General features: G+C 42.4%; 2 protein-coding genes across 7 annotated transcripts; one reads left to right on the forward strand and one right to left on the reverse strand.

Annotated features, from left to right (window-relative positions):
- Nucleotides 1–750: 750 nt before the first annotated feature.
- On the reverse strand, nucleotides 751–12,887 carry PDCD10 (programmed cell death 10). Of its 4 annotated transcripts, none has more exons than XM_056499320.1 (9): nucleotides 12,820–12,887; nucleotides 12,036–12,117; nucleotides 6,296–6,511; nucleotides 5,662–5,715; nucleotides 4,217–4,334; nucleotides 3,465–3,591; nucleotides 3,069–3,147; nucleotides 2,697–2,779; nucleotides 751–1,236 (listed from the first exon to the last, which is right to left on the reverse strand). In XM_056499320.1, exons 3-9 carry the CDS (start codon nucleotides 6,389–6,391, stop codon nucleotides 1,155–1,157), a joined length of 639 nt encoding a protein of 212 aa, XP_056355295.1. In that variant the 5' UTR covers nucleotides 6,392–6,511; nucleotides 12,036–12,117; nucleotides 12,820–12,887; the 3' UTR covers nucleotides 751–1,154. The 4 variants fall into 4 exon arrangements, with proteins under 4 accessions (XP_056355295.1, XP_056355293.1, XP_056355296.1 ...); XM_056499318.1 differs by having other exon boundaries at nucleotides 12,698–12,839; XM_056499321.1 differs by lacking the exon at nucleotides 12,036–12,117 and having other exon boundaries at nucleotides 12,820–12,875.
- A 60-nt stretch (nucleotides 12,888–12,947) lies between these two features.
- SERPINI1 (serpin family I member 1) lies at nucleotides 12,948–57,236 on the forward strand. 3 transcript variants are annotated; one of them, XM_056499313.1, is made up of 9 exons: nucleotides 12,948–13,071; nucleotides 36,924–37,191; nucleotides 38,445–38,675; nucleotides 41,095–41,289; nucleotides 42,094–42,298; nucleotides 49,049–49,146; nucleotides 53,933–54,019; nucleotides 55,217–55,306; nucleotides 56,531–57,236. In XM_056499313.1, the coding sequence occupies exons 2-9, from the start codon at nucleotides 36,942–36,944 to the stop codon at nucleotides 56,605–56,607; spliced, it is 1,233 nt and encodes a 410-aa protein (XP_056355288.1). In that variant the 5' UTR covers nucleotides 12,948–13,071; nucleotides 36,924–36,941; the 3' UTR covers nucleotides 56,608–57,236. The 3 variants fall into 3 exon arrangements, with proteins under 3 accessions (XP_056355288.1, XP_056355289.1, XP_056355290.1); XM_056499314.1 differs by having other exon boundaries at nucleotides 12,973–13,084; XM_056499315.1 differs by lacking the exon at nucleotides 12,948–13,071 and adding an exon at nucleotides 24,236–24,310.
- Nucleotides 57,237–70,661: the final 13,425 nt, after the last annotated feature.

Below are 70,661 nucleotides of genomic sequence, written 5' to 3' on the forward strand. Positions count from 1 at the left end.
TGTGCAGCTTCAGAAGCTGCTTCACATTCTTCCCTAAACTTCCCAGTAATGGCCACAGATTTTACAAACTTCCAGAGGTTTATTCTATTTCCAAATCAGCTCGAGGTGCACTTCCAAGGGATTTGCCAGAACTTGTTAAACACCACCAGGAAATCACAAAGAGAAAATTTCCACCTGTCCAGCAGCAGCTCTTAACCACCTACACAGCCAAGGTTTGTCAGTCGAGGTCTCACGTGATTTCAATTCCCTGAAAAAACAAAGTTGCCTTATGGCATGCATAGTATAGATATCACTAGTGCTACCTGGAAGAGTTCTAGCTCCAATCCTCCTCCCTCCCAAAGGGGACTAATTCAAACCCACTGATCTGAATTGTTTAAATGCAACCTTTGCTGCATGTATTTCAAATAATCCTGTGCTCCAAACCTTGGAATAGCCTAGCAGTTAAAAAACCTGTTAACTCACCACTAACAGAAGACTAAGAAAGAAGTGAGATCTAGTTTCTATCAAAAACAAAAGCACATCTCACTTCTGAGTTTATTACTTTCTCAAAGACATTTTAATATAGTTCTGATATTCTGGACTAGATAACAGCCAAAATCTCAGTTTTAAGAAAAACTCATTTTACACTGATTTGAACTCCCGGTAGCTTTAAGCACCCAAATAATTTTAATTTTTTTTTCTATTGAATGAATGTTCTGCAGTTCTAGAAAGATGAGTTATGCACTTTTGTTCACATACAAAAAGACAGTCTAACAGATGTAAACTATTTATTGAATATTTGCCACCAATATTGTTAAATACATAATCTTGCAGTTTTCCGCTTTCAAGTTAAAATGTCAGAAACAGAACACCAAATATTTACAATTCTTGTAAGGAATGTTACATAATGACACATTAAGGCGTAAATTCTTTTGGCTTATAATTCTGAAAAGAATGATAATAGCAAAAAAGTGATGCAAAATCTTTCTTGTGAGATTATGATTAAGCTACAATGTTTTACAAAAATATGGTGTAAGATGGCAATAATCCCATTCAAAATCCTGCATTAGGCCCCTAGAGAGGGGCTGATAATTTATACAGTCAAAACTTTAAAATTTACATATAAAGGTACCCTATCCACCATTGAAAAGTACAACTCTCAACATATACAGTTTTCAGGCCACAGTTTTGAAGGTCTGCAGTATCAAGTTGGTTTGATGAATTAGTCGGTTGGCACTTATGAACACATTTATTGCCCTGTGGAAAGAGAAGAATATTGCTTCAGACACTTCTAGAAACATTGGAGAAACCCAGCATTGTTGGCACCTAGGCTCTGAGAACTGGGATGCTCCACCCTGTGCTGACCTGCTGGCAGCCAGCCAGCTTCATCTGCATAGCTAATCCCAGAAAGGCTGTGCTGATTTGGCAGGAATGTGAAAAGAATTTGGCTCTCTATCATCACTGACATCTCAATCCTTTCCTTCTGGGATTCACATAGCCAAGGGAAAAGCACAGAGCAGATGACTGGGGCTTGGAACCAGATGATCTTTAAGGTCACAGCCATTTTCTGACTCTGACTGTTAAACACCTTTCCAAAGCTGAGCTCTTCGCCCCTCAGGAATTCCAGAATTGGCAACTCTTCCCTCAAGGAATACTAAAGGTGCACACATGTGCCAGCAGCACACTATCTCAGTTACCTTTCTGCTGAGAAAGGTGTGGGGTCACAGAATATTTCAGCTCAGTAATGAGGTCTGAGCATTCCCAAGGATAGGAAACACAGGCCTTATGGAATTTCTTACACTACTGCAAATAATTGACACACTTTAAGCTTAAGCCCACAACACACTGTCCAGGAATCAAAGCTATCAAAACCTACACTTCTCATTTTGGTATCAAATTTAGCCCCAGTTTCAGGAAAAGGAGAGAAAACCAAGAATGCTTTGATGGGAGCAGGACTGTACTCCCAGCTGGTCTCAAGACTTTTCTCTCCTTTAGTAATGCACCATCTCCTGGGTGCTCTCAGCCTTTGCCAAGCTCAACAAGAGCTGACATCAAAGTTGGTTCCATCTTTAAAACAGAACACTTTGGCACTGTCAGAATCTGAGGGGCATCCACTCATCCTCCAAAAGAATCACTACAGTGAATTATACAGGAATAGTGACTTCAAAACCCAAGGTGAAGATTTGGAAAAAGTCTCAGTTTAAAGGCTAAAATGTTCAGCTAGAAAAAACAATCAGCTGAATCATTCCAGATACTGCAGAGCACTGTGAGGGTCTATAAAGAAAGGCCAATAAAAATGTAAATCAAAGAGAGCCCTGCACAGATGTTTTGTATTTGCAAATGATATTTCAAATAGGTAAATTATTTTTCTCAATAAAAAAATGCATAATTTCTTTACCCTTGTATGTGCACTGAGAAAACCCACACAGGGCCAGGAAATTTAACTTCTCATATTCAAATTCAAAACTGACACCACACATGGGTGTTACATGGTGGTGTATTTAATAAATTTCCCTTTCCTCAAAGGCATTACAAAAGAAACAGCATTTTAAAACAGCCATGGTAATGATAGGTAAGGAAATAATTAAGCAACTCCTAAAAAAGGCAGCTTACACCCCCCCAAAGCTTGTCCTATTTTCCTGTTAATCAACAAAGCCTTTCATTATCTAAATTGTCAAAAGAACAGGAGAAAACCAATAGGACAAAAGCATACTTACTTTCCATCTTTAAAATAGGTTTTCAGAGTATCACTGAAACTTTTGGAGTATTTTACAAACTCTTTCTTTTGGTGCTCAAGTGCCTACAAAAACAAAAACACCAAGAGCAGAGTCTCAGTTCACATATTTCTGAGTACAGTGATAATCTTGAGGTTAAACTGATCAGAAAATTAATGAATGTTACATCAGGAATACAGAAGAAACAAAGAGAAATATTTTTTTCTCTGAAACTCCTGAGACTTATTTTGCTGTTGCAGCATGGTGTCATTGACCAGCTAAGCTCTCCTACTCATCCTGTGAGGCAGAGGATGCCTCCTCCTTTGCTATCTGGATTGAGATTTGCAATACTGGATTGAGAGCTGGTGCACATACCCGCCGGTTCTGGTACTGGTATTTCTTGAAGACATTATTTACTGTGTCAAGAAGCTCCTTTATTGCACTTGCAATGTCCCTGTTGGGCAAGAAAAAAGAGAATTTGAATATCCTTAGGAGATTCCATGAAATGCTGGGATTTAATCCCTTTCTAGCAGCTAAGTGTTTCTTAGGGCAGTGTCTACAGAGAAGTATCAGACATGATGCAGGAGATGCAGAGAGCCACAGCAGCATCCTGGGAATTCAGCAAATTTAGTCAAGTAACATCCTCATCATTTCTGAGTGGGATCAGGCTCTCTTCAATGGGAACAATGCTGCTACATCTACAGAATTTCAGGCCTAAATAAAGCAGTTTGACCTCTCCATCTGCAGCAAAATCCACCACATTGTACTTACTTGATTGTCTGAAGAAACCTCACTCTGTCATTGATCTCATCTGGAATCTTACTAAGAATCTGTTTAAGTGCTCGTGCCTTTTCATTAAGATCTTGGAATTCAGGTTCAGGTCTTTCAATCATATACTCTGGTAAAAAGAACATATTCATAACCATCATTAGTTTGTCCTCAAGTCTGAAGTGACAGCTAAAAGCACAACACCAACTGCACCAGGATTGCCAGGGTGAATTTGAAGGTGAACAGCACAGAAAGAGAAGTGCAGTGAATAACCCCTGTGTGAATCAGGACAGTGCAACAATCACCTTTTTTACTGCATGGTGGAAAAAGAGCCCATCTTACTTTATTTGAGACATTAAGGTCATCAATTTCAGTATTAAAGTAACTTAAAGCCTGCAGTATATTCTCCTTCTGTGACAGTGTAACTGCTGCTTTTAATTTGAAGCAGGGAAAAAATAAAAAGGATGTTATACTCCATATTTGCCTTTTCCTGGTTGTTAGCATTGCAAAAGATGAACTATGCACCCATAAAAACATAGTTCTAAACATTCATTTTCTTTTTTTCCTTCTCTTATTAGTCAAGCACGGCTTTCAGGGAGATTTAATTTCTCCACTAGTGGTATTCAAAAATACAAATTTTCTTCTACCAAGAAACAAATAATCTCTTCTGAAAAAAAGAAAAAAAAATAGAGAATTGCATGCTCCTAGTTAGCAGTGTAATTAACAAAACAGTTATTCAACACAGGATTTTTTACCTTCTACATCATCAGCTGCCATTCGCAGAAGAGACTCTGTGAAATTCACATCCACACTTTTTTTCTCCAGGATTTTCATGATGATGTCCTGTGTAAGACCTGGATTTTCTTTTTCAGCCTGCATAGCAGAGAAATTTTATATTCTTAAATATGCAAGAGCTGGACACTGCAAGCACAAAGATTTTCATGTCAATTGCTTAAGATACTGCAGGAGTTTGCTAGAACTTTGAAATTCTAATGGCTTTAGACCAGTAGATTACATTAAAAACATTTTTCCACTACAAAATCCATTTTTCTTGGACAACATCACTGATTTTGTATAAGTTACTTTTCCAATAAGCCCTTGCACTCATTTTAATTTGAGTAAGAAAGGTTTTAATAAATGTCTCTATCCTGTTATATTTTCATAAACACCAAGTTTGAGACAAAGCTATTGTATCCCCTGGAATTGAATTCACTCCACCACAGGTGCTACTCCCCCACCTTCCCCATGACATTTATAAATGTGCCTCTCATGAATCACATCATATGCTCAGCCACCGTCTGGGAATTGCTCTTTCAGAACAAACCCAGCTTTTGATTGATGACATATCTAAGTACAGAGCTGGATTAACACTGGAGCTGTTCACATCACCTGTGCTGCTACCAAAAAACTGCTCAGTGTGGAAGAAAAATGAGCTTGGCTGGGGTTTTTAGCTGGCACTACCATTTTTACCAACTTCTCAGTTTAACATTATTTGCATCCAGCTTAGCTCCTAAGGACCAATTGTGGAAACACAAAACCAAGGCACACTTGTAGCAGTTCAGTTTGAGACTTCAGACCAGCAAGGTCCATTTAGGTTTAAGTGCAGGAGCAGGGAGGTATCCCAGAGTTGAACAGCTCAGATATGTCATGCCTGCTGTTATTTTTTTTCAATATTCCACCACAAAAGACCACCCCTTCAAGAAAGTAGTGTAAAGGAATATCAGTATATTCACTCTTTAGGAATACAAAGGAAATGTCAGAATAATCTTTTTTTCCATTTACTGCTGGATTTCTACACAAACACTGAATTTAATCCACAAAAAAATCCCATTACCACCATTTTGTAAACCAATTTCAAAGTCTGCTATGTGCCTATTGCTCATGAGCACCTATTCTACAAATCTTGTGGATTTTAGATTAAGTTTATTATTTATTCACTCACTGCTCCCTCATTTAAGCTTTTGTTCTATATGGACAAGAGAAAAGTCTGTTTAAAATTGCTCATTCTGATTTCTACTCATGACATCTGCAGAAATCTCAAACTTCCAGTTCATGCAATTGCCCACTTTATTTTTAGATTACTGGATCAAGGATGAAGTCTTAGATAAGAAGACAAGGAAACAAGAGAGCTGACCTTTTAGCTTCATCATACACAGCTTACTTTTGACACAAGCATTTTTCAATGCAAGTTACTTCTCACCTTAATAAAAGCTGCTCTCAGTGTCTGAGCTGCAGACAGATTTACTCTTTCTAGCTGCAATAAAAGTTTAGAATTAATTATTAGCATTCTGTTGTTGTAAGAATAAAACAAGTCAAGCAATCACACCTTGCCCTATAAAGCAGAATGGAAAGGGGAATTGACAGAAGCTTTCAAATTGCTGGTCTCACTTCAGAGACACTATAAAGTTAATACCAAAGGAAAGAGTTCCCCCACAAATGAAAACAAAAATCACTGGATGTATTTTGCAGCAAAAGTTCAGCAGAAGATTTTGAGAACATCTTAGCAATCTTTGACTCTCAGAGAAAAACAAATATCTTATTAAATTACAACCATTAGCAGTAAGATTAAAATGCATCAAGCTGTTCACAGGTTCAACTGTGTGCTATTTCCTGCTAGAGAATACCAGAGCTGGCATTTTTGGGAAAATCCTCTGCTAAAAGTAAGAGAAAAGCTCAGGACCAAGACAGCCAGCAACCTTTGACTGTTCATGGCAAGAAGGGTGAAACAATGCAGAGAGAGGTGTTAGACAAAGCTTTCACAAACTGAACATGTTACTGAGGCCACATTTCCCAAAATCAAGGGATTATTGCATTCAAGGTAAACTGGAGCTCACCTCATTAAAGACAGGGTACATAACAGCATAGAGAGGCATGGAAACCATAGAAGTGGTCTCTGCTTCATTCTTCATCTCTTCCATTGTCATCCTCATTCAAAGAGCCACTTCTCAAGGAAAACACTATAGAAGCAAAAAACTCCTCATTCACTGAAATGTCTCTTCTTTTTCCTCGTTGTGCAAGAATACTTGAAGGAACTTGGAAAATCTCTTGTCCTTAGGGTGTGTGAGAAAAGAGAAAGCAAACACACAATTACAAATGCTCGTGGGGGACAGGTTCTAAAAATGACATGGCACAAGAGATCAATGTGAGTTTCACTGCCTACAAACCAGGGATTTCTTATCACATGAGTCAAGCAACATGGAATGACCACTTGGTGTAACTTCAAAACCTTATTTGAAATCTATTAAGTGAATATTTTAAAGCTAAGGTGCTACCACAAGTGTTTTTCCCTTCAAGTTCTTATGGAATCAATTCTCCTGAAAGCAGGGATTTTATGTGATATTTACAAAAATCTTGCCACCACTCACAGCATAAGGTTCCTGACAACTCCCATCCAGAAAAAGCATGGAAAGCACAACATGCTGCAACCCCAAACCTCATCCAGATGCATTGTGACTATTAAAACTCCCTCTAAATACTCCAGATTTCTGCACATGCATCAAGCTGTGATTCTGCTGGAGATCAGTGCCTACTTTCCACCCATCTGAATGTGAACACTGCATCTTTGGTTTTATATAAGCTGAAGTCATGTTTCCACTCAGGGTGTGTCACCAGCTATGTTAACTCAATGGAAAATTATTGTTCCAGTAACTGAACCTCTGGTTTGGAAGTTCTCCACCCAGCCCAGCTCATCATACCCAACATGGAAGGATCACTGCTCAGACCCAGAAATTATGTGGAAAAGAAAAAAGGTCACCTTACAGCTGATAAAAACCTTTTGTTCCAGCCTGCTGTATTTTCTATTCATCAGATTCTTTTAAAATATTTTATATGACATTACTGAGTTTAAAGACCTGAAGTCCAAGTCAGGAAAAAAGATAAAAAGAAAGGTATTAAGAGTTTTAATTTTTAGATTTGGTTGGAGTATTTTATGCACTAGAGGAGGGATTTTTTCCTCCTAGCAAGCTCCAGACACCAGGCATTTGCATGTCTGTGTAATTTACTGACATTTTTGTAAAAAGTGAAAAGAGTGAAATTGTAAGAAACAGCTCCAGCAATCAATATCACTTCCTGAGAGTATGAACAGGTTAAGAACATGCCAAGACATTTCTTCAACCCATATTCCTCATTATGCTCTGCACTGGCTAAAGATCTTCAGGCTGTTTAAACAGAAGAATAGGTATTTTTTGTCCACAGCAGATATATAATTGCTCAGCTATAATTATATAAGTGAAATTTGTTACTGATTAGTCAGCACAGAGAAGGAACTGGATGACTACAAATATTGTGTATATCTCATCTGAGCTTGTGAATAGTAAAAGTTGAAGAAAAATTAAATATGACTACAGTAAAAACTTAATGCAAATGTTTTAACATGGACTGCTTATTGCAAAACCTCACTTTGTTTCTCTTGCTGTTCCAACCTCAAAGTGCCACAGAAGAGATGATTCCTCCAGCCCCAGAAAAGGATTCCTGAGACTTCAGGAAGGGGTCTGGATGGGGAAATCCATCCCCACAGATAGAAATGCAATAATCAGGGGTCTCAACTTGATCACCCACCCCTGGCATTTTACAGCTGTCATGGAAGAATACAAGTGAATATTCATCACTCCTCAGAAAATGGAGTGTTTTCCCAAGAACTTGTTTCAGTTACATAAATTCATGCAAGGTCTGCTCACGGGGGGGAGGGAACTTGTCTGAACAAGTTTTCACTCCCTTCTGCAGGTACAAGCTGTCCCATTTATTATCCATGTGTATTCCCTGCAGGATGCAGATCTGTTTGTTTTGCTGTTGAATTCCTCCTTTCTGGAAGTTCAGTGAATATCCACTCACACATCTGACAAGCATCACCTGCATTCACAGATTAATTTATAGCAAGTTTTTATCTGTATTCTCAGAGTAAATTTTTTAAATGTTAAATCAGGTCACTGAACATTGTTCTACTCTACCCAAAAGATTTTTATCACAGGAAGAAGGGCAAAAAAGGACAAAATTGCCATTAGATATAATTACTTTGTTTTTATGGGTTAGCAGTATCCACACACACACAAAAGGAAATACTAAGTGAAATGATGGATTTTTATGATGATGAAAACCTATTACACTGTGAGCTACCATGAAGAACTCATTTTCTCCTGAAGAACCATAAGCTACTGTTACTAATCCATGGTACAGTTAAACCCTTCATATAAAAACAATTATACATTATCTATTACCCCTTTTCCAGACACTGACACTCTTAAAAAAAAAAATACAACACTTGGCTTTATATTAACACAAAGAACACCAATTTTGCAACTGAAGAGGTGGGTTTATATATATACACATGCACACAAGAATTATTTAAAACCATCAAATGCTTTTGTTGCCAAGGAATGGAAAGAAATATATTCAATTTATCACACTGCTTGTTCATTATTTCAGAAATCTTCCTGTTTTCCAGAAGATACACTAAGAAGCATCACAGTGTCATGAATTACCTGACTGCTAAAATTCTCAAACTATTTATCTTTACAGTTAGGAATCAACTTCACATCTTTTGGATGTAACTCATTCACTTCAATCTTTGCTAGTGTTAAATAGAAAAAATAATTTTCTTCTCAAAAACTCCGTGTTCATTGTGTTACTGAAAGTCAGTTTGCCATAGCTGCACTAAACCACATCCAAATACCCTTGAAGAAGGTCTCAATCCTGATTAGGGACCAAATCCTCAGAAAACTGAAGCTGCTGCTCTATTTAGTTCAACTATCAGCAAGTCCACTAACCTTCAAAATGGCCTGACTGGAGCCCAAGTTTAATGCACATAATCACACAGCAAGGAGGAGCTTTCAGCATTTCTTTTAGGATGTGATCAAAAGCAGCCCTGCACAGCTGCCAGACTTCATGTCAGTGTCTTGCAACAGCTTAACTTCAGTTCCTCCGATCTCAAAAGAGCCTTTTCTTTGAGAGGAGTTTACCCTAGTTTCATCTGTCATCTGGTTTTTTTACATTGTCAAAAAAGGTGGGATAAGATTCCATGAGGAGGTGATTTATTAGGAGAGCACAGTGGAGTGGCAGAGTTGAGAAAATCCTGGAAAACTGTAAGATGGATAAAAGGTGTTACTCTGCTGGCAAACTCATTAATTGGTCTGAGGGGGCAGACGAGGAGAAGACAGCAGGACACTGCCAAATTCTGAACTGAGTGCCAGCCTGATCTTCCTTTTGTTACAGCAACCCCACAGATCCAAACCTATGGTCTGCAATGAGAATCTTGGGAGAGAATGTCCAGAATGATACAGGGAATTTAAACAGAATCTAGACTTGTCCACTGTGCTAAAATCCCAGTTAATGCAACCCTGACTTCTCAGTCCTGAGCCATCAAACACATCAGGCTGTATTCCAAGAGATGCACGCACATGGAATATGTGCTTTCACTGTCAGGATAAATCTTACATCCTAACCTTTAAGTGTCAGCACTAAAATATGATCCCAGCCAGTCAGCAAACATGGAGAGAGCTGGTATATTTTAGATGAAAAATAGATTTGGAAAGGTTCTTTGACAGACCTAGTTCCCCATAGCCACCCAATGACATTTTAAATCATTCAACTGAACTTTAGCAGAAAAAAACCCCAAAACCCAACCACTGCCAAAAAGGGTGAAGAGCACAAACCACCACATTTCCTAAAGGTACAACCACCATTGTCAGTGTCTAAGGTAAAAATTTGCTTTCTCTAATGTGTGTCATTTACTGACAGACTCTTGGTCATGCACTTCAATCAAGCAGAACAGCAGAGCTGCTTAATAAGAACACAACCATCACCATATAACTACAGCAGGCAGGATCTTCCCCAAACCCAGCCCTGCTCCTAGGCCAGGCTGAAGATGAGTGAGGTTTCCATCAAAGAAAGATGTTTGTGTAACACAATCTTCTGAAGCAGTGCTTAAAGCAAAGAGAGCTTTATGATTTTTCATGATTTCAACTTTTCAAGTTTTAAACCAACAGAAAGATTTGGTATCAATTGGCAGGGTTTCAACTCTGTCATCAGCAGATCTACCTCTGCACTGATGTTGTCTCTATTCCCTTCTCCAGGCTCCATCTACCCTAGATCTGGTAAGTGCTTAGACATTAATATTCTTTTTTAGAAAAGTACTACAGAGAACAAGGCCCAAGGCAATGATTACAAATATTATTATTTCAATGGTTGGCTTCTAGCAAAAATCACAGCCCCACTCCTGCTAGAAAAGACTACCTTACTGCCAAGAGGTTCTGCTCCACTCTTGCAGTGAGGATTCAATAACAGGTTTCACCTTTAACCTGATCTGAGATCCCTGAGTTGCCAGAAAAACTCATTCAAGTCCAGGAAGAAAGAGTGAGGGAATAATAACAGCAAAAATTCAAACTGAATTCAGAGGCAGAGCTTGAATCAAAGTGTAAGACCAATGTGCATGGGAGGAGGGAGTGTAAGTAATTTACTATTGCTGTTGTTAAGTTTATGGAAGTAAAAAAATTGCAGAATAGGCTCTTTTAACTATATACACACACCACACCTATCTTGGTAATTTTGCTTTTGTCATTAATAGTTTCTTGAATTTAAAGAAAAAACCTAACACACACCCTATTTTTTTCAGATGTTACTTTACCTGCCACTGTACTTTAATTATCAATTGCAATTATTTCCCTTTGTATAACTCAGATTATTTGATACAAAGCTTCAAAGCTTTGTGTTTCAGATACAGAATTACTTTTCTTCTTTTAAAAACTGAGTCTGAGTGGATTCACTAGGATTAGCATACAGATCAAGTATTAGGATAACAATCTGTATTTTAAAATCAGCAATGATAAAAAGAGACTTAAAAGGCAGCCTACTGAATTGATTCCATATCCTACTGATTTTTATACCAAATAGTTTCACTGAAGAGTTAATAAAAGGAATGTCACCAGCAAATAGCATTGGAGTTTTGAATGTGTCTTCAAATGCCTCTCACTAGAACAGAAATAGTTTTCTAAGATCCCCACACATGTGTAGCAGTCACCTGCAGTGGAATTCACTCTGGCAAAGCAGAAGTGCTTATGCATTTGATTACTGTAAGAGCAGTTCTATGACTAATTCAGAAATGACACAGACCTGTGATAAATCCAAGATGTCTATTTTTAGAACCCTATCAACTTAAAAAATAAAAACCAAGCCTAGCTGAAGTCAGGCTTATAATTAGTCGGTGTTCTTTTGCTGGACTTGAAAATGGAAGTGATTTAATCTGCCCTAACACAGCAGTCTGTGTCTCAAATGGGACCCTATAGCCTGTGTTCCAGTTCCACCAAAACTGTTACACAGCAGAACTGAAACAGGTCGTGAATTTGGAATAAATAACCACAACAACATATCCCTGCTTCTCTTTCTCCTTCACCTCTTTGGGAATGTGAAAGTGAAGCCATTACTTTATCAAAACGGGTATGACACAGCTCCAAAGGGACAAAAATACATTCCAACGTGTAAACAAATACCAGAGGAGAATTAGTTCCTCTGATAAGAGGAACAGCACAAGATTTCAGCCACCCAGTATGTGCGAGCTGCAGGAAAAACACCAACCCAACTCACCAGTTCAGTGAGCAACTTAATGGGACACCCAGCCCTGAGCACCTGCCCTGACTCAGTCCCGAAGGGGGCACAGCCCGGGGCCCTGCGGAGAAGGAATCACAGAATCAATTACTGGAAAAGGCCAACCTCTGAACAAACACCACCTTCTCAGCCAGACCACGGCCTCTCCTCAAACTCCAGCACCGGAGTCTCCCTCACCTCCCAGGGCAGCCCATTCCGATGTCTGATAATAATTTCTCCCAAATGCTCAATACACCTCCCCTGGCGCAGGAAGGGGGAAGGAGCCCAGGCGCCCTTTTCTCCCTTGCCCGCCGCAGCCACCTGACAGCGCTCCGCTCCGAGAGGACGAGCTAAAAATAATCCCCACAAAAATAAAACACATCCGGGCCTGCTGCGCCTGCCGGGCCCGGGCCGAGCGAACCAGCACCAGGCCCGGAGCGGGGCCAGGCCGCGGGAAGGGCGGCGAGAAGGACAAGCCCTCAGCGGTGCCTCAGGGCCGCAGCAAAGCGCGGCGAGGAGAAGGGACACCCCGCACCTTCCCCGCACGGCCGGACCGCCCTCAGCCGCTCCCTCAGCCCCTCTCGCAGCCCCGCGGGGCGCGGCGGGCCCCGCGTCCAGCCCGCGGAGCGCCGGGCAGGGCAGGGCAGGGCTCGGCACCTCACCTGCCCCGGCCCCGCCGCTCCCGAGGGGCTCCGCCGCCGCCGCCGCGCCGGAAGCGCCCGCGAGGAGCAGCAGCAGCAGCAGGAGGAGGAGGAGGAGGAAGATCCGCGGCGTTACCACACACCAGGCGTTGTCCGGAACCGCGCGCGGGGCCCTGGGGCTCGTAGTCCGCCCTCCGCGACCACAAGCCCCAGAATGCCGAGCGGAGCGGGGGCGGGAGCGCTCGGCGGGGCGGGCCGGGGCGGGGACAGCTCCCGGGCGGAGCGCAGCGGGCTCGGAGCAGCCGGGCTCAGCCCTGCACGGCAGAGCCGCGGCGGAGCGCGGAGCGGCGGCAGCGGCGGCAGCGCCGGGCAGCGGGCGGGGCGGCGGGAGCGCGGTGAGTGAATGCGGTGAGTGAGTGAGCGCGCCCGCCCCTCGGCGGGGCTGTGCGAACACATAACCCGGGCGGTCCGGCGCGCTCCTCGCACCGAGTAGCGGCGGCGCGGAGGAGCCGCTGCCCGTGCGGGGTTTCGCCGGCGTTCCCTCTGCGCCTCAGGGAGGGAGGGACGGATGGGCTGCGGCGGGAGAGGAGGCGGCGGGGATCCCAGCCGCTTCTCCAGCGTGGGATGAGCGGCGGGCGAGCCCGGGAGCCGCTCCGCTGCTCTGGCTCCTGCGGGCGCCCGCGGAGGGACGCGCTGCTGTCCGGCCCCGCGGCGCAGCCGGAGTTGTGCTCGGCTGGGAAAGTGTGCCGGTGCCCCGGTGTGCCCCGGTGTGCCCCGGTGTGCCCCGGAGCCTGCCCACGATGTCCCGCCGTGTCCCGCCGTTCCCAGCCCGCAGCCGGGCTCCCGGAGCCGCCTGCTCCCTCCCCGTCCTGGCCGCTTGCTCCCAGAGCTGCCCATCAAAGAACTAAACTTATTATTTGTCGCGGTGATTCTGCTCCTAGCAGGCTTTGAGGTTTGAAGTTTCGAATTGCATCGCAGGAAGAGCTCAGTGATTAAAACTTGCTATTAATATTAAAGCATCAGCTCGGTTCTGGATTCGAATTTGCATTCCTGATGTGTCGCTGTTAGCGCTCACTTTTCTAAAGCGCTGATCGCTGTCGCCTGATGTTAAGGCACACGAATTCCCCGATGTGAGCACGGGAATGAGCAGCTAAAGCATTAAACTTGGCAGGCATCGGCTGTAACTTCTTGCGGTGCTGGTGGCAGGAGTTGGATGCTGCGGGAGCACAGGGACGATGTGCAGGTGTCCGTGTGTGTTACCCATCCACATCTCCTTAGGGGTGAGCACGGGCGCTAACTGGAGGAAAAAGAAGAAAAAAAGGCACTTGCATTGTTACACATTATTACAGGTGTGAGTTTTCCCCTTCCCACGCTACCTCGTTTCGTTTTAAACAGATCGATGGATGATCTCTCACATATCAAATCCTCTGTGCATCCCGGTATTAAAGGGCTGCTTAAAACCTGCATCATGTGTATGAGTTTTGTGCTGTTAATCACCTTTGAGCTCAGATTCTTCAGTTTTCCCCTCGTTTTAGTTCTGATCTGGTGATTTAGTCTAATGGAAAATTACGCCCTTCTTTGTAGGAGAGCGGTGTTTACCAAAATGTCGCAGCATAGATTGAGCCAAATGTCTGTTTAATGGTATTTTATCCTTTTAAGTGAAATTAGTATGCTTTAAATAAAGCTACAAAGCTGCAGTTGTAGAGCTGCTAATACCTAAGATAGTTACATCTTCTGTCAATTTGTGATACTTTCCCAGCTTTTTTTCAGGTCTTGGAGTTTTTTGTGGTTGGATCATGAGGCTTGGACCAGATTCACCCTTTGTTATTTTCCACCCATTGTATTTTTTAGAATCACTCTGGCTTGGTTGAGTGTGATGAGGAATAATTGCCAAGGGAGCAAGCAGGAATGGTTGATGTTTTTATTTTTAAGGTGTGGGCTGTCTACAGAATTACACAAGGCAGCCTAAGATATAATACAATGTGAAGGCTTGTGGCAGTGTAAAGTTTCCTGTTAAAGGCAGTCATGAGTTCCAAAATTTGACCTCATGTGACTGTCTGTCCTGTGTTTTCACATCTTCTAGTCCAATTTGAGTTGGGATTTTAAAATTTGGTTTGAGTTTGTCTCTTCATCTGCCACTGTCAGTGATTTGCTCACGTGTAGATGAAAGTTACTCATGAACATGTCTGTCACCTCCTTTCATATTCAGGGGTGAACAGTTCTAGGAATGCTATTGTTGTAAAAACTCTCTTGAAATTTATTCCCTTGATGTAAATGTTGTATTTATGTGTAGCAGCTTAGTTCAGTTTATAACCTTGCATATCACAACACGTAGCAATGAAAATGGGTTGGCGCTGGTAGAATTCTTTACAGCAAGATCTGACTACTCCCTGTTCTTTAAAGGCTTTTTCAACTAATGGTTTACTTCTCCAAATTTCAAATTTGTCTTTTGGGCTGCTCTTCATCAGTGAAGACACGTTGTTGGCATGCCTGAATACCTTTTAAAATAATTTCTAGCAATTTGTGCTCTGTGTGGGCAATACATTATTCTGTCTGTGTAAAGCACAGGATGAATTAGTATAGGGTGCATCTGTCCTATGTTCAGTTTTCAGGCTGTCATTATCTGAATTAAGCTGTGTGTTCAAAATAACGTTAAAAATTGGTGTGTAAGCATGGTTTTCAAAGTTAATGTTTGGTTTTCTCTGTTTTATATACACTTGCATATCTCTGATACAGTATAATGGGCAGATGGTTGGGAAAGATGTCTATATAGTCAGCTGTAATTAGTGATAAATGTGTCTTTATGAATATATACATACTTTGTATGTATGAAAAAGCAGAGTAGTTAAATTTGGAAGTCCTTTAAAATTGTGTCTTCCTATCATGGTCTTGTGAACTGGATGATTAAACATTATTAGAACTCAGAGGTGGGGGATATAACATACCATGTATTCCTGCAGGAGGAAAGGAAATACTTTCTGCATCTTGAGTTATTGAATTGACAGAAGGACACATTTTCTGTAAACTTCTTTGTGAAATAGTCCTGGACATAAAGCTGTAGCCACTTCAAGACAAAAATATAAATCCCATAGTTCAGTAACAAATGTGAAGTTTTGGTACTTACTTTCCCTCTGTACTTGGCATTTAAAGCAGTACAAAATGCCAGGGATGTAAGGATGCATTGATCCCATTAAGAATTTCTTCTGTAAGTCCCTTAGTGCAGTCACTACAAGGGCTGTGTTGGAGAAGGTCTGCAGCTATAAAGTAATGTGAGAACAGCTCCTTGCTTGCTTGTGGCTTGGGTAGCTCTCAATAGCATCTCATTTGGTGGCCTTAATGAAGTATCTGCGATAAAGAATTGTTCTTATGTGGTGAGATTAAAATATCAGCTCTAAGGTCGTGTTCTGGTTTGTTTAATACACTTCAAAGCTAATGATTATGAGGACTGCAGACCGTGGCTAATGGGATAAAAGCTGTGTGAGTTATCCATGTCCTTTTTGGGCTTTTGGAGTCATTGCAGAGCAGCTGGAGCTGTGAGATGGGAAAGGAGGAAATTTCTTATTCATACAAGCTAATGAGTTAAATGTGTGTATGGCTTTTGGGTTAATGAGATTTGACCTCGTGTGTTGTGAAGGTTTTTTTTTTTTTAGTTTAGTTCAGTGTTTAAATATTATGATAATTCTTGAGAAATATTTTTGCAGACTTTGAGACTCTTCTTTCAGGAAGAATCAATAATGACAAGTAATTTAATGTCTAGAAGAAGAAACTTAAAACAATGTGGTTGTATTTAGTTTTATCCAGCTAGCTTCCAATTTATAGACTGGCTGTCTTTGCACTAATTTATGTACTTTGTGTACTTCAACCCTGAAGTCTTTCATCATTACAGCTAAAGAAATAATTGCTTAATAATGCTGTCTGTTCCTCCTCTGCTGTGTGAGTCTGACAGTTCCAGCCTCGTGATGGCTTGATGGGCCTAATGGACAATCTGCTGCTTCTAGAAAGGTCTATTCTGTCTGAATCAAAACTGAAGCTGTGCCATATGTGCAGAGGGATGTCAGATGTGCAAACCAAACACTTGTTAGCCAGCAATGGTCTCCCCAGACCATGGAAGAGCTGCGGTTCCTATGTTTCTCCCTCTGTTTTTGTTTTGCATATTTCTGTGTGTGCAGTAGGTTTGGGGGGGATTTCCTCATCTCAGGAAACAGAAGTCTCATTTCCTTTTTAACCTTTCTGCACAGCACACTAAAGGCTTTGTTTTGCTTTTGCAGTTCTGAGAATTCTGCTCACATACCACATAAAGCAAAGGCTTTAATTCCCCTTGCAGTAAGACAAAATGCCCCAACACTGCTCACCAATTGCATTTTGTATCTGGTACTGTTTGAACAGCAATGCCATCCCAGCCTTGATTCTCCACCGTGAGTTTGGAGTGAGCTGGAGGACTTGGACATCTACTTTTCACTGTGATTTTTTTAACTGCCCTTGGCATGTGAAGGTAGTGTTAAGAGCGTGGGTACTTTGCCAAAGCCAGCCTGCCAGAAGTGCTCAGCATCACTCAGCCACTGGAGATTGCCTCCTTCCCTGGCAGAGCAGCACAGGGCCAGGCTTTGGGGACTGTCTCCATGGCTGAGGTGATGTTTGCTGCCCTACTTTTCCCCATACGTCTCAGTTATGCAAGTTGGAAAGGAAGGTCTAAAGATTTAAGGCATCATTTTTTAATTGGTACACCAAAACTGCCCTTTCCCAATGCTTTTTTGTTTGTTTTTTTTTTCACGTTTAAATTAAAGCAGCTCCTGGAGCATTTAATGACTGTGTACTTCACACAGCAATTGGAGTTCACTGAAGCAACTCATGTTTTCTCTCTCAGATATCTTTTTCTCAAAAGAAGCATTTGCTCCAGTTTCTAAACTATTTAAAGCAATTAATCAAAACCTAAGACGACAGGAACAGCTTCTGTAATATCAGGTCTTCAACTTGAGATGAGGTTGATGCAAAGGGAAAGTGCCCAAGTCCCCACAAGTGTGTGTAAAGCCTGTAGGTGAACGATGACCTTTTCATCTGCTAAGAGATATGGGAAGTGGGAGGGAGAAGACAGGGGAGCAGAGTTATTTTTACTGTAAATATGTCAGTTTATTGACTTGTTAATTTCAGATTTATTCAAAAAAGCAGGAGGAGGAAACACTAATGTCTGCCAAAAACAAAGTAATTAGTGGGAGTTGAAAGATGTCTAATGACACTTACAAGTACTAAAGAGGAATAAACTAGTCTCTTATTGAACTGGATATGGACTTTTAAAACACTGTAGTAATTCTATTTTATCTTTAGAACATGTGCAGTTGCATATGGTAAATAAAAACCTCTTTATTAAAGTAACATTGTTTATTCACAGTAACATTACAGGCAGAAGGTGGGGTTTAGATTTTAAAAAAACTTTAAAAAACCGAAGCTGACTCCACACTTCTAAATTAAGGGTTCAGATAACACTTGACAAAGCTGGTGTTTGATTTGAAGATGACAGAAGAGTTTTAGATTAATGCTTAATGTGCCTGCTACACCTCCTTGGTCTAGAGTGACAAACAAGATCTTGTTTCATGACTGCATGTGCTATGGAGCAGCTTCTTTTTTCTGTGCCCAGGGACTCTGGCTGTGATTAGTCCAGTCACAGGATTCATCAGCACATCTGCTCTCCTGGTTCTGTCTGTTGGTGGAGATGTGTAGTCTGGGGAGCTGGGGGGAAGAGGACAGAAGAGAAGTGAGCCCAGGGTTAGGAAGAGCAGCCATCCTGCAGAAAATGAAACCTGGGGGATTCAGAGCTGAACCCTTTAATTCAGCACTGCTCTGCTCTGTGGTTGCTGTGATCTCATTTCCATGCTGCAGTAATGCTGATTTAAGTGTGACAGATAGGGATTATGTGTTGTCCCCAGCTGGCAGTAGTGAAAGTCTGGGAGGGCTCTTTTGCTTTGCCTCAGGTCATCCCTCTGCCTCTGACCTGGGCTTTCCCTGGCCTGCTTTATCCACTCCTGCATGCCCAGCCTGTCCTCAGGGATCTGCCTTTCCATGCTCTGCTTTTCTCTGCTGTGCTCACAGTGCTCTGTGCTCCAAATCCCTGCTGCTTTCAACCCCCAAGGCTCCTGACTTCTGCCACCTCAAAGTGCTGCTGCAAGCACCCAGAACTGTATTTGGGGTGCTTTGTAGCTGTAATTATTCCTGTTCTTCCTGTGCTGTGTGCCTGGCTGCAGCTCCCCTGTCACCTGTGTGGCCACTGCAGGCTTGCTCTGCTTGCCCTGAGTTGGCTGCAGGACAGTGCCAACATCTCTGGGGCACAGGGAATGTCCTGGTGTCCCCAAACCCCACGGGGATTTTGGAGATGTTGGAGTCTCCACTTGCTCAAAAGCTACTTGGCATCATCTTCAGCTGACAGTTCCCATCTGCTCTTCCTACCATGCCTCTGTTGAAATACTAAAGAAAGCAGGATATTAGATATAGGGGAAGATACCAAGGAAAACAAATATCAGAAAAAAAGCAAGCAGAAATATTTAATTACAGGAGATATGGAGCAGCAGGGCATATAAGATACCCGTGACAGTGAGTAAGAATCAAATTGACTGTAAGTAGATCTATTTTGAGGGGATGATATGCATGAAGCAAAAAATGCCATTAGTAGTTTATCATATAGAAATGTGAGGGAGGAAAATGTGCATGCAATATTAGAATACAGTGCACTTGTGGATTTGACATAACAGATAGCAGGTCCCCATATATGAAGTGACAGCAAAATACCCTTCAGCTGCAAGGGGACAAGCTTTCACTCAGCCACAATGCAAACAAGTTCTTGAAGTGATGGAAGCATATTTCCCAAGAACAGCACGAGGACATCTCGTATTTGAAGAGAGAGAAAAGCAGCAGAAATTCAAATCCGCATCTCAGAATTGTTACAAGGAGCTGAGTCTCATAAGGATCTTTGTTACCTTTAGTGAAAGCCCTTTGGAGAGAGAGGTATGAAAATGTGTTCCTCTATTTGTCATCTCAGCATTGGTAGGGACTAATGAGATTGATTTGCAGCATCCTTTCCTAATCCTTATCCACATAACTATCCTATCCTGGAGTTATTATTTAATTCCTTAGGAAGTGTAGGGCTTTGGAAGAATCCCTGGAAATATTGCTGAAGCACTGAGAGAGCAAGGACAAAATTAATTTTTTGCTTTCAAAGGCTCTAGGATTATCCCAGAAGCTCAGGGAAAGTAACACCAATGGATTGGATAGTTTTAAGGGAAGAAGGGGAAAAAAACTTCCTTGTTTTTAGATCTTTGGTAGTGGACAAGTCACTTAATCTTTACTTAACCTACACTTCTCCAGTGTAAAATGAAAACAGGCTCTTCCTACTCTGTGAAGCATCTGGGGTTAATTTGTTAAAGGTCTATTTGTCTGTGATTAATACAGAAAATAGTCTCAGTCTATATAAACCATGTGAGTGACTAGCTGGGCAAACCATTCATCAGCCATGGTGATCTTTGCTGCCTCACAGCAGCTTGGTATAGATTTTTAGAGACACTGGATCGTTCCTATTACTTACTTGAAGGATAAATTGCAACATTTATCATGGCATTCCCATTTTTATTTTGTAAATCTTTCAATACTGTGATTTGAAGAACACTTTGAAAGCCAATAAGTGCAAATCCCAGATATTGTTGGACTTGTAAGGGTATTTTGCACCATCCTGATCAAAGTAATAAATAGCATAAATGGACTTGCACAGCACATAAATGTTGTGTATTTTCAAAGAGGCCATTAGAACACAGAATTCATTTGGAAAATATTTGGAATAATATCATTCACTCCTAGAAAATCTCAGTTTTGAGTCGCATTTCATTCAAGAAGATACTTGATATCCTTTAGAAACAAGAAATTGTGCCATCACTGAAGCCTTGCAAGGTTGTGCAGAGGCAGGAAGCAGCATATTAATGTGAAATTTCCATCTTTTTCACGCTTAAATGGAGCAGATCTAAAGTCAGTTCATTCAACAAAATGGCAATTTGGATCTATTTTACAGAGCTCACTCGAGGCAATGTGCTCTTGCTAGTTCACTTAAAATATGGATTCTGAGACTATGGAAGATTTTTGCATATTTCAATTACCATTAGTTCTGTTTGCTCACATTTTACCTGGTTGACTAGAGAAATAAAGTTTTTCTGGGTATCTTCTGGCATATACAAAATCTAGTTAATTAAGACATGCTATACTTTCTCCCCAGAGTCAAAGTATAATGTTCAGCTGGCCGACTTGCATGAATAATCCATCACTGTGAATCATTAATTTAGAAGACAAGCTATGGTAATTGATGTCTTTATGCAAGCTATGGAAATGCTTAGGGAAATTGCTTATTTTTTTCTTGTTACTTCCCTTTTTTTTTTTTTTTTTTTCATTTGCTTTGGAATATTTCTAGGCTTGAGTAATGTGGATTCTGAGATGGATTCACCTGAGAATAAGGTTCCTGTGGGACTGGGATCTCTTACTTGGGTTTGAGTAAAAATCTGAATGTTTTTCATCTGAAAAACTTAAAATCATAAGACTTAACTTTGAGCTAATCTTATGTGCATACACTGGATGAACCACTTTAAGTTTTGGAAGTTTCTAGATAAAGGACCTGGCATGGTGGTCTTAGCAGTGGCTTTAATGTGATAAAAATGCCTTTAAAAATCCCTGTCATAATTTAGTAATGCAAACAGGGATTGTAAGCACTACCTACTGGTAAATTGGCATTTAGACCTTCCTGTATTACCCTCAGTTTCCAGCAAGTATCAAACTAAGCTTAAAAAACGCTGATGAGGTGCATATTTTGTTGGAATATATGTATATGAATGTATTTTGTTGGAATAGATATATAAAAATTTGTTGGAATATGTACATTTGAAGCTAATTTTCCACAGAATTCATAAAGCTCACCTATATATTATGTTACACTGTAACCATGATGTCTCAGCTGCATGAAAAGTTACTCATTTTGTTTCCTTTCTGGGAATCGCTTCACTTTTACCCAGAATTGAAATATGAGGGTTTGCTACCAATTTACAATTATTTTGTCTGCCTTCAGAACAAGGAAGAGGCAGTTGGTTGGTATTGAATGGGAGCCAACAGCTTGGTGGCATTTCAAAAGTGGGATATCAAGAACCCATATATGACTTAAAGCATATGTATATTATATAATAATGTCATATATGCAAAATATTATAAAGTCTTCCCATTGATGCTAATGGGATTTGGACTATAACCACAAGGTACTATGATGGTTTTTATTCCATAGAGGAAACTTCCTAAATATTTCTTGTGTGTTCTGTAGCTGAAATGCAAAGTGGACCATTTCTACAGATAGATTTGAAATGTAACAATTCTGAAAATGAGAATGCAAGTTTATTTTCTGTTCTTTTTTTTTTTTTTTTTTTTTTTTTTTTCCTTTGAATGTTTACTTCCCATTTAGGCATCAAACTAGAGGCTTATTTGATCTCATGTGCTTGGCTGCTCCTGTTTGTTCCCAGCTGAGCCCTGATGTGCTGCACTTTGAGAAACCCAGCCCTGAATTTTGACATTTTACACAGGAGCAAAAAGAGAATGTGTTCCCAATGAATTCACATTTGAGCTGAATTCAAATAGGTTTTGCTGTGTGGGTTCAGTTTCATAAGGTGGGAGAGGTGAAATGCTGCTGATAGCTGCAGTTATTGAAAAATGGTAATCACAACTTTCATAAAGTGAGATAAGCCATGTTTATTAATGTTTTCTGTGGACATAGAGTGACTTGGCCCTGGGACATTAAATGCCTAAATGGGTTGTGTAATTAGCTTTTTTCCACTTACAGATCAAGCAGCTAAACACACAACATTTTCTGAGCAGCTTAAATTATTTTTGTCATGTTAGTTTACACCAAGGGAAAACAATTCTGATTTTTCAGATTTTTTGAATAAAATCAGAGCTGGACAGAGAACAGAACTGGGGTCCTGAGGAGGTTTCTATGCCAGTCATAAAATTGATAAACCAGGGATGACTTCTGTGTTTCCATCTCTGACAGAACAGAGGTTTGAACCATACTGGCCTGGTCTGGCAAAGAATTCCAAAATCATTGAACCAAAACCATGGCATGTAGTGGCTATGGGTAGAGACCTCCCCAGGCAGCCTTTTCCAGAGCTTTCTTGTGTTTGCCAGCAAAATTCTATTGTTTAAGTCGAGCCTGATGTTTTCTTAGTACAGTTTGAAACTCTGCTTGTCCCATCCACTGTGTGTACACAATCAGAACAATATTTTAAAGCCTTTTTTCTTCTCCTTCCATGATTGATATCAAAGAGAGGGACTGAAATAAAACATTCCCAAACTGGCCAAGTTTGAGCTTTTAAATCCATATTAATTTCATACTTGGCTACCTCAACTGGCATCATTGTTAGTCCAATTAAAAAATAAATACCCGCCCTAAAGAATTTGCAGCCAGGCTGTGTCACACTCAGTCCTAGGGGAAAATTACTTAGCATGGGGAATATTCCTGGTTTTTGAAAAGCACTGCTTGAGTGCCTGCCAAATGTAAGCTTTATTCCCACAGTAACCACCCTGACCTCTTTGACAGTATCATAAACCAGATAAATACAACAAAATCCCCAGTTTGATCAGGACATTACAAGGCAAATTTTTTAGTCTGGATTTTTGGATAAAATAATCTCAACAGTTCCTGGAGGGAGTGAGTGGGGAGTTGCCAATGTCAAACAGGAGGTAAATATTTAAATATTTCTCTCCCTGAAACAATTCAGCAAAATCACCTCTGAAAATCTGAACAAGCTGAAGACTTTGAGGTAGTTAAGCTCTAATTTTGTAATGTCATGGTTTGACTCTTTCTATATAAGACAGGTTAAACAAGTAGGACCTTTAAAATGAGAACAAGGAAATGTTTGTTTAATAAGGCCCCAGTAAAGATTTTTTTTTTCCCTAATGCAAACTCACTGAATGTGAGTGCAGAAGGGTTTGAGGTTAGGGATCAGCTGTGGCCATTCAGGCTTGTAATTACAGCTGTGATAAGTGTGTTTTCAAGTCTTGCTGCACTAAGAGTTTTCTTAATCCATTATTTTACTGGGCCTTTCATTGTTCCTCCTCGTACACTGTAACAATTCCTGAAAACTTGTGAATCATGGGAAAACAAGTGTTAGGCTATTAATTCCTGGCTCTATAGAGACATAAACTCCAGTCTTGCCTGGGCAAGTGCATGGCCATGCCTGACATCACTGATTCTGTATTTGGGAGCCACAGTGAGCACACAAATATTGCAGCTCTGTGTGGTGAAGACTGGGCTGTTTAAACTCGAATTTTTTAATGTAGCACTGGGGAGAAAAGTGTAGTGAATTTGTGGTCCATTATTAATAGTCTTGGTTACTGTGGGCTTTGGGAGCTGGAAAAGAGATATCTCCTGGTGAAGGCTGGATGCCTTCTGCTGCTGGCTTCCCTGTGTTTTTATGGAAACAAGCACTGATGTCTCAGCTGATTGCTCTTTAAGTGCAGAAATTCATGCCATTGAATGTCCCACAGGTTTGAACAGAGCTGCTGTCACCTCTACACAGGCACTCACTGCTTCAAACAGCAAATCTCAGTCTTGTCCTTCACTTCAAGGTAGTGTAATTCTGTATATTCTGCCATGGATGACTTTGAAAAAAGAAGAAATCAACCTAAAAGTAACTCCAGGTGGATGATTTCATGCTCTGAAGTGGGTCTGCTGTAATTTTAGTGTCTCTTGTGTCCCAGTGATAAACTGAGACAGAGGTGGCTGTGCTGCACAGTCCCCAGGGTGCACAGCTGATCTTTGTGTGCTGCCTCAGGGATTAGCAAAGCCAAGCTTAGCAGAGCAGTGAGAGATGAGCTGTTGTCCATTTACACCTGGGGGTGTATGTGGATCCAGTGGAGTAGCTGTCCTGTGGTGACTAACTAAAAAATGTGTGTAATTTGGGCACTGCTTCTCATCCAGCTGCACCAGCTCCAGGAAGTCTGTGTGAGGCAAGGCATTCTGCCTGCTTGTTGCCTAATGAGACAGATTGACTGAAAATTAAAATATTTTTTCTTCTGTGACTATATTGATGGAACTGCTTGGCACAAACTGGGTCTGAACTCCTTGCTTTGAGCTGTCCACCTTGCCTGTTTGACAACTTAATCTAGACATAGAAATCAGAGAACCCATGTCCAGCTTGAAAATTGGGATCTTATATGTAGGCACAAGAATTCAGGTTAACCTATTTAGTTTTGAAAGCCACGCTAATTAAAAGGATTAACCTAATTTTAAATAAGTGTGTATGTTACCCACCAATGGAAAATATTGGATGCACATGAATCATAGCTCATCATACAAAAACTGGGAGTAGTGCCTTTGTAGTAAAAGGTGGAATTAATATTAACTTGCCATAAGAAAACATCTGAGACCTTCTGGAAAACAGGCACTTTGGTTTGGGGAGGGCAGACAGTGAGGTTTCAACCTTCAGTTGTCATTCTGGGTGTTGGAAACTATTTGATTCCTTTAAGGCATTGGGAGTTTTCAAATTATAAAAGTTTTAAAGGAAAACAAAACCAAAACCAAAGCAGCCAACCAAAAAAAAAAAACCCCAGACATCCTCTGAACAGCCCAGCACGAGCGTTCTGGAGCCTCAGGGAGGGTGGGTAGGTGTGAGCCAGCAGAGCACAGCACAAGTGGCCTGTTCCTCCAGTGCTTTGTGATTGTTCATGGGAATTGCTGCAGCAGTTACAGTCAGGTCTAATGTGATGCAAACTCTGCTGTGTGGGAGAATAAGCAAGATTAAAACAAATTCAGCTCCCTCCATGTGGTGTTTAAATGGCTCATCATGGAGTGGGTACTTGGAACAGCATCAGTTCCCATAAACACAAACCAATGAGGCTTGAACAGTGAGCGCAGGAGTGAGCTCCAAGGCCAGATTCCACCTTCCAGGCACAGCTTGAGTGCTGGGCTCTGAACTGAGCTGTTTTGTCCATGGTGAGCCAAGAGTGATGTTTCAATAGCCACAAACCTCCAAGGCCTGGATAACGAAACTATCAGAACAAAAATGCCAATATTTTATTCCCCCCAGTAAAACAAGACTTGTTTTTGCCTCTCACTGAAAAAACCATTTGGTTGTTGTGCATCTTCTCTTGTGGGTAAGATGCCTGAACAGCAGGAAGTAGTATTTCCTCCCTGCCTTTCTATTTCTAACTTTCCAGTTTATCCCTTAAAGCTGCTGCTGTTCCAGATATTCTCTCTGCACAATTCAGAAACATGCAGGGCACCAAGATTCCTTCTTGTTTTCATGTTCTCCCAGCTGGAACAGCATGAGGCTGCTACTGTCCCATTTGTTGGCTCTTGGGGTCTTTTCCCTGAGTTGGTAAGTTCATGGGTGCTTGTGAAGAAACAAGAGGGAGGAAGGATGTGAATGATGATGTGGAGATAAAAGTGTGATGATTTTAGTGCAGTTCTGTCCACTGTGCCATACTGGGTGATTCATTCCTCCTGTCTAGCTCTGACTTGTCTGTAATGGGGCAGATGTCCTGCTTGCTTGCTTGCTTTTTTTAGATATTTGTAGAGCTGCTCTCAAGTGCAAGCAATATAAAACCTGAGTTGTGGAGTTGTAGAAACTATGGAGATGAGAGACAACTGAAAATATTTGGGAATATATGAAAAATACCAACAAAGTAAATAGCAGTGATGCTGAGGCCTGAGAGGCAAGAGTTGGAACTGGCCTTAGGGTAGGAGTAAAGAGGAGTTTAATTTTCTTCTCCATGTGAAAATCCCATGCTTCTCACTCCTTTGGGAAGATCAGTGATCAACATCCTTCAGATCAAAAAGAAATTCTTATGGAATGCCTTGTTGGAGGTTTTCCACTGTGAAAAATAATACAGTAAAAAAACTCTGCTACTGGCTGAATTTGGCATCGAGATTATTCTGTAGTTTTTAGAAAAAAAGTCTGTACTTTGTAACAGATGTTATTCTGCTATGTTAGAGAAATATTTGAAGTGGAGAGGCTTAATGCTAAATTTTCCCCTCAGACTGATTTTGCTAAAATGTCCTTTCTCAGTGACTCCATTTTGCTGGCTCAGAGCTGAACTCCCTCTGAGTGACTCTCTCACCCTTTTGTCTCTGTAGACTTTGTGCTAGACCAGCTTTAAAACCTTCTTTTTATTTTTGTTTTGTGCCTCAGCTGTGGCTCTGCTGGTTGGGCTGGGTACACTTGCCAAGACAGTGGTTTTAAACCTGGGTTTTCCTAGTCCCTGCCTGGTTCCTGACCATGCCAGGACAGCTCCATCAGCTGGTTTTAAACCTGGGTTTTCCTAGTCCCTGCCTGGCTCCTGCCATGCCAGGACAGCTCCATCAGCTGGTTTTAAACCTGGGCTTTCCTAGTCCTTGCCTGGCTCCTGCCATGCCAGGACAGCTCCATCAGCTGGTTTTAAACCTGGGCTTTCCTAGTCCCTGCCTGGCTCCTGCCATGCCAGGACAGCTCCATCAGCTGGTTTTAAACCTGGGCTTTCCTAGTCCTTGCCTGGCTCCTGACCATGCCAGGACAGCTCCATCAGCTGGTTTTAAACCTGGGCTTTCCTAGTCCCTGCCTGGCTCCTGCCATGCCAGGACAGCTCCATCAGCTGGTTTTAAACCTGGGCTTTCCTAGTCCTTGCCTGGCTCCTGACCATGCCAGGACAGCTCCATCAGCTGGTTTTAAACCTGGGCTTTCCTAGTCCCTGCCTGGCTCCTGCCATGCCAGGACAGCTCCATCAGCTGGTTTTAAACCTGGGCTTTCCTAGTCCCTGCCTGGCTCCTGCCATGCCAGGGCAGTTCTTTCAGCTGTTTTTAAACCTGGATTTTCCTAGTCCCTGCCTGGCTCCTGCCATGCCAGGACAGCTCCATCAGCTGGTGGCCCTGCCCTGGGCACTGATGCCAGGCTGCTGGGGGCTCAGCACTGGGGCTCTCAGGACAGGCTCTCTGCTCCCAGCAGTGATTTGGGCTGGCTGGAAGCTCAGCAGTGGCTGCTGCAATCCTGAGTTTTCCAGGGAGAAAGGGACCATGCAGCAGAGGAGCATTACAGGAATGATGTCTATGCATTAGAAGCAGCAGTCCTGGTAATGATGAATTGCTGCTGGTAATTAATCTGGGTATAACATCTACTTTGGATGCTGGGGTTAATTGTTTTGTTTTTTTTTTTTTTCCTAAAGTAATCTCTGTCTTATTACTGTACTGTAAAAAAGTAATTCTGATCTCAGAAGTGTTACCAGAAGTGAATAATACTCTCGTGGTGAGAGGGACGTTACCTAAATGTAAATGGAGCCCAGTGTTGATTGCAAGGCTGAAGCCAATATTATTTTGTAGGAAAACAAGCTGGTTTGTATGTCATGCTTGCTTTCAGTTCATGCTCTGACAGACTCCTCTTCTAAAATCCTGTTGCATTTTAATTAACTTTCTTCATCATCTTGACAAAGCTATACCATAGCCTGATCTCTTTTCTTCTGAAATCCTTGTGAAGGGAGCTGGGCAAGGTATGGAAGAATTAACTGCTACTTTCATCTTTTCAAATGGTGTTTCACACCATATACTTTTTCTGTTTAGTTATTCTGGGGTGATTTAAAGGTTGTCCTTGTTCATTGTGTTTTGTTAAGGTTATTTCAAAACTTTCCTGAGTTGTTGATGAGCTTTTAAAAGACATTCATCAAAGTCTTCTCCAGAGATGCACAATTTCTGGGTACTTCTCATGCAGTTTTCCCTATTCCTATCCCTAAGTAGTGAAGGGTTCCTGTTCTGTTTTTGTTTCTCCTTAATTAGTTGTGTCTTTTAGTCCTCCTACTTTGGAAGGTTTAAAATTGGCTGTGAGAGCTTGTGTGATGCCAGGCAAAGTACAGAGACTAATGTAATGTATCTGAAGTGACTTAATGTATAAATAGGGAGTTGCAAGAAAAACGCTTGAAACACTGTATTCCAAACTCACTTGCTGTAAAGGCTTCCACAGGATGTATTATTAATATATTTTGGTGCTGCTGAAACTGTAATATCATGGTGCATTACAGCAATATCTGTGACATAAGTGACAGCTTTCATCACTTATAAAACTACACTCCAGTACATGCAGGAATCTCGCCTTTAGTCTCCAACTGCACTGATTGCATCTGGCACTTGCATATGGTGAAACTTAGCTACTGCCCTTTTAATTAAATTGTGGTGGGAGCTTGATGATCAGCTGAGGGAAATAACAGAAATGGGACTTAGTGTAAGTAAGGAAATTTGTGCAAGAGCAGTTGTTCTTGTGTCTAAAATAACTGATTGCAGTGTTCTATCTCTGCTGCTTCTGATGGAAAGAGACTGTTACAGAATTAGATCTCACCCTTCCTTTCCCAGATAGCCCTAAGGAAATCTGAGCAGAAAAAGGAATGCTGCTGTCTCATTTGGGGTGTCTTCCCTAGATGGTAGCACCCTGAGTGGAGTACTGCATTGGCCTTTTCACTGAAAAGTCATTGCAGAGGTGGAATGGTCAGAATTGGTTCTTGAGATCCTCTGAGACTCAACTTGCACTCCTGTGTCTGGGCATTGTCCCTCCTTGCACAGCAGTCAGGGCAAGGTCCCCACCAGAGCAATGCCCATGGGAGAGCTGTCATTCAGAGAGCTGTGCAGGACTGGCAGCCTCACTGGGGCACAAACAGGTGGGAAAACCACCAAAACCAGTCTGTGCCTAGCTAAGATGCTTCTAGGTAGATTCCCCCCCGTTTTGGTCTGCTGAAAGCAGATCCTGTGTAGTATTTCCATCTCAAGCCTTGAAGCTCTCCCCAGTCAGACTTGTGTTGACTTTCTCAGATGAGCCACAGGCACACCCCCAGTTCTGAACCCTTTAGAATCCCCAAGTTCCATTCTGCTTCAAATTTTCTCCTTCACAGAGCTTGTGGGTTTTGTGTTTTCTTATTTATAGCTCTTGCTTTGTGGGGCACACTGGAGCTGTCAAAAGTAAGGCACTCTGCCAAAGTATTTCTAAAAATTTGTTTCTCCTAGACAGGAGAACCAAACAGAGAAATTGCATGAGTCCTCCCAGTTGCAGGCCTTACAGCAGTAGATTTGGAAGCAAGACCACCTTTTTTAATTGTCTAGACATATATTTAGATGTTTGCTTTAGGCTATTCAAATTTAAGTATTTTGGACATGGCTTCTCAGCATCTCTTTTTATTTTTTAATTAGGGCTGAGGGAATATGCTTGAGGAAGTGCAATTAAGACAACTTTGGCTTGCATAATTGCCTCAGCAGGTTAGTGACTCAGTGCCAAGCTCCATGAAAGTTTAAAAACATTTGAGAGTCAATGGGAAAAATTGTCAATATGAAATTTTTCAGTGTACCATTTGCCTTTCGGGTTTTCTCAATGCTCCTGGTGCCATGGGGTCATTTAAAAAACAGAAATAAAGAATCCGGAAGGGCATGACTTGGCTGTGTGTTGGAGAGCAAGGTTTTGGTGTGGTCCAGACACTTCCTATGGAATGACTCTTCCTAGTCTTAGTCACTCCATACTGGAGGTTTAAATGCCCCACTATTTCCTATATCATTATTGTGCAGTGCTCTAATGAAATTAACATCAAGGTTTCCTGCTCCAGAAGGCAATGACACCATAATTGACAGATGGTGAAAATATCCTTTAATTTATTAATAAATGTTTGTGCAGATTGAGATATAGGTGTCATTGCACTGGGACAAACTGATTCCAGCAAGCTCAGTGGTTCCACATGTGTCTGTACAGTCTCTGCTTGACAAGGTCAGATGCTCACATAGGCTAAGGGTAAACATTTTTTAGGGATAAACATTTTTTTTATGCATAGAAAATGTAAGTGCATCCCCTAACATGTGGGAGCTGCCTTGGTGGGTGATTGGAACACGTGTCCTAGTGAGCAGGGATGTGGCTGCCTGCTGCCCAAGAAATGTGGAATTTCCCAGGGTTGTCACCACTTCCAGGGACTGCACTGCTAATACCCAAAGTACTTTGTAGATCCCTTCATGTTCTGCTTGCACTGTCCACTGTAGCCAGTTATCTACCAAGTTGTAGCTTAAAGCATTTAATGGATATTTAGTTATTTCCCCATTTCCTTTGCTGCATTCTGCTGGTTCTAAGCAATAGCACCTCCTGAATCGTGTATCTGTTGCTGTGAGGATTGGTATTTGATTTGCCTGCTCTCACCTCCAGGATACCTGCCTGTTTTCCTGGCTGTGCCAAATAAATTATTTCTGAGACAGCCAGCTCAGGTTCGAGCAGTCCCTGTGCTGGAGGGAGAGAGGGGCTGAGTGCTGGGGAGAAAAAGGAGATGAACACAGTGAGCAGCTGATGGGAGGCAGTGTCACATTCCTCCTCTGGGCTTTTCCTCTGGTAAACCCACAACATTCTGGAGGTGAGAATGCTTTTGCTCCAGTAGTGCTGGCTGAAAGTGCAATTTTTGCCCAATTTTCAAATAAAAATCTGACAGGTTGTATTCAAAGCAGAAGGGACTGAGAAGGCCGTTCTGGCAGTGGATCAGGAGGGTTTGTGAGCAGTTGAGGTCTGTGGTAGCAGCCACGTTCCCCTGGTGCTGTAGGGCCTGAGGCAAGCCTGAACTAGCTGGGAGCAAATCGTGGACTTGGCTCCTTGCACATCCTTCAGGGTAGCCATGACAACCATTGCTGGGCTGGGGAGCTGCTGAGCATCTCACTCTGCTCCTGCATCCCCTGTGCTCCCCTGGGGCTCTGGGGGCTCTCTGTGGAGGGGAGGTTGGGCTCATTGTCTGAGCAATGTTCATTTTCTAAGCTGTTGTTAGCTGGGTGGTGCCTCTCTCTGATATTTATTGGTAGATGTGATGCCAACGAGAAATCATTCAGAGTAAAGATGCCTGCAGCAATTGTATTTACCAACTGGATTTCACCAAACTTACATCCTTCCATGATTCACCTGCCACGAGCATGATGCTGTTCTGGTTGGGTCTGGGGGGAAGGAGGATCCCTCAGTTCCTCCCTGGATCCACAGTGGGTTTTTCCCTGACCCAGCAGGTCTTGTTCCCTGAGCAAATCCGTCTGTTGCTTTATCAAATTGTTCTGCCAGACTTCTGTCTGCTCCTGCAGCTGCTCTTTACAGGAGACAATGTAATCAGTGCTGTTACCACACTTGTTTTCCTCCCAGGGTTTTCTGTTTTGTTTTTTTTTTAACATACTGATCAGGAATCAGCAGTTTTTCTCATTTGTACTTCCCACACCTTTGGTGTTTAGCTTGCAGGTAGCCAAGAGTAATCGTGAAGGTAACTAATCTTAGTTTAGTCTGTGTGCTGAGGAACCAAGGCAATGTATCACAGCTTTATTTTGTAGGTTTTTAAAGCCATAAATTAGTTTCTTTATAAAACCTTCTGTAAAGGTGTAAAAGAAAAGGAAATTATAACCCATTTTTTCAACCAGTCTGACAAGTACAAGGTACTAGAATTCAACCCTTAATTGAATTTTTGGCACCTTCCTACGCCCAGTCCAGGTCTTGCTGTTTCAAAATTCGTGGTACCTCATGTCTGTGAACTCAGTTGGAGTTTGTTGATAGGATATCTCAAAATATCTCTGCTTACAGAGAGCTCCTGCCCCTTCTGCATTTTACTGGAACCGAATAGTTCAGGGTTTGTGGGTGTGAGGGGGCGAATTTGTTCTGCTTCCTCTTAGTCATCCCAGCCTTATGCTGGGAGAGGCAAGAGCTGGATAAGCAGTCCTGTATTTATCAGATGAGTGTTTTTCTTCAGACATCACAAGAATGGGTGTCCCTTGTGCCCAGGCACAGGAGCACATCTGGAATGGCCCTGGGGCAGGTGAGCAGCAGCACTGAGCTGCTTGTGGCCACTTGGGGAAGTGCTGGGCTGAATTTTGGGCCTGACGATGTCTTGCCAGGTGTTTTCTGAAATGCTGAATAAAAAAGTTTCCTGGGAATTGAAGCAGGTGTGACTTCAATGGATATCTTCAACCTACTGAAGGATAACTTCAAGCTACTGAAGGATGGATATCTGGAATCTTGTTTGTTTTAGTGGTCCATCACTGCTTTTTTCCCCTGAGTGCAGTTACAAGCCAGAACAAAACTGATATGCTGTGACAAACCTCTGGAGCAAGTGAGGATTTGTGATACACAACTGTTTTTCAAGAAGGGGCTGTGACAAAAATTTTATTTACACTGATTGCTTGATTGCCTGGTAGGAGAGAGGTGTTCATGCATCAATTGATGGAATCAAACAAAGCCCAGAATCTGCTGACACACCCTCAAATGAGAAGCTCATACCTTTGGCCTTAACTGTATGGCTGAGGAGTGAAAGCATTTTAAACAGCTTTTTAAAATTCTTATATTTAGCCAATGAAAGCAAAATGTGCACAGTAACATTTGAAACTGATGATTCTTGATTTTTAAACATTGTTCAGTGGGGATGTTTCCTCCTTTCCCACTGCTACAGGATTATTTAACCAGATTGCATTGATGTAAATCAGCAGTGACAGACTTGTACTGGGAATATCTGAGGAAGACAGAAAAGACTGAGTAAAATTTCGATGGCACTCCCAGGGACTGTTTAAGTTCCTGGATGTGCATTACATAATGTTCAGCTTCATTTCCTTCACTCAGAGTGTTTGAGAGTAGGGCGCAGGTAATTTAAAGATGCTCTCAGTGCTGCTGCAGTGACAATTGAGGGTACCCTGGGCTCTGACTGGAGAGAGATGCTGAGAAGATGCTGCACCAGGATCAGTCTCAGTCTTGGTCAGATCCAGCCCTCCTGCCTGAGGAAGCTCAAACCCCAAAGTAATCCAGCCAGAAGTGAGGCAGGATCAGAGGAGCAGGAGCTGCTCTGGCTGGAATGATAATTAAGAGCTGGATTCCCAGTTGTCAGCAGAGCAGCATGTGCATGAGCCAGAAGTGTGAGAGGAATTGAACTGAGGAATTCACCACGGACATTTCCCATTAGATGGATGAGATGAGACCATTTTCACACTGGCTGGCAAGGATTGATCAGGTGTCTGTGGTGTTTTACAGCCTCCTCCCCACTGACCAGCACCTCCAGATCTTTAGTTTGCTTTAAAGCATTTTCCCTTGCATTGGACTCACTCATTTATTTTTCTATTTTTGCTTTAGAGAGCATTGCCAGCAAACGAGCTGATAAATTCTCTGCCTGTATCCATGTGTTCATCCCTGCCTCCCTGTCTTCCCTTCCCCTTGGTGTCTGTATGGGGAGCTTCACTGTGAGCTTCATTAGAAAACCTCTCTAGACTAAAAGGATGTGGAAGGGCAGGGGAGGAAATCTGAATTGTTTTGTTTCAATTCATTCCTACTGGGAACTTCTGCACCTCTTGTATTGCCATCAGTGGGATCCATCAGTGGGATTTGGCTTGTAGATAAAAACCTAAGTTTGGTACTTTGTCTTTTTAAGAGCATTTCAATATAAATTTTGTCTCCATCTATGTAATTGCTCTATTTTCTATCCAACTAAATAATGAAAAGTAATACAGTTTAATTATTCCAAATGAGGAGCTTTTGGTGAGTGGTCACAAAGAAATATGATTTTGATTTGTATATAATGTTGGGGTTCCAGCGTTGTCTAATAAGAAATATTTTATTAGCTTTCAGACAGTCTGACCTGCATGTTAAACACTTAATTAAGATGTATAAATTTCTCCCCTGCTTCCCCTGTGCAATTATTTAAGCCTGTCTGGCAGTAGTGCATAGGACAGAGATCAGTGCTGGAGTGCTGAGCAGCTGCCTCTGCCACTGCAAGGCTGGGGAACTTCTCTTTTTGAAATTGCAGATTATTTCACATCTGTTTTAACCATGTCAGGTGTCCAAGTGAGCTCAAGCTGTTCTTGATCCAGGAGTGGAAAGCTTTAGCTCTCTGTATAATTGCATCCACACTGAGCTGCACCACTTGTTTGTATAGCTTAGGGTGGGAGAGCTCCCAAATTTGGGCTGATCCTCAACAAAAGAAAGATGAGCTCCTGCTTATCTGTTTCCTGAGTGCTGTTTTTGGTGCCACTATAGACCTGTGTGATGGAGTTTGTTAAGCTTTTCTTGCCTTGTGCAGCTTTTAGGATAAGAGAATAATACCTGGGCTCAGTCTATCACGGTGATTTGCTGGCTGAAGTCTTATGTAGCACTGGCAGAGGCATGCTCCAGGGCTTTGAAATAAATAAATCTACAATGCCCATGGTCACAGAGAAGTCCAGTTATTTTCTGCATCAGAAATATTAACATCCTTAAGTAATTTATAAATGTGGAGGTTAAAAAAATGAACTTCTGTTAAGTAGTTGTTGGGGAAGTTGGTGGTGTGTTGATAATGTTGGGGTTATAAACAGTGTCTCAGTGGTTCTGAATTAAACAGTGATGGTCAGACTGGTGATTTGCACTGGGCAGCAGTGAAGGGCTGGGTAGTTCTGTCAGTGCACTGGAACATGCAGGCAGAAGGATTAAAGCTGCTGCTTTAGGCTTCTAGCACTGATCTGTGCTGTTCCTAAACAGAAGAGCCTTCAGTGGACATTTTTGCTATTTTACTAAGAATCAGAGGAATATTGATCAAGTAATCCACAGAAGTGAAGTGATGCCACCATAGATAATTTATTGGAAATCTAGAAAGGGGAATATTTCTTACATATGTGAAAGAATCACAGGAAACAAGATGAGGAGCAGGGGAGAGGCCAGGCTCTCCTTGTCCCCTGAACCATGTGGGATTGCTGCTCTGGCTCATCTCTTCCCTTTTCTCAGTTCAGGACTGAACAAAAGGCTGCTGGAGGCTGGGGGACAGGAGGAATCTTAACTAGTGCTGGCACCAGTGGCTGCCAAGGCACGTGTGTGTACCCTGTTGTTCTTTGTGTTTTCTCAGCTATAAAATGCGAGTAATAACACTTAAATTATGGATCATTCAGTGCCGTGTGAGTGAATTAGATAATGCTACATAGGCCTTTGAAGATGAAATGCAGAATATCAATGTTGTATAAAGCTTACTTTGTGTCATGTCTATAAAACCCCTGGTAATGCAGCCCCAGGATTGCTGGGAAGCATAAGGAGAGGCTTGGGCTGGCTGCATGCAAATTGATTCTGTGGAGCAGCAGCATTCACACAAACCTGGGCTGTGCTGAGAGCCCTGCAGCCTGCCACAAGGACTTGTAAACACTTGTGGCTAAAGCTCTGAGCCTTGCCTGCCCAGCCCTCTGCTTCAGGAGGATTTGCTCTGCTGTGTCTTGAGAGTGGCAGAGGGAAGGGATTGAAGCAGGAGCTCTGCTGGTTGCTGTTTCTCACCCCAGACTTGCAGCAGTAGTGGGTTTCATGCCAAGGTAGCACAGAGTTTAAAGGAAAATAAAAATGGAAGGATGAAGTTACACACTCCCTGCTCCAGGAGCTGGAATTCTACTATCAGTAGTTGTGTGATGAGCTAAACTGGGGTAGAGTGGGAACTGTTGCTTACCCCAGAGCATTTCAGCAGAGCTTGGAGGATGGATTAGTCAGAAGCATCAGTGCTAACACTTTTTTAAATTTAATTTCCTTCCTTGTTCCCACTGTTGGCTCTTTCTCACAGTACCTTTGTCCTCTGAGCTCTCTGACGGGGGTTTACTCCCAGCTAGCAGAGCTACCCAACCTCTCCCTGCTGTTTACTAACAAAAGGGGGTTTATTTGGTAACTAAGGCATGATTGATTTTTATTTTTTTTTTCTTTCCAAGAATTTCTGGCTGCTTGCCACTTATTTTGCAACTGAGCAACATCACGGAACAGTAACTTTGTCACGGGTGTCAGTGAGCTCCGTTCCAGAGCTTGAAACTGTTTTACCTGTTGGGGCTTAGAGTGACTTAGATAAATAAGTTGCATCTTACTAGAAGGTCAAATGAAAGGAATAGCAGATCTTGGTGGAACAGTGCAGAAACACAAACCAGTTCCAGGTCAGCACTGCTAACCAGCCACAATTCCAATTCCAGAGTAGGGAAGGGGTTGCTGCCTTTGGGGTCTTTTTCTGTAGAAACGAGTGTTTTGTTGGTCTGGGGCTGGAAGACTTCACAAACATATCATTACATAAGGGAGAAGGTTATTTTTGTGTGAAAATACATCATTATTTATGTTTTAATTGTGTTTCCTCCAAATAACTGCATTGTGCATTGACCTCTAGGGGATTTCTTCCTCCACAGATTTAAGATTCAAAAGTTGACTAGTCTTCTTCCTCTCAAGTTGAATTTTATATTATTCAAACCATCTTATTTTGCCTAAAATTTATCTTGCAGACCTTAAAATCTCAAGAGATGTATTTCCTCGGACTTCTGTCTTTGCTTGCTTTGCAAAGTGAAGCCTTCAAGACCAGTTTTCCTGATGAAAGCATTGCTGAGCTCTCAGTGAACGTTTACAACCAGCTGCGAGCCACGAGGGAGGATGAGAACATCCTGTTCTCCCCTCTGAGCATTGCCATGGCCATGGGCATGGTGGAGCTGGGAGCCCATGGAACCACCCTGAAGGAAATCCGGCACTCCTTGGGCTTTGACAGCTTGAAAAATGGTGAGGCCTTTTCATCATGTCTTAGAGAAACAGGAGCAAGGGTGGGAGTGGGCTGCTCATGCCCATGGGTTATTAATCATGAGTTTCTTGTGTCCTTGATGGTCTGGGCAGGCTCAAACATGAGTTCTGCATGAGCTGAGAGATGCTGCCATAAAACCCTGTCTGGAGTTCCTGAATCTTCAACTACTGCAGCTCATCTTGGTTTCTGCTGCAAAGTAAACTTGCCTTGGCCTCTAGAGAGAGATTTTTTTTAGGAATATCCTTTTTAGGGATTGTAGTGAAAGCTGGTAAAAAAAGCAGTAGTTTTAGCAAAACTGCTTCTATTGATATCCAAGTAACTGGTTTGAAAGCTGAATGGAGTTTCTTACTGCAATGTGCTGGACTTTGGAGTCTTCAGTGAAAGGAGCTTGGGGAAGAATTTCTGAACACAAACATCAAACTGTGTTTGTCAGAAGCACTGCAGAGCTGATGCCTCTCTGTGGAGGCTGCAGCACCAACTGAGATCTACATTTTGTCTCTAAAACAATAATCAATTATCCCTTAGCTGTAATGGGGAGAGAGTTGTGCAGTTGATTTTTTTCTGGGCTGTTCACTATTCTGGGATATGAGTGACATGCAGTGAAAGTGTTCCCATGATTTCTGCTTGGAATACATCATTACAATCAGCTTTCAAGGTTTATTTTGTTGGGTTTTAATTTAAAATTTCACCTTCAGGCATATGAATCAGTACTACAAGCTTCCTATTTTAAAGCAAACTGCTTTAATCCTATCCAGGATTCCTCATTTTCCACCAAGGATCCTGTGAATTTCTAGACCTGCTTTTGGCATAGAAGAGGCTGTGGGAGGTCCTTAGCTTCAAGATTTGAAGCTCATTTTTCCTTAAATAACTGGCATTTAAGATGGAACAAAAGTTCTGTTAAGAATTTTTGGTGGCAAGACTTAGAAATGGGACCTGTAAGAATTTTTTTTAATTGCTCTTTTAGTGTAGAAGGGATTTTCATTGATAGCTTTGCCTCTGGGTGGAACTCAAATATCTCATTAATTAGACTAATTATAGCCAGTAGGAAAAACAGGCTCTAAGTAATGTTTTTGGAGATTATTCCTTCAGACCTGAAGACGTGTGTAGGTTAAGAAACAAGTTTATTTTGAAAAGATGACTTTCCTTCTCATAAAACACTCTGTGAATTTTCAGCAGAAAAGCCATGGAATAATTTTCTTTTCTGAGCTACTGAAGCTGTTTTTCCCTTCCCCAGGTGAGGAGTTTGCCTTCCTGAAGGACCTTTCTGACATGGCCACTGCTGAAGAAAGTCACTACGTGCTGGACATCGCCAACTCCCTCTACGTGCAGAATGGGTTTCATGTCAGTGACAAATTCCTGCAGCTGGTGAAAAAATACTTCAAAGCTGAAGTAGAGAATGTAGATTTCAGCCAAAGTGCAGCTGTTGCTACTCAGATCAATAAATGGGTGGAGAATCACACAAATAGTAAGTCCATGTGATGCTTTTGTACACTTCCTGCAGGAGATGTTTCTGCTTCCAGGCTTGTGCAGTGATATTGGGTTGGTGCTTTGGCTTTTATCTGTTCTGTCTGAGACTGAAGTTTCTCCTCCCAGGAAAAGAATTCTAGTATTTCTATTTTTTTCCAGTGTAGGAATGATCTGTCATAAGTAATATTAGTCATTGTTAATCATGTGGCATCTATTTGAATATTTGTTCTCTGGTCTTACCATCTGTAACATTTATTGAATGAGACTGTTTTAATGGTGGGCATTTTAATAGTATTTTAAAAATGGTAAGTATTATTGCTAATGGCAGAGAAGCTGTCTGCACAGGGGTTATTGCCTTGTGCTTTGGATGTGTGGAGTATCACTCCTCCTCTGAGGAGCTCACTCTCACAAGGTACTGAGAAACAGTAGTGGGGAATAAAAAGGTAATTTTGAACCACCAAATCAGAGTGTGTAATGTAACATTGTGCAATGTGAGGAAATGAGATAGCATGTTGAGAGGGTAGTTGGTTTTAGGAATGCTGTCAACAGTTTCACAACACAAATTTCCAGCAGGGGAGTAAGCACAAAATTACTGTTGTAAATATGCACATTGAGAGCTGCAGGATGCTGGCTTGGCTTGGCAGCTCCCAGAGAGGTGGCATTTCCTGGATCTGTGCAGAATCCCAGTGTCTGGGAGTCTCCTGGTGTAGGGATCAGAACATGTTCTCATTCTGCCTCCTCTGGCCCACTCTGAAAGTTGATATTTTGAGTAATTCCTGGAGGTCTGGCTCTGACACAGTTGTACCATCAAGAATTTGAAGGGATTGGAATCACCTGGAGGGAATTAACACATCCCCAAGTAGTCTGACCACTTAAGAATCCATAATGCTTGATGAAAAAGCATGGCTCCAAAGTGCCAAAGCACCTTCTCTAATGCTTTCATTCCATTTTGAAAATGGTCTGGTTTATTCCAAGGGAACACAGCAGCCATTCTGTTCCTAACTGCAGACATAGCTGGAGTAAGTGATGCAGCAGATTGCAGGGTGTTCCCATTGATGTCTGAGGGAAAAGGAACAGCAGGACCCACGGGGCAGCTGGGGGGCTCTTGGTGTCAGGCTGGGGTGGTTCCAGTCCCTCAGCTGCTCCTTCCCACTCCATCTCCTCTCTGATCTCCCCTTAGACAGGGACACAGCACAGGCAGGTTTCCAGTCCCAGCATGTTCAGCAAAATGGGAGGCTCAGAGCAGAACACAGAACCATCAAAGGTTTCTCTGGGCAGCAAAATTCTTAACATTTCATTAATGTATTAACAAGATATGGCTGAAAAAACATAAGGAAATGAGAATAACAAATAGAAATCTAGAAGTGTTTTCCTTCTTAGTTTCCCTTTTGGTTTTTTTTCCAGCTCCAAGTGAGTATTGGTCACACCTCCCTCCTTAGAACATTTGAGATAAAATGAAATACAAACAGCAACCCGGAAGAAATCCAGCCCTGTGATACACAAATTTCACACCAGTTAGTCAGGATCATATGCTCCAGAAAGCAGAATTAATTTGTTTTTTAAACCATGGATTAAGGAGTAATAATCAGATGGAGGAATGTGTTTATTTTAGCACTTTGCATTGCAATGTCAGCTAAAAATAGAAGTGAGCAGGAAATCAATGTGAAGGAGGCTGTTATTCCTGAAGAACAGTGACAGATCTGGTCAGTGCACCCAGTTTACCAAACTGGGAATGGTTTTGGTGAAATGCAAGGCGTGTGAGATGAGCTGCAGCAGGTACCAGACTGCATTCTGATGTAAATGACTTATTCAGGAGCAGCAGCAAAGCAGCTGCCATGCTCAGCTGCTGTACCTCCCATGAATAGAGCAGATGCTAGATGGTTTTCCTCTTTTGCTTTTCGAGAGCTAATGCCACTGGAACAAATGCTGGGAATTTATGTGGATTTTTGATGCTTAGTCCTGGCTTTGAATTCAACAGAACATCACTGAACTGGCCCAGGTGAAGCTGCAATGGGTGCACTGTCCCCTTTAAATCAAGCACCCATTTAAGTGCTTCTCTGGATTGGAGCCAAAGTTTGTCCAAGTTCTGACCTTAAGATAAAAGTGCTGCACTGTTTCATAGCAGCAGGGTAAACATTCCAAATGTGACCCTTTTTCCACATGGCTTCCTTGTAGGGTATGTTTAGTAGAGATCAAGAAGCAGTTGCCTAACATGTATTTGATGGAAGGGTTTCCACACCTACACTGTGATTTAGGTTTACAAAACACTGGCACTTTAATTGGAGATTTAATGAAACATCTGAATTGGAAATTACATGATAACACTGCTTTTTATTTTCTTGCATTTTTCAAGCTGCCTTAAGTTTGGATGTAATGCTCACTTTGACATGCAGACTGACAGCTGGGTTTCTTTCTAGGTATGATCAAAGATTTTGTGTCTTCGAGAGACTTTGGTGCTCTAACTCATTTGGCTCTCATCAATGCAATCTACTTTAAAGGCAACTGGAAGTCACAGTTCAGGCCTGAAAACACCAGAACTTTTTCTTTCACTAAAGATGATGAAAGTGAAGTGCAAATTCCAATGATGTACCAACAGGGAGAGTTCTACTATGGTGAGTTAGACCTGTAGCAATTTAGAGCTACTAAATCTTCACTTAATGGGTTTGTTGCAGTAATATCCATTTATATTGTTGTCTCTTCTTCCACCTGGAATTTTTAATGTGCTGTTTGCCCAAAGAAGAGACTCAGAGTTTGTTTTGTTTTTTTTTTCCCCTAATGTGTGTATTACAGCTGGTAGCAACATTTATAATGACTTGGTTGGTGCCACAGGATGGATTTCAGAATGTTTGTCCATTGGATTTAAGCTCTTTGCAATTCTTGAGCTAGTCCTGCTTATCACAGAAATAATTTTCTTGTGCTGTGCTAAACATTCAAATGAATAATGTTTGCTCATTACTGTTGGACTGGTAAAATAGAGGTTCTTTGAACAACAGAACTAATGATCATTTTTAATTGGAGCTTGAGCTCCAAGTGTGTTCTAAAATGTCTGGCACTGGCAGCATTTTGCTCAATCTCATCACTGAAAAAATCCTCTCTCCTGAATAAAAAACTCTGCCCATGTCCCTGAAAGTCTCAGCAGCCCTAAATTTTAGGCTCTTCTCTGCCTAAGCACTGCAAATTATGTCCCAGAATGGTGATTATCTGCAAACTGTGTGATAGCTTAAGCTTGTATTCCTTAAGAAATCAAATGTAAGCCTCAAATTCTGTGATGAAGAAACCAATATAAATTTTATATAGAATAGAAAAGGTCATTTTTAGTTCCAGCATTTAGCAAATACTGCCTAGGGTTAAACCAACTTAAACTAAAGGCAAAAGAAAATAGTTCTAACAGGTTTTTTGTTGTTTTCCTCCTGTAGGAGAGTTCAGTGATGGCTCCAACGAAGCAGGAGGGATCTACCAGGTCCTGGAAATACCCTATGAGGGGGATGAGATCAGCATGATGATTGTCCTTTCCAGGCAGGAGGTTCCCCTGGCCACCCTGGAACCCCTGGTCAAGGCCTCCCTGATTAATGAATGGGCTAATTCTGTGAAGAAGCAAAAAGTGGAAGTGTATCTGCCAAGGTGAGAACATGCTCCATGTCACTGGGAGGGGGAATTGCATCCAAATTGATGGAGGAGCAGAGTGGGGAAAACTGGAGCTCATCTTGCCCAAGCCTGGAGAGATGCAGCACCCACAGCAGGGTGGCTTTGGCAGCCAGGCCTGGGGATGCAGGATGGTTCTTCCAGCAGCACACCAGCCCTGCATGTGCATCCCTTTCAGAGGAGAGCTCTCCAGAAAGGAAAGTTGCTCATCAGGAGTGATCCACTCAGAGTGATGCTCAGAGTACAGAGCTCGTTATGGATAAGTTCCATGTAGACAGGAGCCACAGAAATACTGCAAGTCTGAACTACCAAATGTTTCATTGAGGTGCTAATTAGATTTCTTTGTGCTGCTATTTTCAGAAGTTCTAGTGGTGTGTGTCTGTGCAGTTACACATGGTTGAGTGTTGAGGGGTACTTCCAGTCAATTTTGGGTTGGATTTCTTTTTTCCCGTTAGGAAGTGCTGCTTTATTTCCTTAGAGCAGCAAATAATGAGACATCACTACCAGAAGGGCTGAAATTCCTGTCAGTCCATTTGCAGACACAGGCTGTGTGCTCAGTGCACACTTGCCCACATGCACCATTAGGATCTTTCCTGGAATCCTGCTTCATCCTCCTTCAGATATTTCTCATGCCTGTGCTCTGCCTGGCTTGGAAGCAGAGTTGTTTACTACTAAATGTCACTACTAATGTACAACTGGATCACACTGTCCTTCAAGTGATTCATGATGATTTCATGGAAGTGTTTGTGTAACAATAGAGCCATCTCTGAAAGGAATCACTTCCACTTATTCTATTTTTGTGGCACTGTGCAGTGGGTACGTGGCTGCAGAAAAAATAAACTCGAGCGAATCCTTTAATCATTAAACCAGTTCTTTGATTTCAGGGGATTTGGAGATCTGAGCTTGTTGCATTTCACAGGTTCAGGCTCCCTGCAGTCCATCCATCCTTTCCAAAGCAGAGACCTCTGTCCAGGAGCTGAGCACAACAAACAAGGCAGCCAGGAGAAATGAGGTTGAGATGGACTGGTGCTGGCAGCATGCCCTGATCCCAAACTGAGATGGAATCCACTTCTCTGTAGAGCTTAAAGGCAGAGTGCTGAGGGTCCAGCAGCATTTTGGGGCTGTTTTTCACTCCCCATAGTAAGAGTTTCTCTCTTATTTTTAGCCCCAGTTCCTTTGGAGCAGCAGGAAAAGCAGCCAAGAGCTGCACTGCAGGTTTTATACAGACTGAACCTGCTGTACTCTCTTCCTGGGGTTTGTTTCTTGTTTGTTTTCTCTTGGAGCTCCAGGTCCCAGAGGCCTCAGGAAGTGCACTAAGACACATGGGAGGGGAGTTTTGTCTTTTCCTGCAGCCTTGGGCAAGCCTAGATGTTAATGAGAAATCTGAAGATTCTTCCATCCCTTAAGCTTTCCTTTTGTACCTGGTTCAGCAGCCTGTGCTCCAAGTGCTGAAGTTGGGCATCTTTCCTCCAAGAATTTCTAGAGTGAGAGATCCACAGCAGGTTATGGAGATCCTCTGTTGATTATGGAGAAAATCTGTAAAAACCAGTTTCCCTATTTAATATCTTAACACATGAATGGCATTGAAAACATATTAATTATATTTATGACTTGGATTCAGTTCATATTGGTGGTTTGGGGTTTTGTTTGCAGGGTTCTCTGGAGCCAGCTTCTCAGATGGGAATTTGAGGGTTTGTGTGATCATAAAATGTCCTTATTTACTCTGCCCTCAGGCTGCTTGGTTCTTATCCAAGAACCTCAAAGAATGGGATAAGCAGCTGCAAATTCAGGCTATACAGAGATAAACCAGGTAGAAACACATGCTAATCACCTTCATTGTTTTCAGATCACAAAAGATAACTATCCTGAGGTTGGAATTCTGTGTAGGAATTCTGCAGTCTCCTTACAAAAAAATCCAGAGATTAATTGTGTTCTCCCAAGGTGTTGGATTTCCATTAGGGATTCAGAGGTGATCTACAGGATTTTGTCAATGCTCTAAATAAACACTTCATAAATATTTGATGCTGTGACTCAGAAAGGCATGTTATGAAATGTGGCCTCCAGGCTCTGTCCACTGAGAAATTGAAAGCAGCAGTGGAATAAAATTAAATTTTTATATCTTGAAAGATGCTATCCAATTATAAAGTGAACATTTTTTAAACTTATACATTTGTAATGGGACTGAATGACTTGCCAAAGCAGAGTTAATCACAACTTTGCAATTTCTGTCTGCATTATCTGTGTGCAAATGAAATTGTGTATTATTCCTCTTAATGGCAAAGGAGAGATTTGTACAGAATTGTTAAATTATACTTCCTCATTTTCATTTCCAAATCATTGTTTCCAGCTTAACCCAGACTCAAATGATCAACATTTTAATCCACTTTTTGCATAGGAGTGAAACAGACCATGAATCTAATTTACAAAGCTGTCTCTCCAACATAAATTACTTGAAGAGCATGGGAGGAACTGGTACCTAATAGTGGTGCTACGGTTTGCAGATCTCTCTTAAGGATTGTTCCAGTGTGCCCAAGTCTCTGTAACAACCTTCTTCCTTTTTTGTGCATTTAAAATCTTTAGATGGTGCCAAAATAAGTGGTATTAGCTGAAGGTTCTTTTCTTTAAAAGAAAAAAACAGCAACCACTGAAAACACCCCACAAAACCTAATAAAAATCCAAACCAAAATGAAAAAAAAATCTTAGAGCTCTCTGGTTTTACTTGTTAACCTGCTGTCTTAACTCCTGTTTTGGTGAGGAATGAGTCAGTGCTGGTTGTCCTTGAGATACAACCACAGAAGAGGCACAAAACTGTCCCCTGGAGCACATTCCCACCAGGTTTACCCTGGATGGAAGGATCCTGCCAGAGAAAGAGCCACAACTGCTTTGCTTCCCCTGCCCAGGGCAGCTGAATGGGGTTTTTACCTGGTTTTGCTGTTAGTGGGTTTTTTTGTTTATTTGTTTGGGGTTTTTGCTCTCTTTCTTGTTTGTTTTCAGAGTATTAAATCCTGCAGGCTGCTTCTAGCACCTGGGGACAAGCTGGCTGAAATTCCAGCTGGGATGTGGAACTGATAGCAGCTGGCAGCTGGAGCCTGGGTGCAGACAGTGCCTCAGTCCCCAGGGTCTGCTCTCCTAGCAGGAATATTGATGCCTGTTTGCCTGTCCTTCTGCAGGATTTCATCCACTAGAACCAGTCTGAAAAACTGGAATTTTCTTTCTTTGGCTCTCTCAGAACCCTTAGGAATTTTTGAAAAGATGGCATTTGGGATGAATCACATCCCTTCTCCTGGATGAGTAGACCCTGTACCCTCATCCTCCTTGGCTCTGTGGATCCTGAGCATCTAAAAATCTAAATCTGAAAATCACAGAGAACTCAGTGTTTTAAGGGTTGTATGACACCATAGAAGATGAACACATCCTTTTTTTCTGTCTAAAAAGGCTCTAAAATAGAAGAAAGATAGCCTGATGTGGGGTGTTAATGCATAACTACAGAATGTCAGTAGCATAAATGCATCATTTTATTCTAATGCTTGTGCAAGTTTTAAATTTCATTAAAATGTCCTGATTCTCTGCTAAGATCTCCAGAGAATTGCTGGTTTCTCAACCTAATCTTCTCTTCAGTGTCTGTTTCTCAGATTTCCCTTTGTGGTTTTAAAAGCTCTCACTTGCTACTATTCCACAATTTTTGATACTGAAGTATTTAAATCAGTTTTTCAGAGTATTTTTAGCATGAGGAGCACCTAAAAGAGAAATCAAAAATGACCATCTGGCTCATTATGTGCAACAAGCAGTGCAAATAACCAAGTGTCAGGGATGGTATCAGCATTCCCAAAGTCTGGGCAGTGAGATGGAATGTCAGTCCTGTGCTCTAGGTTGTCAGCTTTGATTTTGAACACCATCCTCACTGCCTGTAAGCAGTGCACAGAAATCCAAATCTGACTGGGGGTAACTCCTGCTGAATGTTTATGTCAAACTGCAGAGCCTGAAATTAAATTTCAGGGTGTGGAAGCTGCTCTGTAACTTTGGAGAAAAGGCTGCTTCTGATGTCAGCTTAAATATTGGAGATCTCATTAATAATTGCTCTGTAACTCTCACTGCTTTTCAGAGCATGTGAGGAAGGAGGGGAGATCTGCTTGGAGTGGGGTTTTACCACAAGACAAAACTCCAGGAAGGGAAGTATCTAGGTTTGTTTTCTTAAAGGCAGCATTTGATATTTGTCCAGCTGATGTGGTTTTTGGTCTGTTTTGTTGGTCATAAAAGGCAGGAACTGATCTCTGTAGATGCTGGGCAGCCCTTCACTCATCCTCCTGCTCAGGATTTGCCTTCCCAGAGCTTCTGGGCAGGGATGGAGCCTCTGCCTGCAGTGACTGCTGCTGTCCTTCCCCCAGGCATTCTTTGGCATTGTAACCACTCTGTTTGCTCCCCTTCCCTCAGATCCACGTCCAGTGAGCCTTTCCAGGTTTATCTTTTCCCCAGACCTCTCCCAAGTGTGCAGGAGCATCCTGTGCCACAGGGTCACATTGCATTGAGCAGATGTGTGTTTGCTGCCTAATGGTCCAGAGACTTAAACCCACCTGATTTCCATTTCTGCCTTGCTCTGATACTCTGCAGTTGGAAAAAGATGCTTTTTTGCAGTTACTTTTCTTATTTTTTACCTTCAGCTTTGCTTTCCATGCAGACTTGCTGCTGGTATTTCTTACTGGCTCCTACCTAAAAGGTGTTGAGAGCTCCATGCATTTAATATTGGGGTGAAATAAAAACCAAAAAGGGAAACAGACAGCACTGAAATTTTTATCAAATGCATTTTAACATTCATTTGCATTCTCTGTGAAGTAGATACAGTTGGAAGTGGTTTTCAAAACGTTTTAATGTAAGTATAATGTAGAAGGAAATATTTCTGAGTTAATTTTGTGTGGACTTCTTGGATGGGCACAGACAGGACCTCTGGACTGGACTGTACTAACTCTAGCTTTGGGAATCAAGTCTCAATTAATTTTTACCAAAGTCTCTAAAGTAGATCTGAACATGTTTTACCAGTGTGTTGTGAGAGTAGAAGTGATTTTAGTTTTGGAGCCTAAAGGTCAGGGAAATTTGATTGAATGAGCAACTTGTAGCCTTGTTACCACAGTAACTGATGCAAAATCTGCCAGAACACCACGAGAAGCTTCTTCAGTACTTGAATTTCTCTTGGTCTCTTCTGATTCTTTTGAGAGCTTCCAAGGCAATAAAACCACAAGAATCATTTCCTGTGTTTTTATTCCATGCATGCCTGGACAGTGCACATGAGCACTGCTGATGCCACCAGTGATTTATCAGGCCTGAGCTATCTCCACATCCTATTTTAAGTCCTAAAATTCTTTTCTGGATAATGATAATTCTGGATGATATCCATTCTACCCCAAATTTTTGGCTTCTAGTGGCGTTTTTAAGTTCATTATGAAAGTAGATTATGTACTGGATTTTTTTTCAGGTTTGTGTGAGTGAGGAAGATGCACTTGGCTCTTGCCCAGTTCTGTTTGATGTCTCTTCAGGTTGCCAAGGCTGGTGCATGCCAAGATGTTGGACATGTCAGCTCCTCATCAGCTGTGCCCTGCCCACATCTCTGGGCCAGACTTTCACCTGATGAGAACATGTTGTTCTTCCATGGAGCTGGGAGCTGAATCCCAAAAAAGGAGATTTCACAGGAGCACATTTGTTTGGTTCTAGCACTTCTTTGCCCTGTCACCAAGGGCTGAGCTGTGGCTGTGTCTGACTCAGTGGCTGCAGAAGCCAGAGCAGCTTTGTGTAATTTATAATAATTTATTTCCTCATTCTCCAGAGCACCCAGAACTCACCCCAGCAGGCAGCTACAGTCACCCTCATGTGTTTGTCTGTAGACATCTGGTATTTTCTGGTTGGAACTGCCATTACTGTTATTTTTTTTGCCATATTTCTCTGTTTCTCCAGCTGTCCAGTCTCCTTCTGGCCACACATAAAAGTCTTTTTTGTCTTACTGACACCAGGCATAGCTTTTACAATGTTTGAAAACCAGTCTGTAAATGGAACAAGCTTTTCCTTGTTTTCCACTATCCCAGGTTACCCAAAATTTTGCCCTCAGGGTAGATCTCAGTTTGTCCTTCCAGCACACTAACCCAGCCTAGAACAGGGCTTTTGCCAGGTTACACTCAGTGCATTGACAATAACAACTATTTGTTTTCCCTGCTCTTTACTCACAATCAAAACCCAATTACAATTGTGCCACCACACGAATTAGAAGCTGAATCAGAAATGCTTTATATTCATATTCACAGCTGCTCTTTCTTACACTATCAAAGTAAAAATGGAATATCTTTCTTACTCCTCCTTTGCCAGCAGCTCTCTGGGAAGTTCTGCTGTCCTTTGCCTCATTTGATATTCTGTTCTAGTATCTGCACAATTAAATTCAGGTTTTAGAGAAAACCTCTTGTGTAAAAAGTAAGCATTTCTATTAGCTGCTGCATAATTTTGCACTGCAGTTTTATGGGCAGGGGCTGCACATACCATTAGCATATTTTTGATTGCTTCTATATTAGAAAAAATCCAGCTGTGAGTAAACTCATTTGTTTATAAGCATTTTTGGGAGGTGTCACTAGCTCTGGATCTCCTACTTTGCATTATTTATCTTGGTGTTTTCACCTAGAAAAATTTAATCTTCTAATAACAGTAAGTACTGCTTACATCTGGCTTTTTGTAATTTTCTCTTCCATTCTCCAGGTTCACAGTAGAACAGGAAATTGATCTGAAGGATGTCTGGAGAGGTCTGGGAATTACAGAGCTGTTCAGCAGCAGTGCTGACCTCACTGCCATGTCTGGTAAGGACTTCTTGTCTTGTGTCTCAAGGTAGATGAGGAAATACATTTTTCACCTGGCAAAGTTCCCTCTGAGTGTTTCAGAACTGGGTCTCATTAGGAATGGAGACAAAGGGTGATCCTTGCAAGAGGCAGATGCACATTGGAGCAGTGGCAGGTGGGATTCACACCCCTGGGGGGTCACAGTGTCTCCAATCCTTTGTTCCCAGCAGGAGGAGCATTAAGCTGGTGCACAATTAATTCCTCTCCCCAGATACCTGGAAGCTGCACAGGAAGGAAGAGTTTGGAGATAAAAGCAATTTAGTCACAAATGCCACCTGCATTCAACAGAAGTTAAAATATCCAATACCTTTAAAAATCCACGTGGAAATGAGATATTTATGCTTTTAATACCTCCTAAAGGTGTTCATAGAGTCACAGGGTGGTTTGGGTTGGAAGAGAGTTTAAAGAACATCTCATTCCACCCCCTGCCATGGGCAGGGACACCTTCTACTGTCCTGGATTATTCCAATCTCTGTCCAGCCAGCCTTGGTCACCTCCAGGGATGGGGCAGCCCCAGCCTCTCTGTATTGAGGTGGCACACTGCCACCTGTGTGGTTTTTGGGGTTTTTAGCTCCATTGTTACTCCCCAGCCATCCAGGTCCTTGGCAGGTGTGCAATCCCACTCTGCATTGTGTGAGTGACCCTGGGCCAGTCCCTCCTGTGAGCCTGAGCCAGAACCCTGGTCATGAAAACAAACCTTCCTCCCTCACTCAGAGGAATGTTTGTGTGTTCACATCCTTTCATTTTTGCTGTTTGAAATATTCTTTATAGTGTATCATGTAGCTTATTCTACTGGTTTGCCACTTTCACTTTTCCAGTGAAACTGGGGAAAAGCTGGCTTTAACTAAAATGAGAAGAAATAAAGGGAAAACCCCTTTTTCAAAGAAATAGCATTTTTCTGAAGAAAAGCACCTTCAATTTCTCTGCTAGCTCAAAGAAAAGTCAGCTTCCCACTAAATTCTGGTCTATTTATAGGAAATTATTTACTTGAGAAAAAGCTCCAAGGAGAATGGAAAATGCACAGGGAGCCACAAAGGCAGCACCTGGCTTTTATTTATTTCAATGTAAAATTCATTTATATATCAAGGACATCTATTTATCAAGAAGTTGGCAGAAAGAACATGCTTATGTCTCAATTGTCTCAATCCATGTGACTAATGATTTTAAAGTTTTATATTTCTGACAATTGTACTGTACAAAATCAAAACACCACGTTCTGCATGACTGCATTAACTGCTCTGCCATTTCAAGATTTACTTGTTATTTAAGTATAGAGCAGTCTATAGAGAAAATTCATGGGTTTTACTTTCCTGCTTTTCACTGAAAATAGATTGTTCCACCTGGGCATGAAAAGGTTATTTGTAAATTAAGAATGAAAAAATGGTTTTGAAGTAATGTCTTTAGTGAGAACCCCACAGTTGGTGCTGTCTGAATGAAGTTTTAAGTGATTTTAATACAGAATATTTTCCTTCTTTCTGATTTTCATAATTTAAAAGATGGATGGAGGAAGGGAAAATAAGTCATGAAGAAAAATTGTTTAAAGCTTTTGCAGACACCTGAATGGGACATCAGGTAGCAGGGAAGTGGAAGCTTTTTGTGCATCTCAGGGTCAGCCCTCTGGAAAATCTGGCACTTCATGAGGCATTAAATGCAGATATTTCAACAAAATCTTTAATTAGACACTTAATTTAGGAAGATACAAATCAAATTAAATCTGAAGAGATTTTTGTGAAATGTGGTTTAAAATCCTCTCCTCCTTTTCTGGCTGCCAAGGAAAGTCTCCTGCAATTTCAGCAGCAACCCTAATCCTGTCTTCAGATGCAGGCAGAGTGGTGAGCTCAGCAAAATTCTGTGTGGCTTTTGTGGATATAAACCAAATTGCAGGATATTTTTTTCAATATTCAGAATTTTTTGCTGTTTCCCCTCAATCTGAAAAATGGGACCAGAAGGACCAGCTTTGCCTTCTGGAATGTCTGGATTCTGAGCAAGCAAAGAGAAAGTGTTAATCCAGGTGCACTTCTCAAGTGTTACTCCCTTGCAGAAATTAAGTTCTTTGACAATTGCTGCAGGTGAGTAGGAGGACATTCCTGTTGGGCTGTCACCTCTCCTGTATTCTGACTCTCACTTTCAGGAAAGACTTTGACAGTATTTACTTGCATCTGGTTCCATCAGGTGTCCAAAATAATTTTGAAACAGCTTCTGCTATTTGAGACATTATTATTGTGATTTTATCATATCACATAAATTTGCTGCTTGAGTGTTTTAACACTACTCAAGACTTAGCATTGAAATAATTTCAATACTAAAACTTCAAATGATTATAATATTTCTGGCTGTTTTACAGAGCCTTAAAAGCAGCTGCATTTAATGCAAGGTGACCTGTGAGCAGTGAAGGGATCTCAGTGACTTCCTTTCACAATACAAATAGTTAGAAGAGCATCAGTCCAGTAAATAACTCTTGGAAGCCTTGACTGACATCCATGTAATTTTTCTGGGGCAGCCTAAGCAAGAAGAGCCAGTAAACCCACAAGATATTTTTTTAAAGTGAGACTTGCAGAGCAGCCAGTTGGCAGCTGAGTGGGAGTTTGCAGACATATGGGGAGTAGTGACAGATGAAGTGTGCTGCCAGCAGTCGTGTTCTTTGGGGGGCAGCTCCAGCTCCCTCCCACTCCCCATGGGTCAGCAGACCTGCACAAAGCTGAAAATTTGGTTCCACATCCCCAGGGGGCTTCCCTGAGAGGTTCACAACCAAGTCAGGTTGGTTCTTACAGAAATCCACATTCAGGGAAGCTCCTGGAGAGAAATGAAGTGATGGGAGATGCTCAGGTGAGCCCCAGCTGGTCCCCTGAGGGGATGCTGTGAGATGGGAGCATTGCAGCCAGGGATGTGACTGCCACAGCCTGGATCAAAGGAAAGGCTGCTCAACTCTCAGGGACAGCATTATGCTTTCTCAGGAAAATATTCATTCACTGCAGGGAGAGATGAATGAGAAGGATGTGATAGTGGCAATATAAAGAGAAGAATCTAGAGGAGGTAATTTGGGATGTGGAATTGCTCTTTTCATCATCCAAGGACAAAGATATCCAATGAAGTGAAAGGCAACAAATGGAAAACAAATGGGAAGTGCTTCTCTCATGAAAAACTTAACCACAGGGATCTTTGCTGGGTGTTCCTTGGGATTGGCAGGACTGAAAAAAATGAAATTGCTCCAGAGCAATCAGACCTCTCTGTACTACATTGAATAAAGGCACTCTAGGTGTAGAAACTTGGGTTAGGGAATAAAGCACATGCTGTGTGAGAGGATATTTTTCTCTTGTAAGTTGTGCTGCAGTTTTCATCTAAGAATGAAATGGGCTTTTTGTACCTTCTTCTGAAGCAACAGTTCCATAGCTGGAATTGGTGCAGTGGGCTGGGCTAACTGGGTGTGCTGGTCTCATCTGCAGTGGCACTTTTTGTGTCCCTGTCAACATAAAATATTGGGTTTAATACTCAGTTCCTGAAAGCATTTACAGGTAGACATCTTTTGTACCTGATGGCAAATGTTAGCAGTGTCTGTACTCTCAGAATTAGGGGCTCTGAGCCCATCAGTGAAGACCAATCTTCTGGTGCTGTTTCTCAGCAGGAATACACCTTGGAGTTCCAAAAGCACCAGCAGACTATGCCAAATAAAGCACTGGGAGCAAAAATGTGGAATATTTCTGTCAATATTACAGAGCACAGGATCAGGTTTCAGTGCTGCAGTAATAAAGGAGTGATAGAAATATGAGATTAGGCTAAGTGGGCATTTCCTTGTTATTTAACATAAAAATGTATTTAGGTTTAAGATTCTTGCCTAATGTTAAAGGCAAGTGGTGCTGCATGTCCCATGTTTTAAAGGAACAGGGTGGAAACTCAATCCCAGCCTTCAGGACAGCATTGCTGAGTGTTTGGGACTGAAGTCTGGAACTGGTGCCAGTTTTAGCAGCCTTGTCTGTGTTTTATTGCACACAGTCCCAGAGGAGATGATTTGGGGTTTTGTTGCTGTGATTGAAGTGCATCAGCTGAACTGGGAGGTTTAATTCAGTGCTGAGTGTACAGAGCAGCAAATGAGATCTGCTGGGGAAAGACTCTTCCAACTGCTGCTCGTGGCTCTGGCATTACAGCTAGTGAGTTTTGCAATAGAGCTGATCCTTCAGCATCCCACAAAAACCAGTGAAACAGTCCCTGCTTCAGCAGCAGCAGGCTGGGACTGAAACTAGAATACTGACAAGGGAGGATGCAAAACAAACAAGACTGAAAAAAACTATCTCTGTGGTGGTTCTTGTAATAAATATTTATCTCCAACTTCTTGTAAATATAATAGAAGAAAGAACAGATCTAATTTTCCCATGTTGCACCTTGTGCAGAAATGAATTTTTTTATGTCTGAGTATTTGCCTATAATGTAATAATCATTTTTCCCACTAATTGTATTTAAAATCTTGTGTCCAAGGGCTGTTTTTACCCTCTCTGCTATACTGGGCTCTGGGCAGTCCTGAGCTCTTTAAATATCCATGGTGGAGGAGAGCACTACAAATCTGAGTGAGGTAAATGGTGCTGTTAAAAGGATTTGGCAGAAGGTGTTTTAGTACAAGAAAGCTCTTCTCCTTCCCTGCCTGGTGCAGGAGGTGGATAATAGTGTTGGTTTTGGGCAGTGTTTGGGGTGGGTTCTTTAAATGCTTCAATCTTATTGTTGAGCCACTTGAAATATGTTCCCCTTTCCTCTGCAGATAACAAGGAACTTTACCTTGCAAAGGCATTTCACAAGGCATTTCTAGAAGTTAATGAGGAAGGATCAGAAGCTGCTGTTGCCTCAGGTACCTGACTGAAAAACAGAATTAAATCAAATGTCTGGGTATTCTCTGCTAATTAATTTTTTACAAGTGATTTGCTGTACAGCCAGGAAAGCTAAATAGCAGCATGGAGACACAGCATAGCAAGTGTGCTGCTTGCAGAAGAGAATTCTGCAAATCAGAAGTGTTGGCATTTTTGTAACATGTTTTACAAAGAATTTTGAGCATCCTGTGGGGGAAAAAAAAAAAAATCTCTATTTTCTTTCTGATTGTCAGGAGAGCACAGACTGCAATTTATGTTTCCTTTATGGAACTTGAGCATTCATCATTTTTCACCTGCTAATTGAGATGGTCAGAGGTGTTTGATCCAGGAGAGTTAGAAGGAGATGGGGTTGTTGTGGCAGCTGCATTTCATTAATCTGATATTCAGAGGCACAAGGTGGGAAGTGCTGAATGCACAAGCAGATCTGTCCCCTGGTAATGCTGGGGGCAGGTTCTTGGTTTACATGATTGTCACATGAAAATAAATTACATTTGTTGCCCAAAAGTATCATCAGGTGATTTCTAGTTGCCTCTACTTTGCCAATCCTTGAGGAAAGGAAGAATTACTTGCCAGGTCTGGGCTGAATTGTGCCCAGCTGTCTCTGTACTTCAGTCTTTATGAACAGGGGAGTGAAAACTTAGAAGTAAATGAAACACTAGGAATTATTAATAATATCCTGGAGAAATCCATACACCTCCAAATAAAAAATAACAGAGGGCCAAATTCTCCCTGATTCACAGTGAATTTTACCTTCAGCTCTGCATGGTTTAAAAACACCAGCCCAAACCACTGCAGGATCAGCCTATTTAATTTTTGCACACCCCCTGGTTATGAAGGGTTCCCTTTGCTGTGCACTGTGTGAAACAGGTCAGCAGTGCTGGTTAATGCTGTGCACTTCCCTCTGGGAGTGAGCAGGACTCATAACTCCTCTGAAGGTTCTGGATCTGAAAATTTATATGCTGCTCCCTCAGCCTGGGAAATTGCAGCACTCTACATTGTTAAACATTCTCAAAGCCAGAATAGGCAATTACTCTGCAGGTCCCTTTCCTTTTCAGTGAATATTTTCCTGCTGTTTTTTGGTGTTGAGTGTGGGACTCCAGTGGCTGCACAAAGGTCTCTGCTGAGGAGCAGAAGGGGCAGAGCTGTTTGACAAGTTGCCTGTGTTCTGTTTTCTCTAGGAATGATTGCCATCAGCAGAATGGCAGTGCTCTACCCCCAAGTCATAGTGGACCACCCCTTCTTCTTTTTGGTCAGAAACAGAAGAACAGGTGAGAATATTGCAGATTTCTCTGAGTTTTTCACAGCACATCCTCAAGCAGTCAAAGGAAAATTGCATGTTTTGACCAATGCACTGGGCTTGTATTATGAATTTCCCTTTGTTTGTTTTAAAATACACAATATTGAAAGACTCACCTTTTCCACGGCCCTGACTCTTTCTCCAAATAAAACACCAACATCTGACATAACCCTGAAAAACACTCACAGAAAAGAAAAATTCACCATTTCTGTTGTGAGAACAGAGTGTTACTGCCCTGAGTATCCATTATCATTGCACTGCCTGAGAGCTTGGCTGCAGTCAGAGCAGGGAAATGTGTTCCCAGGACCAAATGATTTGCATAATGGAGGGACATTACAGCTGGGAATAATTCTGCTGTGCTCTGTGGCAGGTGAGGGATGAGAGCAGCAAAAAGGGCAAGGATTAAGTAATTCCTGAGTCTCATATTTGTAATTTGCTGTAATGATGTGGATGTGACTGGATGATAAAACATTGCTGTGCACCCACAGAGGTTTTATGGGTCTGTGTTTGTGCTCCCACCACAGGATCAGTGTTTAGTAAAGCATTCAGTGGCAGTGATGTTTGGTCTGGTTAGGTAGAGTCACTTGTGGGACTTCATTCAAGCACAGCACTGAATGAGCCACTGAGAAGAGAATAAACTCCAGCCCAGCAAAGCAGCATACCAACTCTTAGGGGTTTCTTAACCATAATAAAATTAAATATTCTTACTGTTGTAGACACATTATATAGAAAATATATCTGGAGGAGGGTATCTGGCCTTTATTGCTATTCAATATCCAAAAATCTCCCCAAAATAGAAAAGTTCAAATCAGAACAGAGTGAAACTTGGTGACTTTGGGGCAGTTCTTGAAATTGCAGAATGCTTGTTGTGTGTAGATAGAGGGGTTGCCAACTAAACTTGGAAGCTTGTAGCTAAAGCCTCAAAGCTTATTACTAATCCAGAAATCTGAGGTTGGAAACCTTTTGAAAAAACTTTGTTGGTTGCCCTTCTCCAGACAAGTCCCAGTGCTCAGGTTTGTTGTTTTCAAACTGGGCCCTTGAGCCATTTCCTGTACCAAGTTCTGAGACATCTGTTCCTGTAACAATCACACAGCACTGCTCCAGAGGTTATTGTTGGTGTTCATCATCTAAAATCCCCAGCTTCTCCTCCTGGTTCTGACACTTTCCCTCCCTTCCTCCTCTCCTCTCTCCACAGGTACTGTGCTATTCATGGGAAGGGTGATGCACCCTGAGGCAATGAATTCAAGTGGCCACGACTTTGAAAAGCTTTAACTGCCACCAGCTACCAAAAGGAGGAGATAAGCACATAAAGTTTGAAGTTAATATATTTAAGGTTTGCTGTGTTTTCCCCCAAGATACTGTTTCAAAACGCTTTGGATCTAACTGTGTGCAAGTCAGTTCCCAGAGGAGAGCTTACAGTATTAAATAATGGTTCTGTTTCTGTCATTGTGATTGCTGTGTCCTCAAAATAAAGTTGTGTACATGTCAACAATTGTTTCTTGTTCTAGTGAGTTGTAAAGCAGAAAACTGCAAATCCATTATTTGTAATTTTTTTACAGTCCAAAGACTGACTTGATCAATGAGACAGGAGCAGAAGGTGTGCAGCTCTGAATAATGCAGATGGCAAAGCTTGGTGGGCATTTGCAGAGCTGAAGAAGCACATGTGGACACTGTGACCTCACCCTGGCCCTGGCAGAGCAGGGACACCACAGCCTGTGGTGCACTGCTGGGGCAGGAATGGAGCCAGCTGGGCCCAGTGGGTTTGATTCTCTGACTGTGCTGACTTTGTGTGAGCTGCCCCACGTGATTCTCAAGTGCTGCTTTTCTGGATGCTCCTGCATGTGACTCTGCCACTGACCCCCCCTAAGTGTTGATGCCAATAAAAGCATGAATACCTGAGACCTGTCAGTGTAGAGAGCTCTGTGTGTGACTGAAGTAAAGGAGTTCAGTAGTAATGCCTTTTGTGTGGACATATTTTTTTTTCCCCTACAGCAATTCTACTCTTCAATGTATCATTTCAAGGCTCTAGAATGTTCTTAAAAAAAACCCCACTCCAACTTAAAGTGTTCAATTCATAAATAAATATCTAAAGGACCAACATAATCCTTTTCATTTCCTAACATTTTCTTGAGAATAGACAGGGGAGAATGGCACATGGCACAAGAAATATTAGTTGCTGTTTCCATTTGGAAGAGGAGACTGTCAGCAGACACACATATAGTTATTTCCCACCTCATTGTGCAAAATACAAGAAGGACAGAGGTTATGAAAAAGGTGAGAGAGAATAGGAGGAAAGGAGGGAGGAGCTCCTTTGAAACAGATCATAAATACAAACCTTTGGATAATAAATGGGTTTTCCTCAGGCAATAGGAGTTTTCTCTCTGGAATTCTATGGGAACAAATGCATCTTGGCTGAAGTGCAGTTGTTGGCATTCACTCACTCCAGAGCAGCAGAGATATTGCTCCCAAAGTTATTCATGCAAGGAGAACTTCCAAAATCTGACATTGTTCACTGTTTTTCTGCTGCTGGTGCAGCTCCTGCAGGTCAGCCCAGCATGTGAGGGATGATCTCTGTGGAGGCAGCTGGGATCCCTTGGAAAAGGGGATTTTGGACATTTCCACCCCTGCCTTCTTGAGTTGTTTCACACAAGTGTGTCCTTGGTGCTTATTACCTTTCTGTGTTATAGTCTGGACTTGGTAAGGCAGCTTTTGTATTCAAATTATGATGAAAATGGTAATTTTAGCTTTGTGGAGCTAAAAATGTTGTGCTGGGGAGGGAAGAGGGAGTGCTGCTCAGAAGGATCAGGGGCTGGTTTTACAAGAATTGTCTCACTGCAGGTAAAATGAGCTTTGGTGTGGGTTACACAAGGGCTGGTTCTTCACATTTAAATAATTCTGTGGACATCCCCTCATGTCTGTAAAAGTCACCCTATGCTGAGGATCTCCTGTGGGATTAATCTTAGGGGAGTTTCTTTTTTAAGCTTTTGAACATTTTTCACATTTTTTTCAGGTTGATTTTTGTGGTGTTCACTCTGAGTGAGAAATGTCATGTCCATTTTCACTCATGTTTATTTTCAGTCCATCAAAAGTTCTTCCTGACCAGTTTTGTCTTTTGCTTTGTATCAGTTCCTTGCAATTTATATATTCCTTACTAAGGGAAGAGCTGTAAACAGATTTCAGCTAAAGCTTTGAATTTTGGAAGGACAGCTGCCAGGCAAAAGTGTTTATAGAGGATATAAGGCAAATGCACAGAATTCCCCTGCAGCTGGATTGAGCAAAAGTACAATGGAATGATGCAGAATCACTAATTCCAAATCAAATTCCCAAAGTTGCCTGAGTGGGCACACAGGAGAACCAGCAGGAACAGAAATGCAAAAAAAAGTGAAACTTGTGGTTTCACTTGCTGCTCTCCCAGGCCTTATAGATGCAAAATTACCTTTTTCTGTTTCTTGCAAATTAAGGATTACCTAGTTTACAACAACATTAATTGATTTATTTCCATAGTTTTCAGTAGTAATAATATCTTAAGTATTATTAGTTAATGGGTACATGAGTGCTGTTCCATGATGGTTTTTACTCCAGATTTTGTGTAAAGTTCCTTTCACTTCAAAGTGTGTTTTTCACTATAAAACCAGCAAAATAATTATGTCTTTTTTTTTTTTTTTTTTTTTTTTTTATAGGGAGGATTTGTCAGTTGTAGCTCATCTATGAGTTTAGATGTGTAGTCTTCAATTTAAAAGTGTTTTGTGTTGGAGTCTCTCAGAAAATAAATCACTGGAGCTTCTCTACTGGTGCTGATGAAGTGACCCGTGGTGTCAGTGCTGGGCTCCTGCTGGGATCTTCTCTTCCTTGCACACATGGAATCTGTAGCAGCTTTTCAGAGCTGCACCTGGAAAGGTTTTCCCCAAGATTCCCTTCAGTAGTGGTGCTGCTGCTAGAGGTGGATTTATTTGACTGCTAGCACCCCACTTGAACATGACCTTGAGCACCTGAGGTTTTTTGCAGAGTCTGTATTCAACCAAAATTTGCCATGTTGTGTGAGTTGGAATGGGTTTGTTTGAATTTTCACTCTCCTTCCACAAGCCTGGATAGAGAATTTCTGTACCAGTGTGTGGGAATCGAGGACATGAGATTCCTCAAAGAAACAAATCTTGGTGTTGCACCAGAGACACACAAACCCAACTCAGTGAAGGCTCTTTTGGCTAATTTTTATTTGTCAGTGGTGGACAAAAGGAGAAACCACAAGATGTCACTCTATCCTAAGGAGCTGAGAAGAACTTTCCTTTTGACAGGAATCCTGTGGGGTGTTGCAGAGCTGGATATCCCGAGTAGAGCTCGAGTGCAGGTGGATCTCAGCACAGTTAATGAGAAATGCTGAGCTTGGAGCAGAGTTACCCCAGGTTCCTGGGATTAATGGTCACAGATGGGGGGAACAAACCCCCAGGTACCTGCTTGGTGTGGCAAACCTCACTCTGATTCTTGGTAAGGGGTTGCAGAGGGAAGTTCATTGTTCCAAGGGGGATTTTTGTCCTGCCTGATGCCTCCTGTGCTTGCTGTGGGGTGGAATGGCAGGAATGGCTTGTTCTTTAACCTGTCCCCACAAACAGCCCCAAAGCTGCACTGGGGTTAATTCAGAGAGCCACAGCTGCACCAGCACCCAGGATTTCTTTTCTACAGGAGGAAAATGACTGGGATTGACTCTTTGGTGTGCTGCACCAGTTCTGCTGTTCTCTTCTGATTGTCTCCCAGATTTTCCCCTCCCCTCTGCAATTCCTGCACGAGCAGATTCCCTGATGTTCCACCACTGTCAGGGCTTCTCCCTGCCTGGGGAGGAGGCACTGTTGTTCCTACAAGGGCTTTTTTAAAATCACAAGTGGTGTTTACAAGCTTGCCTGCCCCTTTTATTGGGTGATCCTTGCTTTTCTCCCTGCAGTGGAAAACAGGAATACATGGATTAGACAGAGATGTCTTGTATAATCTGAGGATTTTATTTGGGCATAATTTTTACCCCTAAACCCCAATGCCAGGAAGGAGGAAAGCAGTGGCTTGGTAGCTCAGGCAATGCCAGCAGGATTTGCCTTCCTGGTGAGCTGCTCTGCATCTCCTGGCACAGCTGGGGAGGAACTGCGGGTTCATTTCTCTTGGAAAACTGGATCTCCCGGGGGGTTTGGCTCGGGCTCTCACTGTTAAACAGCTCCAGCGGCTTCCTGGGCTTCCAGCTGGGCTGGAAACAAAGTTCCACATGGGAAACCATCCTCAATGCACACGGGTGACACTTTGAAACTCATTAACACTCGGCGTGTGTCGCCCCCTCCGCCCAACCGCGTCCGCAGGAAGATTGGTTTTTTTCTTTTTTTTTTTTCATTTTCCAGCACTAATTAGAAGCCCAAGTCATGGGCCAGTTGCTGTGCAGAAAAAGGGGTGAAAATGCAGCTGGAATTGGTTTACAGACAGCAGCAGTGCAGCGATCCAGGCTGGCAGGTGATGAAGGATGTCACTCGGTCACTCTGGCAGGCAGGTAAATGGAGAAAGGTGGAAAAGATAAATTTATGAGCCCAGATACAGATATTGATTGTAAAATTCTAGGTCTGCTAGGAGCTGGCTGAGGAAAGAATTGGAATTTTTCCTGCAGCTCAGGAGCTGAGCTCATTGCCTGGGTTTTTATCTTTCCAGCCACACTGAATCACAATAGGAATGATGGCTCAGGTATGACCCAAGCTTTACTGATAACAAGTTATTTTACTGTCTCTCTCATAAACACACATCCTCCCTGTGGAAGAGTGATCTTTTTGGACAAACTGAGGGAAAGTGTTCCTAGAGAAAAAAGAATAATTCTGTGTTTGTGCAGAAATGCTTTAAAGAAAGGAAGGAAAAAAGATACAGAGGAAATCTGGATTGTGTCTAAGCTGTGCTTTTAATGTTCTCATTAAGGGATTGGAATTGGCCATGGAAAGGGAGAAGCTTCAAACATTCCTCCAAGTGTTCTAGTGCTACCAAAAGAGTTTGAAGCCACTTGTAGCTTTTTAGTCTATTTACAGGTATTTGTTAAAAGTCATGTTTTAAACCCAAGCTGGAATCCTTGTGGGTGGTAACTGGGTGATAATTTTGCCTGAACAGAGAGAGTGAAATATATTTAATCATGATAAGAAATGAAAGATATCAGGAAGTTCCTCTTGCCCTGAGAACTGTAAGGATCATGCTCTGGGCAATGCCCAATCTCACTGATCACCAACAGTGTGGCACAAAACTTGTTTGTTTGAGGCTTTGGTCATGGTCAGTGTATTTTGTAAATTCATGTTTCTAAAGGCAACAGCCAAAAAGTCAGCATAGCTTGGCACAGTAATAATAACATTTCTGAAGTTTATTACAAGACAAATACAGGTCTCAGGTTTCTTTATCTCTGCTGGGAAGTGTTGTCCTTGGGTCAGGCTGCAGCTGGAATCAGCAGTGAGCAGTGACAGCCTGTCATTTCCAGGAGCAGGACTGTGTGCAGCTCTCCTGCCAGCTCCAAGCCCAGGACACATCTTCATCAGCTCAGCTGCTTTTGGTACTTGGAACCAGCTGAGCTTCAAGGTCTCTTCCAACCCAAACCATTCTGTGATTCTATTAAAGCCCTCAGCAAAATCCAGAGAGGAAAAAGAGGCTGGTTCTGCTGCTGCTGCCTGGTTCACATCTGTCTCCATTGGTTTTTCCTTCACAGAATTTTCTCCTTGGTCTGTACAAAAAGAAGGTCAGAGGCAGAGTGCTCCAGTTTATAAGCTCACTTCAGATTTTTTGGTCAGAAATCATTTGTGGATCACCCCAGTATTTCAGAGCCAATCTCACTGCTGCAGTTCCATGGGGGTCAAGGTGGCCAGGCTGACTGGAGTGACTTTAATCCATTTATTTTCCAGTGTCATTCCACATTTAATGTGCATATACTTATAGATATAAGTGTTCTGAGGAGGGGATCTATTAATTAGTGAGCTTTTGAATCCTAACAAATGTGGGACAGAGAGTTTGGAGCCACGAGCAGAGCAGCCTTGTGCATCCTTGCAGGAGGGCAGGGATGTCACCAGCACATCCAGGCATCAGCCTGAGGGGGAGATGCAGTCAGCTCTGAACAGAAATTAGGGAATGTCTGTTCCATAACCTCAAATGCTTCAATTGAGCAGACAATCCTGTAGTGTCCAAAGAGCTCAGAGCAAAGAGCATCCTGAGAAGAAGCTACATTGTCATCTGCAGCCTGCTCCAAATCCCTCTGTGGTCCATCACACAAGGATTGCCATTCCTTTCAGTCAGCTCTGGGCCCTGGGCAGGTTTCTCCCAGGATGTTCACTGAGCCTGAGTTCAAAGAACTGGCTGGGAAGTGACAAGCCTGGGATTTTTTGTGACTAGAAAAATTGTGCCAAATTTGGCCCAATTGGCAAAAATTACTTAAGGACACTTACCTGAGAATATGAAATGAGTTTCTAATCATAGTGTTTCTACAGAAAAAAAAAAAAAAAGGTGAAGACTGTATGCATGCAAGATGTAGAATTTAGAAAACTGCATTTTGTCTGTGCACACATGCACTCATTAAATGTGGATGTATTGTGGGCACCACAAATCCTGTTATTGTTTTGCTATTAAAAGTAAGCAAGCTAAGCTATTACTGCATGAAACCATGAGGTAATGCAGTACAAAGTAATGAAGCCACTCTGTGCCTGTTGCTTTGGAGGCTGAAGGAATTTTCCTTGGTGCAGGAAGCCTGTAAGGGAATAAAAAGGATCTTTCCCCCTTCCCTTTCTCAGCCACTACCTTGGCTGGTTCCTCTCTTTCAGTGCCCCAAGTTAAAGGATGAATTCTGGCCTCCTAAAACTGATGGCAGCAAATTCCTCTGCCTGCAACCACTGCACAGGGAATTCTCCAAGTTAATAGGAGCAGACAGATGAAGGCAGAGGGCCCTGGGGAAATAAAGGGATATCAGTGTTTAACTGAGGGGCAGAGCAAAGCTGCCCAGCCACTGGAAATACTGAGGGCCCTGAAGAGGAGCCAAAACCCCTGGGGGAGGAGCTGGCAGAGCTCTCCTGATAGAACTCACAGAATTGCTTTGGTATTACTTCATATTTTCTAGATAGAACAACTTTCTGGTAGATTTATTGGCAGTGCCCTGAGTGTCTTGAGCACAAGTTAATTCAGGCTCTCTTAGCCTTGATAACACTTGTTTAAAATATGCTTCCTCCTGTGGATGACAAGGGTGCAGAGATTATATTTTGATGGTTCCATGACAAGTGACTTCCAAAAAGCAACACAGAAGGCTATTTTTCAGCTGGGCCATTAAGCAGCTGGCAGCCTGTTTTCCACCCTTCATGGCAAGCATGATAATCTGAACAGCACTCAGGAGCCAGGCTGATCAGAGTCTCTGCTCTTTTCCCAGGAAATGCATCCTGATGAGTCCATGGAGAAAGGTTTTTGAGTGGAAAGGATGTTTAACATTTCTATCTCCCTCAGTGCTGCAAAGCCTCTCTTATTTTTTAGGGTTTCTGTTCAAAGCCCATTTTTTTTTCACTGGAGCCTGGGGGGTATTAATTTTGCAAGTGTGTTCCCACTCAGCAGAGACATCTGAAGACACCATCTGATAAACCCAGGGGTATCTGTGACAGCCCTGAGCCTCTGTGTGCCATGGCAATGGTGACTTCAGCTGCTGAAACACTATCTAAACCTGCAGCAGCCAAGGCTCATTCCCACCCAACAGCTGGCACAGCAGATAAAACCAGTATTTATTCCTGGTCTCAGTCTCAGAACTGAACCAGCACCTTGCTGTTAGAATTTTCCTTCAGTGGGGCAAAGGGAAATGCTCTTTTCCTGGAGGTGCTGGCTCAGCCTCTGCTGGGAGGATGGTTCCCCTTCTGTCCCCTGGCTGGAATTTGGGACAATCCAGGGGTTTTGCTTCCCGTGCTGGGGCACAGCAGAGGGAAGGGGATGTGGCTGTAGGGTTTGGCTGCAGGGTGCAGCTGAGCCAGGGCTCACAACTGGGCTCTGCTCTGCCCCTTTGGCTGCATCCCAAGCCACCCATTCCTCAGAAAACAGCAGAAACAAGAGAATCCAGAAATGGGATAATCCAGAAACAGGATAATCCAGAAATGGGAGAATCCAGGAATGAGAGAATTCAGGAATGGGAGAATCCAGGGATGGGAGAATCCAGAAATGGGAGAATCCAGAAATGGGAGAATCCAGGAATGGGATAATCCAGGAATGGGAGAATCCAGAAATGGGAGAATCCAGGGATGGGAGAATCCAGAAATGGGAGGATCCAGGGATGGGAGAATCCAGGAATGGGACAATCCCCTCTGCTCTGGCTCTGGGCTAAGGTCCCTGCTCTCACACACTCCCATCATGTCTCTCTAATGCTGAAAATGAGAACAATATGAGGCTGTAAATTGCTGACTGTAAAACAAGATTAAGGCTGATGTGCAGGACAGGCTGTGTCCCAACCTGCTGGCCAAATCAATCACTTGCTAGCCAAATCAGTCACCCACTGGCCAAATCAATCACTCACTAGCCAAATCAGTCATCCACTGGCCAAATCACCCACTGGCCTCCTTGGGCACAGGTGCCAAAGGATTTATGCAGCAGGAATATCCAGTGAACAGCCAGCGCATTCCAAAACAGGCTGACAAATCTGCAGCACTTGGGAGCAGCAGCTGATGCTCCCTCAGAGATGTAACACAATTCCTATAATCACAGAAATACGTTTAATTTTGTTTATTTAAACCAGCCCCGTGTTTTGCTGGGAGCATTCATCATCTGGTGTCACACAGTGGAGAAGGAAATGTCACCCTTTGAGTCACATCCCCAGTGACTCTGTTAGCAATGCTCTGCCTGCACTCCACAGCTGGAGAAAAAAAGGGCTTCATGCCTTGCTGGCTGTGGAGCAAACACACTCCTGCAGCTTCATTTTGTATTCAGCAGCTCTCCAAAACAGTGAAGGCAGCATGAAAAATGAGGAGGAACATGACTGAAGCTCAGCTGCTGATCTTTCACAGCTCAACTGCAAAAAATGAGAGGTCTGAAAGGAGACTTTAAAGTACAGGTATCAGCAGAAGTATTAAACTGCCTTAATCAAGAAGAGAACAGCTGGTCACTCAGTCATTTAATAAATGAAGACATGGATCTCTTCTCCCCCAGTGCAAGGCAAAAAGAAAATTCTAATTTCCCAGCTGGGAATAGAGCATGGAGCTGGCAGGAAAGCAGAGCAGCTGAAAGATGTTGTGGTTAAAGGCTGAGACTGGTTCAGTGACCTGGCAGTCCCGTGGCTGGAGAATATTGTGACATAAACCAGTTTAACAGCCCCTTCACAGCCCCTCCAAGCCAGCTTGGAGCCCCTCTGAGGCCCAAGGAGCAGGATGGATGGGAAGTGTGTGGGCTTTCATCCTTTTCATGTTCCCTTACAAAAAACCTGCTTCTCCTGCCACCTCATCTCTGTTAAAGCAAAATCATGAGGTGGGCATGGCCTGTGAGAAGCAGAGATGTGTCTGCAGGGGGGATTAGGGGCTGAAGAGAGCTAAAGGAGAGTGAGGAACTGGGTAAAATCATTGCACTTCCAGCCCATGGTTTGGCTCCTCTGACTGAAACCCAGCGTTGGCAAAAACACCTGGATGGAGCCCTGCCCTTCCCAGGGAGCACAGCTGGATGGAGCACAGCTGGATGGAGCACACCTGGATGGAGCCCTGCCCTTCCCAGGGAGCACACCTGGATGGAGCCCCTTCCCAGGGAGCACAGCTGGATGGAGCACAGCTGGATGGAGCACACCTGGATGGAGCCCTGCCCTTCCCAGGCAGAACAGCTGGATGGAGCACACCTGGATGGAGCCCTGTCCTTCCCAGGGAGCACAGCTGGATGGAGCACAGCTGGATGGAGCCCTACCCTTCCCAGGGAGCACAGCTGGATGGAGCACAGCTGGATGGAGCCCTGCCCTTCCCAGGGAGCACAGCTGGACTCTGGACAGTCCCAGCAGCAATTCTGGGGCCCTGCAGTGCCAGAACTGCTGTGGAGAGTCAGGGCAAGGTGAATCACCCAGGTGAAGAGGCTTCAAGGCTTTCTTGGCTTTTGAATGTATCCCAGTGCAGAATCCCTTCTCCAGTGAGGTCAGTAACCTGGTCTAAAATAGATGTTTACAGCTGTGCCTTGTGCAGGAAATGCTTGTGCTGGGAAATCCCCTGCTGAGCAGGTGCAGCTCCTCACTGTGGGACAGAGGGTGGAAAATCACCCCAGGAATGGCTCAGCACTGCTGGGAGCAAAGCCTGGTGCAGCCCTCAGGACACAAGGATGTCACACAGCACAAGCAGCCCCTGACTTCGAGCAGGAACCCTTTTCATTATATTTAATTTAATTTCTTTAGGCAGGCTGTGCCAGCTCCTAACTTTAAATGAATTTAAAGGGATTTCTAAATCCTAACTTTAAAGGAATTGTGGACAGCTGCAGCGTGTCTGTCTCCTGCCCACAAAAGAAGCACTGGAGAGAAGCAGGGATCATTCTTTTTTTATGTAGCACAAGGCTGCCATTTGCTCAAAATGAAAGCAAGTGGGAGTAAATTATTTGGATTTCCTGACAAAAGCTGGGTGAACACAACACCTTTAATAAAAAGTTGATTCTTCTCATAATGCTCCTCTCCTCTTCTGCCCATGATCACAGGAGGCCCTGCTTGCTGCTTTCTGCTAGAGAACATCTTTATTATCCTTGCAGACAGTGAATAACAAGGCATTCATTTGAACTTAATTTTTTTTTGGCAATAAGACTGGGGGAAAGAATAGGGATAAAAAAAAAATGGGAGATGTCAGGAACAAGTTCTGCCTGTAAATACACGTTCAGAGTTCTCAGCTCCTTCTTTGATTGGAATGGGGACAGGCAGCTCTGAATTTTAAACAACTGAGTTATGTTTGTCATTCAGCTGCATTGTTTTTTCATGTTTTCCTCTCATTTCTAAGCTCATGTAGAGCTGGGTAATTTTTACCACCTTGGCCCAGCAATACAATTATTTTCCCATTCCATAGTTAAAAAGATGATGTGTATTTGTCTCAAATATCTCATATAAGACAACCTGGCAAAGCCACTTTAACAAAGAGGTGCTCTGGTGATTCCCAAATATTCCTGTATTTGCAAAATCTGATTTTCAGGAAGGCAGGGGTTTGATGGATGAAATAAACCAATTTTTAAAATATATTTCAGGTAATCAATTCTAAAAAAAGAGAGGAAACATAACTCCTTAGCAGCTGGCAGCAGTTTCAAATAAATACAAGAAAATGATGGAAGTGTGATGGCATCTGCCAGGATGGAAGTTAGAGAGGAGAAAAACCAGAGATTCTGCTTCCAACAGCACAGGGGAAGAGGAGGCCTACTGGGCTGCAACAGGAAATTGTCTATCAAAATGAATTTAGAACGATTTTCATATGATTAAAATTACCTGATGAGACTTCTGTTTGATAAATTAGGAAGTACTTAATGAATCTTGTACTCCATCGGGAATTATTAACAATTAACTGGTGAACAGATGAAACATGGGTTTCACAATGAAGATGTGGATGGAGGAAATGAGCCTGACCTCACACTGGAGGTTTCATCTCTGGGTGGCTCCATGAATCCCTGATCTGTTTGTTCTGGCAGCTCTGGATAAGATGTTTTGAATTTTGAGGATTAGGCAGGGATGGCAGCTGGGGAAGTGACAGGAATGTCATTAAAATGGGTGGCAGGTTGTCCCTCAGCTCCAGGGAGCCCCAAACCATGAGCTGGGTGAGGCTCAGCCCCCCTGGAGCTCTGGCAGGTAATTTTGGGGTTTTTCCACACTCACACACAGGTTTGGCTCTGCTCCAGCTGAATTCCATGGCTTTGCTCTCAGGGCTGCAAGGTTAATGGGGATCTTATGTGCACCTGTGGGTTAGTGACATCATTCAATATAAAAGCCATGTTTTGAGGTAAAAGGGAAAATATGCCTCATTTCAGGGAGGTTTATAATGGGAGAAATCATCAGTCAGGGGTGCTGAGTGCCACCAGCTCCTCTTGGGTTACAATCATGTTTTCTCCTTCTTACAGGCAAATGAAGAGACAGTGAGTTATGTCCATTATTCCTTTTGAAAAGAAAGCTTTGAGAAAGAAAACCTTGAACTGTTACTTGTTTGTGGTCTTTCCTCAGTGTCAGAAAAAGTTTAACTCATCCAGAAATTGTTGACTTTCATTTTGTTAGAAAAGACAGATTTGATACTGGAAAAGGCCTCTCCTAAATGAAATAAAAATGCTTTCTTCATCCCATAAACATCTTTTCTCATAGCTTCATCCAAAGACTATTAAATCAAGGAAAGGCTCACTGTCAGTGCCAGACATTGTCACCATGACTTGCAATCCCATTGTTTCTGCAGAAGACAGAACCAAATTTCAGTCCTTGTTGCTTGGTTACAGCCCCTCCACCCCTCTTGGAATCCATGGGTTTGTAGCACCTTGGAAAAGCAGACATATAAAGTTTTCACTTCAATTATTGATGCAGCTTGTTGTTGATTCCTTTTTGTCTGGTGACCTTGATGTTTCACTCGCTGTGCTCTCCTCCTGCCCAAGGCTTTATTCTCCTGTCCTTGGCTTTTCCCTGGGAACACTCTCCAAGTCCTGCCAGTGGGAATCAAATACTTCCCTGCAGTCCTGAATGGGCAGGACAAAAAAGAAATGTGTTGCCTGGGTAACTCAGAAAAATAACCAGTGAGTGTGAGTGAGTGTGCTGCTTATCTGCTGAGGCACAGATGAGCATCTGTGCACCAAAAAAAAAGTGTGTGTTCCTTTTCCAGGGCCATGCACACCAGAGCAGTGAAATATCCCAAGAAATTCTCTCTTTCTGACTGACTCATGGGTTCCTGGATATGTTCAAACCAGGTAAGAGCAATAAAAGTTGATTTTCTGCTGGTGCTAAAGTGCTGTTACATGCTTAGGTATGGTTTGATATCACCAATATGTACCAAGTTAACACCAAAAAAAAAGGATTTTACATAAAGAACATAAAATTGTATCAACAACTGATTTAACCCTCAATCAGAAAAATGCTATAGCAGTGAAATGTCTTTTAAATATTCTTTAATGGTGATTAACAAAATGTCAGCTCAGAAACTCAGCCAGACTTTAAAGCCAGACTGTTCATCCAGTCTGGTCTCAACAAAGTCAGTGGCTGGGAATCCTGTGTGGATGCTGACCCTGGGCACAGGAACAGAATTTCTGCTGCCACAGTGCCAGGATTTCATGGTCTGAGCATCTCAGTTATTTCTGTATAAAAGGAGGAGGGATAATATAATTTCCTTTCTTCCTACTCTTTGTCTGCCTGCTCTGTTCAATTAAAGCACAAACCCTCTGGAGCAAACTCTGTTTTCCTGACTTTCTGTGGTGCCTCTGGTGGCCTACAGCAGTGAGAATAATTGGGATTGTTTCTGCCATTAATCAGACCTCAGGATGAGCTGGATTCTGCCCAGTTCCTACATTTTTCATGGACATGCAGGGAAGAATCCAGTGGGACAAAAAAAGATGTGAGAGACCAATGCCCACCCTGTATTTACCCAATTCAAAAACAAAATTACTGCTCAAAATTAGATGAAGTGGGGAAAACATTTTCTTTCTTGCAGAGCTGGATTTCTTGTCAGAAGCACATTTTTATGGGCAGGTTGTAAAGATGTGAAAAATGGTGTTTATAATGGAAAGGCCGACACCATGTAAAATATGTCGTTCCTCTGAAATAGCACAGAGATAATTTTTCATGGGCTTTATGAGGAATGCATTTGCCATAAAAGATCTGAAGCCCATTAGGCTGTGATGGGGACCAATACCTTTCATTTTATAGACAGAGGAAAAATGGTTAAGTAGAAAGGCCCCAAATTACAATCTTTTTTGATTTAGATATTAATTTCTTTATTCTTAGCAGACAGAGAAATGATTTGCTCGAGTGACCAGATGAATCTCTTAATACCCCATCCTCACCCACCCTGTAATAAACTCAGTTCTCAGCACATAAAGTTTTAATGAAACCTGTGTGGAATGAGTGCTTTGTTAAATTTCACATAACGAGCTGTCAGCTCAACATTTGGAACCACAGAATGCCTTTGCATGGAGCTGAAATTCTCTAATTACCATTATTCCCCTCTGCTTTACTGGCATGGTGGAATTTGCCAGCAGAATTTCTGAGAGAAGGTTTTGGAGCCTCCAGCAACCACTGAGGAAAGCACAGACCTTTCTATACAGAAAATGATCAGCCTTTGTAATGACCAAAAAGAGAAAAGAGAAATGTGAGGGAAAAGGAGGGTAAGGAATAATTTTTCTGTGATGAACTGGAAGGCAGAAGT

Source organism: Oenanthe melanoleuca, chromosome 9, assembly GCF_029582105.1.
Source record: "Oenanthe melanoleuca isolate GR-GAL-2019-014 chromosome 9, OMel1.0, whole genome shotgun sequence".
In the NCBI taxonomy this organism is placed as follows: Eukaryota; Metazoa; Chordata; class Aves; order Passeriformes; family Muscicapidae; genus Oenanthe; species Oenanthe melanoleuca.

Excerpts from the sequence above, each read along its gene's own strand:
- PDCD10 (XM_056499320.1), bottom strand. The coding sequence starts at position 6,391 with ATGAGGATGACAATGGAAGAGATGAAGAATGAAGCAGAGACCACTTCT. Across the intron at positions 3,148-3,464 it reads AGGTTTCTTCAGACAATCAA|GGACATTGCAAGTGCAATAA; the intron begins GTAAGTACAATG and ends CTTGCCCAACAG. Across the intron at positions 2,780-3,068 it reads ACCAGTACCAGAACCGGCGG|GCACTTGAGCACCAAAAGAA; the intron begins GTATGTGCACCA and ends TTGTTTTTGTAG.
- SERPINI1 (XM_056499313.1), top strand. The coding sequence starts at position 36,942 with ATGTATTTCCTCGGACTTCTGTCTTTGCTTGCTTTGCAAAGTGAAGCC. Across the intron at positions 42,299-49,048 it reads GTGGAAGTGTATCTGCCAAG|GTTCACAGTAGAACAGGAAA; the intron begins GTGAGAACATGC and ends TCCATTCTCCAG. Across the intron at positions 54,020-55,216 it reads AGAAGCTGCTGTTGCCTCAG|GAATGATTGCCATCAGCAGA; the intron begins GTACCTGACTGA and ends TGTTTTCTCTAG.